This window comes from Vanessa tameamea, chromosome 11, assembly GCF_037043105.1.
Source record: "Vanessa tameamea isolate UH-Manoa-2023 chromosome 11, ilVanTame1 primary haplotype, whole genome shotgun sequence".
Taxonomy (NCBI): Eukaryota; Metazoa; Arthropoda; class Insecta; order Lepidoptera; family Nymphalidae; genus Vanessa; species Vanessa tameamea.
This window is the reverse complement of record NC_087319.1, coordinates 1,373,567-1,445,655: the sequence shown is the minus strand read 5'-3', so window position 1 is coordinate 1,445,655 and position 72,089 is coordinate 1,373,567. Positions and strand designations below refer to the sequence as shown.

Genomic DNA, 72,089 nt, shown 5'->3' with positions numbered 1-72,089 from the left:
ATATATATATTGTCAAAGAAAGAGACAGACAGAGAGAGAGAGAGAGAGAGAGGAAAATGGCGCTTGGATAATGCTTTTTCCTTACGCGAATATTTCTTCCCGTTCAATCTATTGTAAGCCGCGAAAAGAATTTCGTTCCAATAGCCAAATTAATTATAAATTTTAATACTGTGTTTGTTTTCAGTTAAATTTGAATTTGTATATTTTAGAAACTTTAGATAGCTTGTTACAACGATTTTCATTCTCTTCCTCTTGAGTCAACAATTATCTTGGTATTTATAATATAAAATGATGACGTCACTGACTTAGATTAAGTAACTTTTTTAATTTGGGAAAACAGGCCAGTAAATGGTTCCTTAGCGATTTGATCAATTTTTTTCAGTCGCGTATTGAATAATTAAAAGAAATTAAATTATTTTTTAAAATTATAAATGTATCTTAAATCAATATCATGAAAAAGAAAACTTTTGACAAATGTATATCGTTATTGTAAAGCACAAGTATAATTTTTATATTTAACTACATATACACAAATATGCCACCGTGAAATTGTAAATACCGTTAGATTATAATCTATCTCGCGAGATTGTTAACTATCGAAAGATTGTGAACCGTACCTTACTGCTCACAATTTAGCACATTATTTTTCGGTAGTTTACAATCTATCGAAGTCAATTTCAGTAAAATTATATAAGCTCTAACCTAACCTGACCAAAATATTATGAACTATCGAAATTGTATATATTTTATTGTAAGTTGAATAACTATTATATAATAAATTTCGACAGTTCACTATTGCGCGAGATAGATTATAATCTAACGGTATTTAGAGTTTCACAGTCCTGAAGCTGTAGCCCTGGATGTCTTAAATCAGGTGCTGTATACTGTATATACAATACATAATTTATAAAATATTATATTCTTATTTTATAGTATCATACAACAAATAGTCCTCTGTTGGGTTAGGATCGCTTTCTTCCTTTTTTGAGGAGTTTAATTTTGGTATTTATTCCACCACCAATATTATCCAACATATAGTTATGTATATAATATATCCTGCCTGGAAGGCTATATAAACCTTCTGTTGAATAATATGATTGTTTCATTAATGTTTTTAATTTTTACAAATTGTCTGAATTTATGAATTGCATAGTTAAAAATATTTGCAGTATGTTATTATAGAAACGGATAGGTTGTCTCAAGAAGGATTTAGTGACTTTGCGGAGTCGGAAACTTGGCTTATAAGTTTATCCTTACGTTTCGTTTACATGATTATCGCTGGTTCTATTAAATTAATCAATGTTACTCTCGTAGAAGATACCACCATTTGACACATAGTGCGTGTGTGTGGTGGAATAAATTGGAAAGTTTCCTTAAAATATATATGTTTTCCTTCACCACTAAGCACGATAAATTTGAAACACGTGAAGAAACGTCTGCGTTCGAACCCGAACTTCGATTAAGATTCACTTCATCTAACCACTGGGTCTTGAATGACATCCTACTATGACTTAATATCATCACACTTATTTACTTAGTTTAATTAATAGTTACTAAGTTAATAGTAAAATATCTGCGTGAATATTTAACGCGAGTAACTTTGAAGTTCGTAAATTGTCTCCATATCTAAATTCCGTCGGCTAATGAAGTACGAAATTATTCATACGTGTTAGGCCGAGGTAAGGCACCTGTATTACATTTATTAAGTCGTGGCCGACGATGTTTGCACCGTATAAAATTTGTATGAACGTAACCTTACTCCCTCGCAGGTAATTCTTTGTTGTTTAACCTCAAATTTACCTGGAATACATTTATGTGGGGATTATTTGATAATATTATTTTTGATGGGTAATAAATATTTTTAATAATTATTGGTAAATTCAAAATATGATACTTTTAACAAACGTGAAATATCACGACGTTTTCGTAATGGCTAACTCAAACTAAACCTGTATATATAAAATTTATGTCAGAATTCATAGCTACAACAAATCTCCAATTTTCTAAAGTCACCATCTAAAAAAACAACGATCAATATTCGTTTTTTTCAAATTATCCACGCGTATGTATGAGTGAGTGTTTACAAACTGTCTTAATGTGTGTGACGACTAAGAATAAACAGTAAAACATACAAATTAGATTATTATGATTACCTTTGTCTTTAAGTTCTAATCTAGAAAGTCGATAAATTCACAGGGAGAGGCGCGCCTGTGTGACTGAATAATACAATATAAAGTTTAGGAATCGGTCATCGATTTTCAAATAATATTGAATAACGGTTGAACAAAATTACGTTACGTCAGCAATAGGATATTCTATAAAGAACATTTTATAAATTATCCTCGTTTGCTAATTTTGATTTAATCCAACTAGCATTTTGCCAATGTTACTAAATTGCAAAAACTTCTTCCTGAAATCTATTGTACAAACCATTGCCTTAATTTATTCTATTTAGTAAATTTAATAATATATAAGATTACAAGATTTGTTTTTTTAGATATATATGCCCATATCCTTGTGGATAATGGCGCTATAAGAAACATTAACCATTCCTTTCATCCCCATTGCGCCACATACTTTGGGAACAAAGATTTTATGTCCCTCGTGCCTGTAGTTACACTGGCACACTCAGCGTTCAAGCCGGAACACAACAATACTAAGTATTTTTTTTTGGGCAACGAATACTCGATGAGCAGGTGGTGGCTACCCTGACGTGGTAGTTATAAATTTAATTCAACTTCACTGTAAAATGACAATTCAAAAGATCTTTTATAAGCCTACTTAAATGAAGAATATTTTGTATTTTTTCATTTATATTTTGACGGGTCGAAATTAAAAAAAAAATATATTTTAATCAATTTACACAGACGAGGAGCTAAGTCGAGTTTGACAAAATGTCTTCTGGGACCAATTAGAAGGACGGACTCATCTTCGATTTTCAATGTCAATTTGGCGAATAGCATTAAGGAAGTGAGAGGTTGTTCATATACACTATAAGTTCATAAAGTTTGATTGCTTCGACATTTCGTATCAGTTTTATTTCCTTCTCGTATTTAATTTATTTAACCTTCAGACGACGTAGATATATTTTTATACAAATGGGAAAAATATGTATCTTTTACTATTTTTCATTTTTATAAAGATTTTTTTTTTTTTTAAATAATGAATTTAAAGGATAAAATAAATATTGTATTAAGTAATTGTGAAAATTCGACTCTGGGGGATAATATTAATAACATTGCAAGCCCTTGAATGATGTGTCAATGCTAATATAGTATCTTGTTTAACCTTAATTATTTTGATACAATACCACTAAAGACGGTATCCCGAGATTGTGTGTCCTGTAAATGAAGTCAGACCGTCATCTCGAGCTTTGAATGTGTGACGTGGGTGGGCTGTGTCAGTTGACATTTAGATAAGCTAACCTTAGAACAGATAACATAATAGAAATGAACCATGTTCGTATTCATAATATCGGTTTATAAAGATTATATAAATGATAAGTGATTTTGGCTAGCGTACCTTGTACGAAAATTAATGTATTGATTTTCTTGTCAATTCTTTCTGGTAAATAATACATTCTGAAGCGGTGGAAGTTTTTCATTTTTAATTTGTAAAATAACGATTCGAAGCTGGTAATGGTACAAGCCTACTCGAATAAAGTATATGTTGATCTTTAAACTATAGTGAAATTCTTCGGCAAAATCTTGGCAAGAACCATGTTAAAAATGTGTTGAAAAGATCAGAGTGTGATTTAGTCACACGTTTTTTAGCCAATGAAAATTAAGAAGAACTTAAACTTTAATACTACATTTACTACAAGTCCTTACAAGAGAATTTAAAATAAATTGAAATATGAGAGGATATTCTTTCTTTCATACAAAATATTATTGTTGTAGTCGATAAATTGTTACCGTAAACAATTTAGTTTAAAAGGTGTTTATGTTACAGTAAACTAGCTTAATTAGCAATTTAACAAAACATCTAGAAACTTTAAAAAACAGCAGCTTGAATTACATCAGACTGACGGACACATCTTCCGTTCATAGAATAGACACTCTTCTGAAAATAAGTTTGCTTACCAAAAAATCCGTCACTCAGGGGAGGATAAGAATATTTTAGAGAACTGCTGTATCTCTATGATATAGATTAATATATAATTATTATTTATACGATTATCTGGTATCGATTTTCAAGAAAAAAATAATAAACGTAAGTAATGCCATATCTAATGCTATATAGCTCTATGGATATCCTGCGTGTATTGTACGAGCATGATTCGCCTTTTAGATGTTTACCCACGTAGTATGTATATTTATGTATGCAATGAATGTGCGTGTACGACTTCGCGTACTCATTTTTTCATCCTTGTAGATTTATTTAGGAAGGTAGATATATTTTTTCTACCGTATTGAATTATGTATTATACATGACATGTTATCTTAGTAATAATATTATTTTAGTTGCGGGGTTTTGTGCAAGCCCGACTGGTTAGGTACCGCCCACTAATATATTCTAGTGCCAAGCAGTACTTCTTAGTATCGTTCTCTTCCGGTTTGCAGGGTGAGTGAGCCATGTTAAAGAATAGTTAATATATTTTAAAGCACTAATTCTATGGGCGGTAGTGACCTCTTGCCATTAGTTAAATATTATAGACAAAATTATAAAAAAAAAAATTACATTTTGCTATTTCAAGAAAGGGTAACATTATTATTATATAAACGTAATAATGTCACAGATTATCCCACAGATAATATAATAAAAATATATGTAAATCTAGAACAGCTCTATTAATCCATTTATTATTTAAGGGACCTTAGCCTAGCAGTGGGCAATTAATAGGCTGTTACTGTATAATTTTATATTAGAGGAAATAAAAAAAAAACTAAGTTTAACAATAATATTGTGATCGACGGTATTAAATTAGTATTATTAAATGAAACATTATAGAAGCCGAAAGCAAGGTATAATTATTAGTACTATAGGTTCAGCGAAAGTCAACTAATTACTTGAGCTTATTCTCGAATAGCTTATTAAATATTTATTTAAAAAAGGCGAATAAATGATATGCTTAATCTTGTAAAGTAACATTTGATCTCCAAGAGTACGCAAGCCAAGATTTCAGTGAACCTCGCAGGTTCAAACGCGGACAAGCGACACTGAATTTTCACTGGTGCCTAAACAGGGTGGAACCGATACATCAGGTCACCAAACCCACAACCCACATAATACAATATACTTTGTACGATAATAAAATTTATAATCTTATAAAACATTATCAATTATTTCCTTTAGATTAAGAAATATAATGTTAGAAAAATGTGTAAGACCTACACTATTTCAAAATTATAGTGATTACCTTTTCAGACATTGGCGCTGTAAGAAATTTCAACCATTTCTTATGTCACCAATGCGCCATAAATCTTGGGAACTAAAATGTTTTATTCCTCATGCCTCTAGTGACACTGTCTCACTGCCTCCAATCTGAAACACAACAATACTAAGTATTCCTGCTAGGCGATATACCATAAGCAATTCATTCATCTGTAAAAATAATTCGAAGAACACGAAAGACTGCAAACTATTCATCTATAAGTACTTCGATTCAAAAGGGTGTATTTATCTTTGAGATCTAGGGGCTTCCGGTAAAAAGCACTAGATAATTGTTAAGATAAATTTGATGCTCAGTGAAGCGAGCGGAACGAGTATTGTATACATTATGAAACTAAAAGTTTTGTCTTAGTTCGATGCGGTTTTACAAACTCAAATATTACAAGCTGAATTTCTACCATTTCTCTCATCCTATCGATTTTAAATGTTGGTTAATTTTCGACATTGATAATAATAAGTAAACATACGATTGAGTCCAGACGACATAGTCGTAGAATTGTAAATACCGTTACGTTCTAATCTATCTCGCGAGATTGTAATCTGCCGAAATATTGTGAACGGTGATTTAACTCAAAATAAAACGTCAAAAATTTCGATACTTTATGATGTTTCGGTTAGATTAGGTTAGTGTTAATAATTAAACTGAAATAACGCACGGCGATAGATTATAATCTACCGAAAAATAATGCGTTAAATTGTAACCAGTATGCGGTTCACAATCTTTCGACTGTTCACAATCTCGCGAGATAGGTTATAATCTAATGGTATTTATAATTATACGGTGACAATATCAAAGTTTTTTGAAAAAAGTATGTTTATCATTAATTTATTAAAAATAAACATGTTTATGTGTGATATGTGTAAAATTTTAATATAAAATATCAATCGTATCTGTATTAGGTGAGGGTATTGATTTACTTGCATTTTATTTATTTTTAAACTGTATATGTAACAGAAGTAACGTTTATTTTGTTTCGTTTTGAAGGATGAATGAGTGGGTGCTATTTGCCTATATTAAAAAAAAAAAGAAAAAAAACGTTTTTTTTATAAAAATCAATTTATTATTTATTGCTTATTACCAGTAAGTAAGTAAATTTTAATATTGCATCGAAAATGTGCATACTAAATGTAGTATAAGCAATATAGTACCAAATACATACAGTATAAAGCGCCGAGTTTGAGTCGCTATTTATGATTTCCAAGTTAATATATTTAAACTAAAGTCATGAGACTAGATTCTGTTTCTAACTTCAGTTAATCGAGAAGACGAATTGAATTTCAAATATCTACACTAACTGCGCTCCAGGAGCTGTATTAATTCGCGTTTAACTTCTAGATTCCGAAACTAACTTCGATTATTATTTTAAAATAGTATTTCCTTGGAATATTAAAAATAAATGATTAACGTATTAGAACAAAAAAATAATCAAACTGTTACACGTAAATAATCGAAAATTAGAGAAAATATAATAACAATGAATACGTGATTGTGATTTCAGGGAACGCTTCAACCCTTCAAGCCTTCCTTTAGCTTTATTTATACTTAGCTTCATTTATACTTGGTGGTAGGGCTTTGTGCAAGCCCGTCTGGGTAGGTACCACCTACTCAGATATTCTACCGCCAAATAACAGTACTCTGTATTGTTGTGTTCCGGTTAGAAGGGTGAGTGAGCCAGTGTAATCACAGGCACAAGGGATATAACATCTTAGTTCCCAACGTTGGTGGCGCATAGGTGATGTAAGGAATGGTTAATATTTCTTACAGCGCCTTTGTCTATGGGCAGTGCTGACCACTTACCATCAGGTGGCCCATATGCTCGCCCGCTAACCAATGCCATTAAAAAAAAAAGAAGGAAAAACTTTGTAGCCCTTTTTATGATATTACGGTGACGAAAGAGCGTTAAATTTGGCACAGATAAAGTTTACATAGCAAACGAGTTCAGTAAGCTATTTGTATATAATATGCATAGGAGGCATTACACACTACCATGCGTTTGACAACACACAAATATATTTGATATGAAATACAGTTACATGTCAAAGCTAAAAATCAATGACGCTTATTTTGACATTTGGGTTTTTTTATATTGTAATAATAATAAATTATTTATTTATTTATTTAATTGGAGAACATACAGCCGTTGATAAACCAAAATAACAAATACGTAATAACTATTAGGCCAATAACAGTTCTCACATAAAAAATAAATAAACATAACATAATCAGCCTGTAAATTTCCCACTGCTGGGCTAAGGCCTCCTCTCCCGTTGAGGAGAAGGTATGGAGCATATTCCACCACGCTGCTCCAATGCGGGTTGGTGGAATACACATGTGGCAGAATTTCGTTGAAATTAGACACATGCAGATTTCCTCACGATGTTTTCCTTCACCGCCGAGCACGAGATGAATTATAAAAAAATTAAGCACATGTAAATTCAGTGGTGCCTGCCTGGGTTTGAACCCGAAATCATCGGTTAAGATGCACGCGTTCTAACCACTGGGCCATCTCGGTTCATTTCTCACAGTTCTCACATATAACATTAAAGAGATTGAGAATAGGAAAATAAATGAAAAAAAAGAAAAAAACAAAAATGATAACAACAATACATATAAAACTAAGTGTCTGTAATAAAAAAGCCAATGAGACCACAAGTTAAAAAGTTAAAAATTATTATGTCTTTGCAAACATTTCTGTCATGTATCGCTTAACATTATTATGATTTCTGCAGAAAACATCAAAATCTTCACAAACTTCGACAAGCTCATTAAGACTAGCAGACGCTTTTATCAGAAAATAATTCTGCCTATAATTTGTCTTAGCCGTTAGGACATGCAGTAGGGGCTGACGACGTCGATTTATGGTTTTAGGTGTTATCAAATTAAGCTTGCCCAAAAGATCTGTGCAGTCAATGCGGCTATTTAATATATTTACAAGGAAGGTAATATCAGCGGTCCTTCGACGGACATTTAGTGGGAGCAGATGAATCCGTTTACACGTTTGTTCATTTGTTTCAATAGGTAGATGAAATTTATATCTAATAAAATTTACAATTTTTTTCTGAATCGTCTCCAGTCTATTTACATAATTTTGGTAACGTGGGTTGCATACCTGTGACGCATTCTCTAGGTGGGTCCGAACGTATGAGCAATATAGAATTTTTATTGATTTCATATGATGGAAAGGTTTGGACATGCGAATAATGAATCCCAAAGCCTTATAAGCTTTAGTGACTATGGAATCAATATGCTTATAGTCCAGCTGAGCCTCGTTTTAAATATCACGTGAATCAATGTATCATATAATATTATGTTTGTTAGTCAAATTTCGAAAAATAGCAAACTCTAGTATACTTTATTGCACAACATGAAGAAATTCCGCAAAAAACTGACTTAACGGCACTGCAGCGGCCTCGGCCTCTACCAGCCGAACTTATGGTGGACACGAAAGGTTTATAAGTAAGAGTGTAAAACGAAAATAGAATAAAAAAAAATAATAATAAAATTAATATTTTGCATAGTAATGAAATACCCGTACGAAGTCGGGAAGAACAGCTAGAAGACAAAATATTCTTTTTATCGAGTTTGCGGGTTGTAATATCTTTCAATGTCCCATTGATGAGCTGGTCTCTTGTGTCTTTTTTGAAGAGAAGGTTAGAGCTTACTATAGCAACCTACTATTCCAGTGTTGGTATAAATAGAGGATTTTCAACAGACACATAGACAATACAAATAGCTATGTCTCTGCATTTTAAATCTGTAATATCTTCGAAAATATTCATTTAAATTACTTGCAGTTAAAGGCCATACTGATTTATATTAAATGCGCAATATATTGAAGGTACATTGGTTAATTGGATAAGGATTAATGCTGTATTGCTTAAAATCGCTTCGAAAATAAGCCATTATTTCTCGTTAAAACTAAAAGATAAAAAATGGTTATTGTAGGTTATCCCTAAGAGATAGACATACCATCGCGCACTTTTTAAGGTGTACAATACTGTAGTTCATTATTTTGATCTATCTTGTAGGGTTTAGCCAGCGTTTGCAATGTTAGCGCAAAAAATGTGTTTCATTCACATCACTTCAGAAACATCAAAATTATCCGTGTTTCCCTACTTTTTTGTGCATGTATTATACATATAAACCTTCCTCTTGAATAAATCTATCTATTTAAAAAATCGCATCAAAATCTGTTGTGTAATTTTAAAGATACATAGGGATAGACAGCGGTAAGCGACTTTGTTTTATACTATGTAATGAATTGATTAAATTGGTATCTGTTTGTATATATAGCTAAAAGTTTTGAAATCAAAATCAAAACACAGTGTAATCAAGTAGGTAACCTTGCTCAAGTTACAAGTACTTTTGAATTGCCATTTTACAAGATTCATTAAACGCAAAGCTGGAATTTATCGAAGAGAACTGGCAAAAGTTGAAATATAACTCTTTAATTTAAATTATAGTCTAATTAATTATTTAAGTATAATTTTGTTAATTATTCAAAATAATTAACGTATACTAATTCAACATATTTGTGTCATCAAATATATACAATATTTTATTAATTAATTATATACTATCGGACACAAAGTAATAGTTTTGTTTAGTCATATAAATATATTATAATTATACATGTGAATTTTTTGGACTCTGTCTGTAAGTTAATCTATAATTGGTTCCTTTTTTTTTGGTTAAATCGTAGAGCTGCAAATTTCGACTTACTGTATTTAAATCCTTTGTCGTATAATTAATTTATTGGTTTTTTCTTTCAACTTCCAGAGTTTTAATATTGAAACTGCTCAGACGCCTAAACGAAAATTAGTCGATTGAGTTCTCAAACTAAAGGTATTTCCTATAAAATGTTCAATAAGATATCTGTGACGTCATTCGACCTCTAGATATCTGATGAAGAACCCTTTAACCAAATTTATACATCTGTTACGAAATTAAAAATAATTTTAAAAAAGAAAACAAAAGTCTGATTACTTCAAATCCGAATACGAAAATTTGAGAAACAACCTTTGAAATGAGGATAGATCTCCGGGTCCGACGATACTTAGTGGGTACTAGTGGTGCAGGCGTGCCAGATCATCTGGCTAGGTACCACTCACTCATCAAATATTCTACCGCCAAACAGTATTGTTCTGTTGGGTGAGTGGGCCAGTGTAACTACAGATAAAAAAGACATATCATGTTAGGTTGGTAACGCGATGGTTAATATTTCTAACAGCACTAACGCCCGTTCTTCTAAATATATTATTAAAGAAAAACAAAACGAGCTCATTATATCGAAGAATACATGAGTACGAAGCCCGTGCTCCATTCTACGTTTCTCAATCAAAAATCGAATTAATGAATTAATAGAATTAATTGGTTTTTGTTTTTTTTTTTAATTTAAATTTATGTAAATAAATTATTCTCAGCTGTAAGAAGTCCACTCCTGGACAAAAGGCTCCTCGAGGATCTCCACAACGACCGGTCTTGCGCTACTCGCATCCAATCTACCGTCAGGTGACCTACCCACACTTCGTTTTCCAGTTCGCGCTCGCCACTCGAGAACTTTTCAACACCAAGCCCTCTCCATTGTCCTTTGCGCAAAATTTAAGCGCTTAAGTAATTAATAATAATTAAATTTTTCAAACATAATTTAGAATTATTAAACTAACATAAAAATAATTCGTCAAAACTTGATGCGTCAGCAAAGTTACTCTACATCCGAACGTGTCGCTTCCTAGAATTTATTCGCTAAGTTTACCGCAAGTCTAACTTAATTCGAAGCTTAAATTTTAAATGTAAAAATATCTACTGAATCAGTATTCATATTTCAAACGAACCAATAATATTTCAAATGTTACTCTTTTCATTCGCGTCGAGCTCTTTGCTTAATCGAGTAAAAATAGATTTAAAAGAACCTTTAAGAATATCAATGATCCGGAAATAGTTTTGAGTTTTACTAGCAACGATTTCAAAATAAATATGACGTCATTAAAATTAATTTCATATAAACAAAAAAGTTACTACGTCAGAGTTTTATTACGTTAACGTTACACTTCAATTTGATCTTAAAGAAGGTTTCACAAGTAAGTCATTTAAAACATTTGTTTTTATGTTAATTCGTGACCTGAACTTTACTGACATCGATTTTAATAATTTTCCGATGTGTCGCTTATAAGACCTCAAATTAGTGTTCTGATAGACATTTGTAGTTTTTAAAGATGAGCTTGTGTTATTCCAGTTGAGTGAAAACATCCCCAGATTTTGTTTTCCGGTTTGAAGGATGAGTGAGCTAATTCCCAAGGCTAGTGACTCGTATGCGATGTAAGGAATGACTAATATTCCATGCTATGCCAATAGGTGACAACTTATAAGTAGACCATAAGTTGGTCTATCTACCTATTTTAAGTAAAAAAAAAATGAGTTTTGAAAAGTTCATATTAAAAAATATGTTACCATGAGGTAACGAAATGTATATTATATATGCATAATTTGAGCTTTCCATTTTAACTTTGTATATATTCTAGAAACTTCTGTAATTTTCCATGCAAGTGTTTCTATGTTTGTGCGTGTATAACTTTGCAAATATTCAGTATGAAGTTGTAACTTTGTCGCATTGCTTAACTAGAACTTCGTTCATCTCAATTTATCACACGAACTCACAAAATTAAAATTTACGAAATTTAAATTTATTTACCCGAGCAATCATCTCAAAATCATTTTCCTGTCGATTAGTTTACAAAAACTCAGGCTATCTGAAAAGGCACGAATCAGGTTAAATAGGTCACAGACACATGAGTTTTCCACGATGCTTTCCTTCAAGCAAGAGAATTAAACACATAAAATTATATGAACATTCAAGCCCTGGTTTGAATCTGCAGTCTTTGGTTATGGTTCACCTTTTATTTTCTCGGTAAATTTCAAAACTGGAGTGAAATTCAACAATACCTAATGTTTAATGGATACTAAGCCATGATAATCCAGGATGGACAATTGTTTTTGCTTTCATGATTTTGGCATTGGAACGTTAACATTCCAAAAATAAATGTTCGAAGAGAAGATTAGGATCAAATTCAATATCCCACGTGTGGCAGATTTTCATCCAACACCAGCAAATTTCCTGTGAGCTTACTAGCGAGTACGTGATATATAAGCACAATATAATCAAATAGTACTTATATGAGATTGAACCCATAACCTTCGGAACCACTGGAACACCTCGGCTTGTTTTTATCATCCCGTATAAAAGTATCGGTTGACGTATAAAATCTCAATTTATTTATTACATAAAAAAATGTTGTGGGTCCAATTTACTCGCCTTGATTTTTAGATGGTTATAGGGTGCAATTTGTAAATGAATATATGGGCTGTTAAAATATCCGCTGTGAACGCAATCAATGCAAATACCTGACAATATTGCTCGCCGACACATAATCGCCTAATATTACCCGCTCGCAATTGGCAGCGCCCTAAGTTATCTCACAGTCAGCATATTGCTAATTGTAATCAATTAGACATTAATATATTTACATGTTATCAAAGATACACCAGGAGGTCATTCAACTTTGCCTGATTTCGATTTGTAATTCAGTATTAAACTTGAGCATTATTGGAAATATATAGCAATGGAAATATAAGCATTTATGATATAACAATATATATTTTTTTTATAAATCTGTAATAGGCTATTTCACAATGCGAAAAATAAAGTGTCAATTATTGTAATTAGTATATATTATGAGTTTAAAAATGGTTATTTATTTATATGAAAGTTGAAAATAATAATTAATTTATTCAAAAATCCATAAATAAAAATGCATTTTTATTAACGTTTGGTACGTGGCACAAAACGCTCCTGGTTGGTCAGGTTTATGATGACGTCACTTGCTTGTTAACCTCGTTTGCCTACTGTATGTGGATTATATGTGCCACAGATTACAATACAGGCAAGTGACGTCACTGACCCCATTGCAGCGCCAAATTGTCAAAGTAGCGTTTTCGCGCACTGTTTAAATATTGAATTTTTAATTCGATATTTTTCAGAAAATATGTACTAGAATGAAAAAAAAACAACTTTTACTGGGTTCCTTAACCTCTAGTAAATAATATAAAATGGATTTTCAAAATCAGTCAAATAGCTTACTTACGGTGGTGCCGTTAAACCTTCTTTCGAAGTATTGAATTAAATGTAAAACTACCATCGGTTCGGAAAGAAGATTCTAACAAGAAGAATCGTCATAAAACAAAGTAGTTACTCTATTCCATATTTTTAATTACAGAGTATACGTCAATAAAGTACAATTAAATTTATATTTATCCTGCCTGGAATTTAATAAATAGCAAGTCGATGCTTTTTTATCCTTAATATAATCCTTAATAGGCATCCTTAGGAGCTCGATAAATATGCCATCACACTGCTAAATTGCGCGTTGGTGTGTGGTACAAATGTAGCAGATTTCATCTGATATATGCAGGTTTCCTCACGATGTTATCTTTAATACAATCATGATATGAAATATAAAAAAAAATACAAAGTCTTACTTAATAAAAAAAAAAATACTTTTGGAAAGTAGGCTTTATCGACTGAACTTTAAGCCTCATTTCCTACTGACGAGATGTAAACTCAGTGATGTTTGCTCGTATTTGAATCTCTGGCTAAGATTCTCAGATTCCAGATTCTAAGCCAAAACAATAATGTTTACGATGAAGTTGCATCGAAATATTCGTATTTAAAACAAAAACACATACGATACAAACAATCTCATAGTTCAACGAGCTTGTAATTTTATTTTTATTAATAATTATTATCTTGGAAAAACCAGCGACGTTAATGTAATGTTGTTTTTGCGGATATTTTTATACGTTGATTTTTTTACAGATTTGTTTAATAATATGTTATGAAAAAGATGAAATAAAAAACAAGAATGGTTATTCCATTAAGATAAGTTGTTACTTTTTATATAATTTCTAGATTAACTAAAATATCCAAAAAAACAACTCACAAATTATATTACAGCTATATTTTTTTTTAGTAATGCTTTAAATATATGAAAATATAATACACGGATGTCGCGCTGTGCTTCGTCTATAAAGGTATATTAAACTTCACGTCGTACGGTCGTAGAAATAAGGTACGTCGGAACGTATTTAACGTACGTCTTTAACATATTTTTTTCTTTAAAGACCATGTAATACTTTAATTATAATTCCTAGACCGTATACATAGGAATAACGCGAATATTCGCGATATAATTTGCAAGATTAATTTGCTTTTGTGCTGACAGATGATGCGTCGTTAGCATTATGACATCACAAACATTGAGGCGAGTATATCGACATACGATGCCGTGCAGCGATCCATCAATAGTCGTTTTTTTTAACAGGCACTCATAAGGGATGCGCTGTGCTCGCGTCAAACAGCTAGACGTGTTGGAGCGATCGCACACACGAACAGAAACACGAAACAAGGTGACAACGGCTCATGGAGGGAAGATAATTCATTGGTTTTTATACGTAGTAGATGCGCTGTTCGTGTGCGCCAATCAAATTGATGCGTACTAACATACGACGTACTTGTTTTAAATTTATTTTATTAGTATTTTTAATATACGTAGATGTGTTTGTTCATACTTTTGGTGTGTTGTCTTATTCAGTGATCAAATATAACTTGGTAGTTCGATAATCCTGCATGTTTTCATTTCCGTGCGGCATCACAATGAAAATTTCAGGTTTACAATTTTTGTTTGTCTTGCGTCCGGTCATTATGTTCATGATTTTTATTTTATGGATTTTAAGGTTGTAGTCCAAAATATCCTTCCAGATGTTTGCCTTTGCTATTTTTGAAATGTTAAACTCTTTATGTAGGTTTGCGTTTATGAATAAAGGTTTAAAGCGCTTACGAAAATTCATCCCTAAATGAGGTATAATTTGGAATGATGGTACATTTATGTGTGGAAATTCGTTTTAATTGTTCGTTAATTCGTTAAAATTTTGAATCATGGATGTTTACGCTGCTATTTAAAAATAAAAGATCAACGTTCCATTATTTCCCCATGGCATATCCCATCGAGTAAACGGCTATTATTAAACAAATAAAAAAAAATCTAAAATTTAATTTAAATCAACAACAAATATCTAATTACGTCCATTAAAGTGACCCTTTTCGTGGTTAAATTTTAATCCTAAAACCGGTGCTCTTTTACATACCCGGTTTATCCGTATAACCGAACTCATCCGTTAGGCTTTGACCATTAGCATGTAATACTCAGCTTTATTCGGAAACTTTATCGTATTGTACGCGACGAGCTGTTCCAGACTAAATTCGTAACTCAATGAGGTCACGGTTAAACTGAGCACAATACAAGCAAAGCTAACCTTTACTTTGTTACTGTTTGCATTTAACAAATTCTATTATATTACAACTGTTTTACCTTTTAAAAGCGTATTTATTTAGGTATAAAACTTTATCGTTATGATTCTTCATCGTATATACGGAGAACGAAATAGTGCATTTATAATGGGAATTATACGTATACTTATAAAATAATATGTCCTGATATGTATAAGTCGAGATGGCCCAGTGGTTAGAACGCGTGCATCTTAACCGATGATTTCGGGTTCAAACCCAGGCAAGTACCACTGAAATTTCACGTGTTTAATTTATGTTCATAATTCATCTCGTGCTTGGCGGTGAAGGAAAATATCGTGAGGAAACCTGCATGTGTCTAATTTTAACGAAATTCTGCCACATGTGTATTTCATCAACCCGCATTGGAGCAGCGTGGGTGAATATGCTTCAAAACCTTCTCCTCAAAGGGAGAGGAGGCCTTAGCCTAGCAGTGGGAAATTAACAGACTGCTAATGTAATGTAAAATGTCCTGATTGTCAGAGTCATCATCGCCGAGCGTAAACGATTAAGGTTAGGGCCATGAAATTTGGTGAGTAGGATCCTTTTATTGAGTAAACACCCACTAAGGAAGGAATTTTGGAAATTCTACCCCTTAGGGGTGAAATAGTGGTCGAATGTTTGTATGGAAGTCCGTTATTTTTTAAGAAACATGAAACTTTTATCTTTGGGATACTTACTGATTAAAAATTATGATTCTACCTCTAAGGGGGCGAAATAAGGGTTGAAAGATTATTTGGAAGTCCGTCATCTTTTAAGTTAGAAACATGAAACCGTTTTTTTGGGCTTCTGTTTAAAAATGAGTAGATAAGTATTTAAGTGTTTCTGGATATTCTAACCTAAGGAGTCAAACACACACCAGTGTGATATACAAAGAGGTCTTAAATTAACGTAATATTTTAAGTTCATCTTTACATATATTCAACTTCTATGCGAGCAAAGCCGCCGGCAACAGCTAGTATATACATATATGTATTTATTTATAAACAGTTTTAATATAATTTAAGATTAAAAGACCTTCATATTAATGCCTCTTACGAGTGCATTCGTGATAGGTTTTTTTATTACCGAGGAAGTCCAAGTTCCATTATTGCAAATGTAATATTATGTTCTGTTAAGATTGAGACAAAAACAATACATGACTGGCTTTACTAATAAACGAAATGTACCAGGCGAATAGTTTTCTCTCTCTGTCTTTTGGTATTTGTCATTAGAGAGAAAAAGACAAATAATACTATGAACTTGATATCTGGATTAATACTTCATTCATTCTTTGAAGTTTATCAACGCAGATGTAAATTTGCGGTGGTAGTCACTTTCTGTAAGGCCTCGTGGTCACTATAAAAAGAAAATCGCTGTTAGAGCTATATACATGAATTATATATTAAACTAGCAGCCATCTTGTCTGTGTACCATAATAAGTGTCATGATCTTCATGACACTTCACGTAGCGTCTTCTAGACCATTATCCTCCATGAAAATATACATAATATTTGCTAACTTGTATAGTATTTTCACAGATCTATTCTTATTTTATAAATGCGAAAGTAACTCTGTCTGTCTGTTTGTCTGTTACGGTCAAGCTGAACTGAACCAAATTTGGTAGTAACCAAATATGGTAAACGCGAACCTCCGGCGAACACGAAGCTGCAGGCGACAATTTAGTCTTATATATAAATATAAGATGATTCTTTTACGTTCAAATTTCCATTTCTTGTTGAATTGATACAATATTCAATTCTCATTGACACTTAATGATGTTGGGCTCATCCCGATTGACCCAAAGCTTATGTGGGTAGCAAATGTAGGTAGCGTTGCGATTTACCTCACATAACATTACTCAAAGGCCTTATCAGCTGTCTTGATCTGGAATCTCGAGGCTTATGGTCCAGTGCATGTTATAATTGTGTGGTTGTAAAATAAATCTACCAAAACGATAACATTGTGGTACATCGTACAACCAAAGTTCAAAGGGTCATGTGCTTATTGCAACTTTTAATTTACAAAAAGAGATTTTGGAAATTCGAATATTTTTGGCGTTTCTTCTGAGTTCGGGGTATTTTCTTTTGAGACCAGGTTTTTTACTTATCGAGTAAATGTTATGATTCCATATTGAATAAAGGACGAAAGTAAAATTTATTTAGGACACGGCATAATTATATGAAATATTAAAAAAAAAACCGATAAAAAAAGTACCTTAATACTATTTAAACCACAAAAAAAAAAACAACAAAAAAAAGAAAGAAAGAATAATAAAAAAACAAGAAGATAGGCAATGAATCGTGCTCTAAATTGGTGTAACATTCAGCTTCCAAGTTGGGTTCCGAAACCCAACGCTGATTTTCAATGGTACCCTATATAGCCATAACGGGCTGTGACAATCTGTCTATGTTAATATTTAAAATAAATACTTAAACATAAAAAAATATATAATAGGCATTAAAATTACCTATTTCATGATTGAGCGTTTAAATTTATAATAAAATGAAATAAATACATTGTTTATTTTATACTGACTGTCCGAAAACATAGGAACTAAATTTTCTGGTCTTATTTGCCTGTATTTGTCGTGGTTTACCTTTGTCTAAACACTGTATTTTCCTTGAATTATAAATCCACTTGACATAAGTAGAAGAGACGTGTAATTATGGATAAAAAACGTTTCACGTTGAAACGGAAGTAAAACTCCAACACTAACCGTTGCATACAAAATCGAACTCAAATTTTTATACTTTTTCTTTTTAATACAATCCGTAATAGTGAAATTTGAGTACATAATATATTATTTTAATTGAATATGCTATTACAGGAAGTTTTAGTTTAAGTATAAATTATTTAAAAGATAGAACGAGTTTGTTTAAAAACAAGAAAATAAGAACAGTATATGTGTGAGTTACATGTCTTATTAAATTATACATACGACAATGTATCTTAATATAACGTGATAAGTGTCAGAATTGCGAAAAACGTTACCGTTAATTCGTTGTAAAATTGTATTACGTACACGGAATATTTTATCGTAGGAAGGACAAACACCTCTCAGTAATTCATACGTCAATTGGATTTTTTTACAGAGCTTAACTTTTTTTTTTAATGTAGATATTGTATATATTTATTCGTTCACTTGGAAATTCCAAATGTTGAGATTATTGGAAGAAAAAAGTGTCACAAGCATCATATAACGATATGTTGACATAAAGAAACGCGTATGTTTTTTTTATATAACATATAATCTTCGATTTGTGTGACCTATTTTTATTGGTTAAAAATATTTCGCTTAGTCTAACTTTGATATGCAAGTCGTGGTTTCCGGTAATTAAAGGAGCACATGCTTTAATGCTTCAGCAATTTCACGCAAACAGATAAATACAGAAAAACAAAAAAAAAATAGACCTCCATACCTTATAATAATTTATATTTCAACAGATATCGAAGTCGTTTAAATATTTGGATTTCCTTTCGAGAAATTTGTTCGTATTGCGTCTGACCTCTCCCCGGTCGTTTTGGATTGCTATCGATGAGATTGATACGACTACAAACTATATATTGTATATATAGTATATACACACACAATTTTACACTGTAATATCTCTTGCCCAGTTGTGATGATTGCACAGGATAATGACTAAGGTGAAAGTAGCTCTGCCTAAAAAAAATGTTTTTGAAAAATATTAAATAGATAAATACTACATAAATATATAATTTAAATGGTAAAATCTATTTGGCAACATTATTGGCAATTTCGTTTTTCCAAATGTAAAACAGTGAAATATGACGATATGTTTGTACTTCATTGTATGTAAATGAGACAAATTCTCTAGGTATTTTTAGAGAAATCGACAAACAACAGTCTACAAACAAACGGTACGGTTTAACAAAATCGTTTACGTTTTTATTCTAGCATTTAGACTAAACCAAGACAATAATAGTCAGTATAGTCTAACGATTTACATATAAAATTAATACATAGGGCGTTCTGCAAATTTGTCTCAGTAGGTACCAATCTCTTATCATATCGAGGGTTCATGGGCTATTTGTATTAAGCGACATCTTGGCCGATATTGAGTTATATACATATTCGGAATCGCCAGATTTTTCTGCGTCGCCTGAGTTCGGTTTCGTGGCGATCTGAGGACTTGTTTGTCGCTTGAAACATCAGTAAATTTAAGTACAGTTGGAATCTGATAGGATTGATCCGACACAATTTTAGAAAAGATGAACTTCATACAGATATATTATTTTGTGATTTTGACTTAAGCGATTATTCCTGACGTAAATTAGGTAAAATTGGGCGTTTGAATCGTTATGCCCGCATCTGCAATCCACTCTTGATGTCGCTTAATACAATTTGGCTGCACCTGAAATCCATAATTAATGTCGCTTAAAACGTTTTGGCTGCACCTGAAATCAATACTTAATGTCGCTAAAAACATTTAGCCTGCACCTCGAATTAATATCCTTATGTCGGTAAAAACATTTTGATATTCAATCCAAATTCTTTTTATTTGGTGATTAAACTCTTTTATAGCAACTATACTAAATAAATATATAGAAACCTGCGATCAACGAAGCACTGTTAAAACGCTGATTTTGTATTCAGACTCGTGTCCTGGTCAAAATAAAAATAAATTAGTACTCGCAGCAATTCATAATGCACTGATTGTTTCGAAAAGTTTGGAAACAATTCAAATGAATTATTTGTTTCCCGGTCATACAGAAATGACCGTAGATAGCATACATTCTACAATTTAAAATTGTGTTCGATACAATATTGTGTGTGAACACAATAGTGTGGGCTCCATCACAGTGATTGACTATATGCCAGATAGCTAGAAGAGATCCAATGCCTTACAATGTGGAAGCACTTACCCATGATGACTTCAAAAATTATGAGGAAATTGCAGATAAATATTTTAAAGGTAATCTTGGTGGTAAAATAAGTAAGATACGAGTGGCTACTTTTAAAAAATCTATCCCAAATATTATGATGGTGAAATACAGCATGAAAGATGATGCGCAAGAAGAATCAATACCCATTTTTGCCAAACCAAAATTATTTAATGCCAAATATAAATCATCAATACCAATAACCAAAAAAAAAAATACAATGATCTCAAGAAATTATGTGACAAAAGTGTAATTCCTAAAATATTTCATTCTGAATATATGAATTTGCAATACAGTAATGGAAAAGATGTAAAGATGTATGCAATACAGTATTGGTTGACACTGATATTGAAGATGAAACAGAGGAATAAGCAAAGAAACTTATCCATTGAAAGTAGCTACTTCATTTACCTGATTGTTATTTAAAAAGAAAGAATAAAGAGGAAAAGGAGAAGTGTATTAAAAACAGTTTATTTTTACGTTTTTTTAGTATAGAAAATTATTTATTTTTGTTTTCTTAATTAGAGTTTATGGTTTTCTTACCTAATGGTTATAATATTTAGAAGCCTGTATTTGTGTTTAGAATCAAGTGCGAGTTGAAATAATGTTTAATAGTTAAAATTGTTATTTCTTCGATCATTATTATATTAAAACAACTTGTTTGATTTATTTGCACGTTCGTTTTATTTAACTATTTTACTGTAATTTCAAACAATTCACTTTTAGTGTAAAGTGCTAAATAAACCATTTATGTCTGCATCTACTTTATGCTATTTCAGGTGATTAAGCTGATTAGCCTGATTCTATTTTTATATCAATGGATTGTTAACACATTTGCCTTACTCTAAAATAACACCTGAATGTCGCTTAAATCCTTTTTCCTGAACCTAAAATTTACAGTTTATGAGTGTCTAAATAAAAGTGATTCGAGGTAATTTTGTATCAAGCGACCTTAGAGACTAAATCACGCGGATTTCTGGAAGGAAACCAATATAGGCGACGTGTTTGGAAAAAAAATTAAGCTTTATTTTTTATGATTTTTTTTTCGAAAAATGAAACTTTAAAGCACTCTCCTGTAAAGTTATCAAAATATCGCTTAATACAAATAGCCCGTAAACCCTCGATATCTTCTCCTGACAAGTAAAACTTATTATTATTGTGTTCCAGTTCGAAGGGCTCGTGAGACAATGTAACAACCCTAACCTTGTGCGTCACAAGGGACACAACTTCTTAGTTCCCAAGGTCAGTTGCATATAGGTGATCTAAGGAATGGTTATTTTGTCTTTCTATGTGTAAAATAAATTTATAAATCAACACCTGTGTATATGTGAACGTAAAAAAAACAACCCGTAAATATTATTGTTATATACGGCTAAGTTAAAGCCTAGACCAGAAGGTTTGGAGCTAATCCACCATTATTATGATATTATATAGAAGTAATGTATTTTATTTAATTAGTGATTATAGTTTTTTATATAGGCCTTATATTGTTGGCATAGAGCCGAGATGGCCCAGTGGTTAGAACGCGTGTATCTTAACCGATGATTTCGGGTTCAAACCCAGGCAAGTACCACTGAATTTTCATGTGCTTAATTTGTGTTTATAATTCATCTCGTGCTCGGCGGTGAAGGAAAACATCGTGAGGAAACCTGCATGTGTCTCATTTCAACGAAATTCTGCCACATGTATGGTGTATTCCACCAACCCGCATTGGAGCAGCGTGGGTGAATATGCTCCAAACCTTCTCCTCAAAGGGAGAGGAGGACTTAGCCCAGCAGCGGGAAATTTACAGGCTGTTAATGTAAAAAATGAAATAATTGTTGGCACTGATTCCTGTACCGATAATGTGCGTGGTAATTATTGGTGCATTTTAGAAAACAATTTGATTTCACTAAAAATATTTAACAAGAGTAAATTTTGATTAACTACAGTCGAATTATACTTGTAGAAAAAACCTCAGCTTAATAATAAGTTTGACAAATTATACGATAAAAGTTTTTTTATTTTATATTCATAAGATAAACGATATTATTTTAATACGTAATACATTTACATAAATACTGAGGTAAACCAAATAATAATGAGGTAAAAAATCAGTCGCCATAGTGACGGCGATCATATGAATTTCTTTAAAGTAAATCTTTTAATTAAACTCATTTACATTTAATTAAATATACAATTTTATTGAATACTAGCGGCCCGGTACGTGCTTCGCTACGTATAAAATGATATAATACAAAAATGAGTTAGAACATCGATTCATTTCTTAAAATAATATATTTACTTAAATGCTCTAGCTATTTAAAAAAATAATTCAAAACATTTTGATAAACAATAATTTTTGGTTTTTCCATTTTGAGAACTAAGATTCTGGAACAGGCAACATAAAGTTGGCCGTGTGAAAAACATGATTCTTCCAAATTTACACCACAAACGTGAAGTGTTTGCCCTTGGGCCTTGTTGATAGACATCGCATATGATAAACGAACAGGATATTGTAATCGTTTGAACTCGAATGACATATCAGTTTCAATCATAGGGATACGCGGTATCAAACAAACTTCACCTTTAGATTTACCAGTTAAGATCGTAGCTTCGATCAAATTCGACAATAACTTTTTCACTACCAATCTGGTGCCATTACACAGTTTTGGTGGATTAATATTTCGCAATAATATAATTAAAGAACCAACTTTCAGATTTAAGCAGTGCTGTGGCGTACCAGCCGGTTCCAATGAATTTAAAAATTCAACTGGAAAGTTCAATGCTTCATCTTGATTCATAGCACTGTCAATTGATTTATATGTCGTGAATACACCTGGCAGTTTCCCTTGAATTTGAAAATTAATAGCATTGATATGAATGTACTTTGGTGCTAAAATGGCGCGTTCTCTCAACCAATCATGATTTATATAATTCTGAAGAATATTCGGAACAACACATTCAATCAATTCATCTATCGATTGCACAATAGTACAAAAATTATTCGGTATAGCGATCAATCCATTGGTCCTGTCGATTTGTATTTTGCCATCACCAATTTCTAACAATTGTTTTGAAAACTCATGGGCAGCTGGATCATTTTATAGGTTAATACGCATATTAATGTTCAGTGTAAATTTTTGTACATATCTCCAAAGAACTGATGACGTCAACCAGGCATTTATTTCATCAGCAGGAGTTGATCGAGGAATGACAGGCAATGTTTGAGGAAAATCCCCTGACAGTAATATCAAAGCGCCACCAAAAAGCTGTTGATTACCACGTAAATCTTACATTGTTCGATTAAATGCTTCTAGTGATTTTTTATTAGCCATTGTACACTCATCCCATAAAATAATTGACGTTAATCGCAGAACTTTAGGCATAGCAGAATTTCTCGAAATATTGCAAATTGAAGTTTCAATCATCTGTACATTCAATGGCAATTTTAATGAGTGTGCGGTTCGACCACCTTCTAATAATGTAGCAGCAATTCCCCAAGATGCAAGTGCCAATGCAATTTTCTGTTCCGATCGAATAGTTGCTAAAATCAATGATATAACGAACGTTTTGCCTGTACCACCAGGTGCATCCCAGAAATATAATCCACCTGAATTATTGGAAACGGCTTGCATGATTGTGTCATATACATGTTTTTGCTGAATATTCAATTTGGTAATATTTATTTATTCTAACTGATTTTTGTATTATTTCTAATGACAGCTCAGTCATTTTTAAAATAAGAAATTGTGTTACATGCCAGTATTTAATGCTATGCCATGGGTTATTTGGAAATAATAAATTGAATTAAGACGTATTACCTATTGAAACTGGTGGATGAGTGTACTCGTTTTTAATTGATACTTACTTTTAATTTGACAGACAATTCCCCGTCTAAAAAATCTCCATTAACAAAATGACCCGCCATTTATTGAAATCATTTGTTACAAAAAATGTGATAAATGAAGAACCACTCGACCGATTTTGTGCAAACTTCACATAAACCATCTACTAAATATTCCGAGCAATGTTTGTCCCTGAAAATTTGGTTTGGATAGATGAGCCCGTTCTTGAGTTATAAAGTGACAACGAAAAATGCCACTTATTTTTATATATAAGATTAAATGAATACGACAATATTTTTTATTACATACCGGCAGTATTAATATGTGCCAGTTTCATGGCTTAAAAAAATTAGGCCATTTAACCAAGTACACTAATCAGATGGAAGGAGGACAAGGAGTCCCCTGACTGCAGATATGTTAACCCTCGTCACCATAACCTGACAGCCATTGTTAGTGGAAATCGTTGCCGAGTAAAGTTAGCGCTGTTGGACGATGATTGAATTCTTCTGCGAGTCTTCATATAGTGTTCTCCCTATGTTATCAATATGCTCTCATAATGGCTGTTATTTGGGGGTAACGCTACACGCATTGATACTGTTTTTATTTTACAAAAAAAGAGCTGTCCGCTGTTGTAGATAGCTATAATCTTGAAACGCGAAACTATAATATAAATATGTTATAGTTTCGTATAATATAGGAATACACAGTTGAATTATTTTATGTTTATAACAATATTTAACACATATCATCAGGAAATATCGATCTATCAGGTCAAATTATTAACAACCTCATTGTCGATTTAGTCCCTTATTTAGCTGTCATTTTTAATATATGTACTTCCATTATTTGTAATTCCATTATTTAAGTATGGTGATAAAAATCACCCAAACAACTACTGACCAACTTCAATTTGAAGAAGTGTATTAACAATATACTTATGATAATAAAATGTTTATACGAAAGAATATACAAAAATAATCGATAAAAGTTGATATATGTACGTACTATTAAATCAAGAAATAAAAACAAACTTGTAATCCCTGCTTTTCGCTTGCATGCGCTGGAAAATACCGGAACATATAATCAAGTTACCATTTAGGAAATTTAAATAGTGCCTGAATCTTAATATTGATTAAGAGAATACTTTTTGGAAAAAAAAACGGCTGCATTTAGACTCGGGTTCCATCACAGGACTGATTGAACAATCATTGTGAATACTAACATCATTATAAGTCTGGTTTTATTTGAAAAGAGCAACTATGCGAGATTCTCGCCGTTTTTTTACTTTTATTACCATTAGAGGCTGCTTTCCAAAACAATGATAGAGTTGAAATTAAGATGCTTTATTGTAAAGTTTACTTGAATAAAGTACATTCGATTTGATTTGAATACATTTTTCAGGGATAGAAAATAAAGGTCGCTTATAAAATACATTCTCATTAAAAATACTTTCTAACGCAAAATATCTGATAAAATAAAACGAGTTATGATCACAATGTAAAAACATATTTATTATGTCGTTAAATCATTGCCGCTTGTTTTATTTTCATTTCCCATTTAAAAAAAATAAAATTATGTCAAATGATATTCCAAAAAGGTTATATTTGTGCAATAAATTATTTATTTACCAACTATTACCTATAAGTAATTAGTTTTATAGTGTTGTTAATGTGAACCTTATGAGCTATTGTGTTGTAATTGTAGCATGTTTTACCGGTTACTGGTAGGCTGGTCATGCCACTAGGAGAATGGTATAGTCTCTTACCTTAGTTTGTAAATCAAAGCCTTCGTCTGCGCACGCGACTGTGCGTCAAGCGAAGTTATTTTATCACAATCGTTTTTTTTTTTTAATAATTTCGAACCGATCATAATAAATGTGTTGAAGATATAATTAGTGCTATATTGTATTCAGGTAAATTGTTTTTTTTTTTTTAATTTACTTACTGTCATGTGAATAAGTTCATTGACTTTACAATTTGTTAGATCTCAATTTATTGTAAGTATTTTAATGTTTTAGTGAGTGTGTTTGACGTGAAATAGTTTGAAATTTAAAAAAATTGAAATCGTTCATTTTCTTTGTTTTAGTTCATAATGCTGTTTAAGAATTTTTCCTTATAAATTATTATTATTATCTGAATTACGAAATATCCTTTGATCTTAATTACAAAGAACAATCGCGATAGAACTATTATTGTAAGACAATCTAGCAAAAACAATAGATTAATTTTGAATTCCAGTCAGGAGCTGTCAAAGGCTTGATCACAATGATATCTGATGTATAGTGAACAATTGAAATAATACTGCTATATTAATATATCTATACATATCTTATGAAAGACTCATACAAACAGTAATACGTCATAGAGCCAAAATATTAAACATTTGAATATTAGGGATCAAATAGTTCAATATTCATAATTTTTTTCTATTATATTATGTTTGTTATTTATAACTTAGTGGTAGGCCTTATAATATACTTAGTATTGTCGTGTACCGGTTTGAAGGGTGAATGAGCCAGTATAACTAGTGAAACAAGGGATAGAACATCGCAATTCTCAAGGTTGGTGGCGCATTGGTTACTTAAAATATGTATAAAATTTCATACAGCACCAATGTTTATGAGCAGAGGTGACTGATCTTTGCCATAAAAAATGTATTTCTTTTTTATAACTATTGTTACTTTCTTTTGATTTGCTTAAAATAGACGTCATTAGTATAAAATAGACGTCATTAGTATAAAATAGACGTCATTAGTATAAATTAGACGTCATTAGTATAAATTTATACTAAGTGATCCCTTTAAACACCCACCTTTTAATTAGGAACTTTCAATAATCCTTTCTTAGCGGATTTATTTATTTATTTTCGTATTCTATTTGACTTATATATTTTTATTTTCATCTTTATTTAATTATAAGACAATTATTATTAGTTAGGTATATGTTAATCCATTGTAAGGGTTAGAGTTTAATCCGTTGCTTGTTTTATAACGTTGCTCTAATACAGGTTGGATACATGCATCACAATTTTTGATGATTCAGATGTTTATCTTCAACGGAGATGTTGCTTTTTATAGTCTAGGTATGCATGTAAATGAGCCACCTGGTATGTGGGGACCACTGTCCATAGCTATTGGCCGTAATATTAAATATTCCTTGCAACAAAAATATGTCTCTTGTGTCTGTGTTACACTGGCTCACTCACCCTTCAAACCAGAAAACAACAATACTGTTTATTGTTGTTTGGCGTTGGTTTATATCAATAATGGGTGGTACTTACCAAGACAGACTTGCTGAAAGCCCTTTTACCAAGTAAACTTATTATGGTATAACTTTCCGGCTAATTAAATATATATATCTTTAATATTATTTGCTCTGTACAAATTCGAACCTGTAATAAGCTTAATATCAAAACAATTAAACTAATACGTATATGGGATACAGAATAATAAATAATAATAAATATTGGATAACATCACATACATTACTCTGATCACGATGTAAGTAGCTAAAGCACTTGTGTTATGGAAAATCAGAAGTAACGACGGTACCACAAACACCCAGACCCAAGACAACATAGAAAACTAATGAACTTTTTCTACATCGACTCGGCCGGGAATCGAACACCGGTGTACACAATACTCGACCACGGAGGTCGTCTATGATAATATTTTATTACTAATCTATATGTATATAATATAAATTGTTTACATTACAAGTAACGAGGGTCCGAAATTTAATTTTAATTCAGTCACTGAATCGTAACCACGATGGCGGCCTGTGTAATATCACCGAAATGCTGATTATTTTGATGGCATTGTCGCGATTAAACCAGTTTCGTTTCGTAAATATGCCGTCGTTTGTAATAACGCACACAGAATATAACAGCGGGAAATCCAATTTTGTAATTTTATAACATGTGTGCACGCATGTAGTTGTAATGCGTGATTATTGACTGACGATTGCGGGTTCAAATCTGGTTAGCGCTGAGTTTTTATTTACTTTTTTTTATAATAAATATTATACACACAATTATAACCACCAACCCGCATCAGAGCAGCGTAGTTGATTAATCTCCAAGCCTTCTCTTTAAAGATAGGCAGGCTTTATCTCAAGGACATTTACACGTTTACATATTACTAGCGTTCCGCCCCGGCTTCGCACGGGTGCAGTGCTGACACTAAATATACTACAGAATGTCTTACAACGTTCAAAGTTTTTTAGTCGTTAGATAATACAAACCGCTATGTCCCTGTCTATATTAAATGCACAATGTATTTAAGGTACGTATTTGGGTAAAGATTAAGCGATTGCTTCAGAAATAACCCATTATTTCTCGTAAAAAGTGGTTATTGTGGGTTATCCCTGAGAGATAGACATATACCATTGCGGACTTTTTTGACAAAAAATGTGTTTATTTACGATATCAAACCTCTAAAATTATCAGTGTTACTCTAGTAAATTGTCCATGTATTATACATATAAACCTTCCTCTTGAATCAATTTATCTATTAAAAAAAACCGCATCAAAATCCGCTGTGTAATTTTAAAGATCTAAGCATACAGAGGGACAGACAGCGGTAAGCGACTTTGTTTTATACTCCGTAATGAAGATAATGCATTTTCATTAATTATTCTATTTGTTGCTTGTATGCTAGTTCCTTGATAGTGATTCACAAGATTTATGTTTTGAATGTAAATTATTTAATATAAATTACAACTTTGACTGATTTTGTATCTCTTTACAAAACTCTGTATAAATCTTACTTATATTATAAATAAGATTATTGCACAGTCACGCTAGAATGCCTCAGCGAATTCGAATGAAATAACAGGTTAATACATACATTCGTGCTACAAACGAACATACATAGTTCACTTTTGTACCCGGAATATGTGCCTACAACCTCCCTCCCGTCCCTCTTTCATAATTGTATAGGACAAAACTGGAAAACGACTTACTTTTAACATTCATCTTCATTTCTCACATAATAATCTGACAAAGTATGATAGGGTAACTTAACTCGACGATGTGGCAGCTACATAATGTTTTCGTGTTGAATGAATCTATATCGTTCTAGCTAATTCATCCATCCTTGTATAAGCATATATGACGGAATTACATATGACAGCAAGCACCCGCATATACGGGACGCTCTATGAAACATGGAAATTTATGATTAGTAAAATAATTTAGAATTAAAGTTAACCAAACACTAATTTGGAGTACAATTAATTGAAACACACAATCAAATAAGTATGTTTAAAACAATGTTTCATAGGCATGACGGTGTGAAAGAGATGCCGTTATATGTCACGGCATACGTGTCAGTTTCACCCCCAAGACGCGCCAGTACAAACAAAATCAGTTTTTAAGTGTTAATTGTAATATTATCACTTTAGTCGAGCTAGTCTTACAAGTTATTATTGTAATAACGTAACAAATGTACTTTTCTTACTTACGACGAACACTCACTATAAACTATGACGTAAGTTTTTAGTGAAAGGTTGAGTGAGACGTGACGACACGACATTGAGGTAACCAACTCAAAAGATACGCTTACGGAGAGCATGCGCGTTTAATTTAAGATATTGGCACTCTTAGATAAATATTGTAAAAGAGCCGAAATGGCCTAGTGGTTAGAACGCGTGCATCTTAACCGATGATTGCGGGTTCAAACCCAGACACCGCTGAATTTTCATTAGCTTAATTTGTGTTTATAAATCAGCCAAAAGTGTATCCATCAATCCGCATTGGAGCACTGGTGGAATATGCTCCAAACCTTCTCCTCAAAGGAATAGCCCAGCAGTGGGAAATTTGTCTGTCAATGTGTAAAATTTGTAGATAAATATTATAATGTGAATGATATATATATACATATATTGTTTTTGTGCGTGTGTATATTGTGACCTACGTTTGGAGCCTAATTGAATGTACACATATTTAAATGTATCGGTTTGGTAAAAACCACTTTTATATTAAGTACCTATTAAACATCTTACTATATAATAAATAACGTTGTACTTGGTTTTATTACTTAAATGTAAAACGTTAAAATATTGCATCGTTCATGATTATACTTCTTAAGTATGAAACGGTACGGAAATTAAACAATACAAAGCTTTATTAATTAACAATTGTATTTAATTTATTTTTTTACTTTTCTTTAGACTGTCTGGCCATTGTTTCATCTGACGGTAAATGATTAACAGTACTCATAGAAATTTAAACGTAGGAAGAGTCTGTAAGGAATGTTATTAATTATTTATAACAACAATGCAATAGCAACCTTGAACGTATGTTATGTCCCTTGAAACTGTAGTTACACTGGCTTACTCACCATTCAAAGCGCTACCACCAAGTCTATTGTGCCATATTATAACATCATCATGTTATCATTATACCCTGTTCAAGTTAGCTTGATCTTTTTAACAGACGGGCTAGTGATGAGATACAGAAAATATAACATATATAACAGTCGATGGAACGATGGAATGCGTAATTCAAATAAGAATTCAATTATTTTTAACTTATTTTTCTAAAAAGAGTTATACTAGCTAAAGAGACCCCAACCAAAAGGACCCCCGTTCGTAATAATAACTTAACAATGATCTTTAATAAGGATTTTTGTTATCGATATTTGTAGCAGTTACTGCCTGTTATTCGCGTCCCTACGTCCGACCGATGTAACATTGTACAAGCGTCTATTAATTTCAATGTTTCTGTTTAAATTTTACTTTGAAGCAATAATATATAATAGAAAAAGTCTTAAATTTTTCGGATAACGCTTAAATATTTAAGAACTATTGTATTATATGTATTTTTTAAAATATTTTTACAATTTTTAAAATCATTAAATTAAGAAAATAATATGTTCGTCATTGCAAAGTTATGTCGATCAGAAAAAATTACATCTGTCAAAAAGATCAAGCTATCTTGTACAGGGTATAAAGTAATTACACTTCGAGAAGTTTCTTAAAAAAATCATAACATAAATATTAAGTTAAGTTTATCAAATCTTTTTCTTTTTCAGTCGAAATGGGAAGATCAATAACATTTATGCTGCTGGCGGTGTTCGTATCGTACGCAAACTCCGTAAGTATTTTATTGTTTAAATTCTCATATAATTTACATTATCTCGCCTGGAAGTATCTGCGTTTATTTTATCTTGTTTCCGAAGTATATGTATGTCTTGTAAACAACATTGAGAAAATACGGAATAAATGTCTACGAATATTGAACAACTTTATTAATCTATTAAAGTTATTAAGATTTTACACAAAAACAACTTAAGCCTTTGAATCTCGAGGAAATTAACACAATTTATTTTAATAAAAGGTGAAATTGAAGCCTCAGGCTCCTGAAAAAGTAGCATCGTTTATATAGAATTTAAGAAACAAAAGATTTCTTAACGATTGGAACAAAACTTTGACTCAATTTAATCGTTGCAAACGCAAAGCGCTTCATTTAAACTTTCATTATCAAGTTCTTTATGTAAAATACGTTCGCGAAGTATTCTTCTATGGTTCATATAATTAACTTCCTCAATGGCCTTTATCTTAAAAAATTTTTAGTTCTTCGGTTCAACCTCGAATCGGGCCCATATAAAGATTTGTGTTTTTGTGGCGATACTTTTTTAGAACAAGCTACTAATAATACTACGAAGAGCCATCGGTCATGCGCTCAAACTCTTTTCGTTCATGTTGGATTTACTCTGCCATCGGGTTATGAGAGAAGACCAGTATCATATTATAATATAACATAACATAAACATAATCAGCCTGTAAATTTCCCACTGCTGGGCGAAGGCCTCCTCTCCCGTTGAGGAGAAGGTATGGAGCATATTCCACCACGCTGCTCCAATGCGGGTTGGTGGAATACACATGTGGCAGAATTTCGTTGAAATTAGACACATGCAGGTTTCCTCACGATGTTTTCCTTCACCGCCGAGCACGAGATGAATTATAAACACAAATTAAGCACATGAATATTCAGTGGTGCCTGCCTGGGTTTGAACCCGAAATCATCGGTTAAGATGCACGCGTTCTAACCACTGGGCCATCTCGGCTCCATATTATAATATAAAATACCCATTTTAATTTTTGGCAGTGTTTATTTGACATTTAATAAGTTTTGATTTGATTTTAATTGGTGGTAAGGCTTTGTGCAAGCCTGTCTGGGTAGGTACCACCTACTCATCAGATATTCTATATCCGATGAACAATGATATCCGCTAAACGAGAGTACTTAGTATTGTTGTGTTCCGGTTTGAAGGGTGAGTAAGCCAGTGTATCTTAGTTCCCAAGGTTGTTGGCGCATTTTCGATGTAAGGAATGGTTAATATTACTTTCAGAGCCACTGTCTATGGCCGGTGGTGACCACTTACCATCAGGTGGCTTATATGCTCGACCAACCTATGCTATAAAAAATAATAATATGTATGATATGTTATAATTATTTTAATACTCCCTTGTATGTGTTTAATTTCTGGAAGGAATTTATGCAAGAATTTTAATATATTCTACAGGCAAACGAAGTACTTAGTATTGTGGTGTGAAATCTGAGTGAGTCTGTAACTACAGGTGCAATGGACATAATTCCCAATGTTGGTGGCACATTAGAGATATAGATTATTAAAAAAAAAAAAGGAGTGTTAAAAAAAAAAAAATGTTTATATGAAGCAATTCAGTATTACATAACAACTTAAAGTGGCAAGAAATTTCATAATTGTTCTCACATCATTAGCGACTTCATTTTCGCTCATTAGTTGAATAATTAAGTACGTACGTACTTTTTTGTTTTATTTCAAATATTTATCCGCCTCTCTGGTTTAGCTTATAAGGCTGTTGATTCCGAGATCTTGTATTCGATCCATCGACTAGGAATCATCCGAGTATGGCAGTTATAGTTCCTTGGGTTGGAATAATTCTCAGCAGTGACAGTTTCGAAGTTGCTAATGCCTATACACTCACGCCTGAACTGTTTGTGGTCGTGTGAGATTTACCGTCAGATTATGAGACTAAAAAAAGTCACATATAACACACATACATCGACGACCTCCGTGGTCGAGTAGTGTGTACACCGGTTTTCATGGGTACGCCACTCCGAGGTCCCGGGTTCGATCCCCGGCCGAGTCGATGTAGAAAAAGTTCATTAGTTTTCTATGTTGTCTTGGGTCTGGTTGTGGTACCGTCGTTACGTCTGATTTTCCACAACACAAGTGCTTTAGCTACTTACATTGGGATCAGAGTAATGTATGTGATGTTGTCCAATATTTATTTTATTTATACATCCTGGAGCGTGTGAAACATAACAGTCAAGCGACAAAAGTGAATACAAAAACAAGAGTACTAACTCTTTAATCATTAATTTTAGATCCGTATTATCAAAAGTGCGTCGTTTTTTATGACATAGGTAGGCAGACGAGAAAATGGGCCACCTGATGGTAAGTGCTCACTATTGCCCCTAGATAATGGCGCTGTACGAAATATTCCGAGCCGAGATGGCCCAGTGGTTAGAACGCGTGCATCTTAACCGATGATTTCGGGTTCAAACCCAGGCAGGCACCACTGAATTTACATGTGCTTAATTTGTTTATAATTCATCTCGTGCTCGGCGGTGAAGGAAAACACCGTGAGGAAACCTGCATGTGTCTAATTTCAACGAAATTCTGCCACATGTGTATTCCACCAACCCGCATCGGAGCAGCGTGGTGGAATATGCTCCATACCTTCTCCTCAACGGGAGAGGAGGCCTTAGCCCAGCAGTGGGAAATTTACAGGCTGATTATGTTTATTATGATTATGTACGAAATATTAACATTCCTTAAATCGCTAATGCGCCACCAACCTTGGGATTTATGATGTTATGTCCATTGCACCTGTAGATATACTGACTAACTCACCTTTAAAACTGAAACTCTATAATACCGAGTACTGTATAGCGGTAGAATTTCTGATGAGAGGGTGGTACCTAGCCAGATGGGCTTGCACAAAGTCCTACCGCCAAGTAAAAATCTTACTGGAAATTTGTATTCGTTCCATCAGCTTTTGTTTTATAATTTAAGGTGAAGGAATATGAATCTCATTCGTGCACTACAATAATATGGAGCACATAGCACTATCATGGACAGAACATTAACTACTCAGTAACCAAGTAATTAATATGACGTCATTAATCGTTTCCTATCACTTAAAATGTTAAGAATGTCTGCTGCCATCATTAACGCCATCAATTTAAAAACTACTCGACCAATTGCTCAACTTTGTACCATCAGTTCAGCGTTGACGTCTACCATTACTGAACTTTACCGTTAATTAGCAAACCTAAATTTGTACCACCTTCTCGGATAAATACTGCCGACTCGTAATTAATATTCAACACTTACGAGTTCCGTTCGGGATGTCACTTATTAAATATAAGTTTATTCCTCTCACGTGCTCGTAAATAAAACATATTTTGTAGAACACATTAATTGAATAATAATCAAATTATTCATGGATTTTATGAATGTTGATGGTAGTATAACAAACGCGGATCGCATGCATAATGCTAATTTTAAATGTAAACAACATTATATTAAAATATCCTTATGTACCGTGTTCGTAGCCTGAGTGTTATTTCGTGTTTTTTGAACTATCAATTAACATCACATGTGTTTGATTTCAATCGTTTTAAATAACCATTTGTATCGAACATAACTTACCCTAGAAAAATTATTAAATTCATAAAGATCCTTCCACTACCAACAATCAGAAGTACATCGATAAAGTTAAGTCCGCGCGGAGCAGCTAATGTTTAGATGTGAAAGATGGATAGAATTAGATTTTAGAAGCGATAAGGCATTAAATATTTAAGGAACGAGTAATGCTTATATTATTTATGTTCGATGGCGATATACTAAGCCAATGTGTATTATATGTAATATTACATATATCATTTTTTCGCACTTACGTAGATACATGTTAATATTCAAAATCATCATTCTCGAATTGTCAAGGTTTAAAAATTAGTCTTAGATTTGAATTACGCTGTTTAGTTTATAACATAATTAATAATATATTAAGAATATGCGTATCGAAATTGATGATTTCTTAACTTTCGCAAAATAGCAAAATTTCGAATATTTATAAAAAATTATAAATAATTATTATATATCTCGTTCAAAGCCTTTGATAAAGAAGACACACTATGTGAAAAATTATTAAGATCTAGGCCAAAAATCTCGAAATGTATGGCTTAAATATTCTGATTTCCGTAACGTTATCTATCGAGGAGTTCTATCCATGTTTTGGTAAAACTAGGTTTCTCATCAACGTGGAATACGTCCAGCTCATCCTAATAAATAACGTTGCTCGTTCAAATTGAAAGACTTACGTCCTGTTTATGTCCAGTCCAATTTAGCTTTCATCTGAATTTTCATTGGTTGTCTATCCCGTCATCAGCTTCTTTAGACCAATGACCATTCAGATAAAAGTGAAATTAGTTTAGCTGACTTTGATCAGCATTCCATAACGTAGAGCTTAACGATAAAATAAAAAGATTAATAACAATATAATTGTAAATTGTTTCTTCCTTAGTTCACGAAAGTTAGTTCTTATGTAATAAATTTTGTAGCTGTATAAATATTCAATCGCCTAGTGATGGGCAAAGCAAATAGTTTTGTCGCCCATTTAATTCAAATTATTTGCGCACGCGAAACCTGTTATTATATCATATTGAATATTTGAACTTTGTGTTTAGTTTATATACTAATTGTTTAAGTTTGTTATTTCTTAATTTACTCAGGCGATATTTCGACTATTTGTACTTTTGGGGGAACTGATTTTATTGACATAGGCTGTTTAATGAGCGGCGCTGAAGGAACACATCGTGAGGAAACCTGCGTGTGTAAAATTTCAATGAAATTCTACCACATGTGTACAACCAATAAGCATTGGAGTAGCATGGTGGAATATGATCCAAAACTTCTCCTCAAACGGAGAACCTTCGCTCAGCAGTGTGACATTTAAGGCTTACTGTACTCTAGGCTCTAATTTTATATTTAGTTTGGTGGCAATCATATTATGGAAACGATCATATTGGGGAAAACGTGTTCTAGAGTGGAGACCGCGTCTCGGCAAACGTAGTGTAGGACGTCCTCAGGCACGGTGGAGTGACGATTTGCGCAAGATGCGAGGATGCGAGTAGCCGAAAATAGATCGCAGTGGCGTGCAATTGGAGAGGCCTATGTCCAGCAGTGGACGAATATGGGCTGCTGATGATGATGATGATGATCCATATTATTAAATATGTTTTTATTACTATATATATAAACCAAGTCATGTTCAAAAATGTTTCATTACGAAATAAATGAAATTATTATTATTAATTACATCAGTTTACACTTAGCCATATAAGATTTTAAATTAACATGGTTATTTTTATTACTAACAGTATTTAAAACGGGATATTTACCATGTTTTTTATTTTTATTTGGTGGAGCTCGATATTTCGACATTATCTACGAATGTCTTGTTCTCAATTCTCAACAAGACAATTACCATGTTCTTGCAATCTATATCTCTCTCCCCTTTGAGGTAAAAACGATTCTAAATGCGGTTCAATCCTGTACGAACCTACTGGAACACAAAAGATATATTTATTGTACACCTAGTTTGCACGCAGGTTCGTGCTCGGTGACGAAAAACATCAAATATCTGTAATTGTCAGCTAATTGCCTTTTAAATACTTACTCGGTATAAATTCTTTAAAACTAACATTATATCGGAATTAAGTTTTAATTTAAAAACATTAAATATAACATTAACACCTACGAGTTGTCGCTGCCATCTATAGAATTATAATTCTGATTGCAACATCGCGTGTTCGAGTGCTATTAAAATCGCGAAAGACAATCGGGACATTGTTGTATTTTTAATTTCAACAGATTCTCTTTCGTCATCAAAATGAATTACTTAATATTACTTTCGTTGTTAATTTTATAAACTTTTTCGAAAAATAAAAAAAAAAAAACATTTGATGTTAATTGACGCTTGAAAACATAATGCATTGTGTTTTTGAAGTAAAATAAGTCACGAGAAAATTTAAATATACACTATAGACTCTTTTGGTGGTCGGGATTCGTGCATGTACACTAGGGTAGATACCATCTATAGCAAGGAATAGCAAATATATAAGCAATACTTCGTATTGACGTGTTTCAGTTTTAAGAACCCTTCATACTGAAACAAAAAAATGTGGCTCACTTCCCAGTGAGCCATTGTAACTACAAGTGATATAAGATAGCAGTTCCAAGTTTGGTGGTGTATTAGTTATTCGTTCAATAAAAGTAAAGTGTCGCCATTTTTGAGGAAAAGGTTTGAAGCAAAGCGAGTTGTTGGATACACATATGGAAGTATTTCATTGAAATTAGCCACATGCAGGTTTCCTCATAATGTGTTTCATCACCACCAATCACGAGATCAATTATAAACGCAATTTATGCACATAAAAATTCAGTGCTTTTCTACGTTTGAACTCGCAATCATCGGTTAAGATGCACGCGTTCTATCCACATTGCCATCTCGGTTCTTAGACATATACATAATACGTTTAGTTATATATATAGCTTAAAAATGCATTGTCATCGATACTGAACGAATATAAAAGATATTTAACTCCGTAGTATAATAGGAAGAGTTTTTAATATCTTGAAAGGTTTCAGAGAAACAAAGAATTACTAAAGCATTCGATAAAATTTAAAAATCGTAGCTCAGGTTCTTTTACTAAAAAAATCTTAATATTTTCCATGTGTATTACGTAACACAAAGTAATTATATCGCGTAATTAAGATGACTGTGGGTCATGGAAACGTATAATCTTACGCATATGGTTAGATCACAATAAGTATTTATGATAATCGTAATACTTGTTTTACTAAAAAAAATGTACGTAACATACTGCTGATGTAGTGTCTCGTCATATTGGAGACTATGCATATACATATATATATATATATAGATATATGATATTCTACAAGTGTGTGAACAAACATAAGAATACTCTCTATTCATTTACTACTATAATTCATTGAATGATATGATTGGAAAGAGTTCAGACATGGTACTATAAGAAATATTAACCATTCCTGATATAACCAAGGCGACACCAACCTTCAATAGCTTAGGTTAGGGATAAGATGCTATGTACTTTGTACCTGTGGTTACATTGACTCACTTGCACTTTAAATCAGCATACAACCGTACTAAGTTTTGAACCTCAACTACCTAACAGCGTTCAGCAATCTTACAGCTTAACGGAAAAATTTCCGCTATCTTTTTTCGAGCAACAACAGCTACATGACAATGACATGATTCAGGATTTGAACCCGAGAACTCAGAATCTCCGGCCATATAAATTAACAACTAGACCAACTAGTTAGACGACGATGTACGTAATATACGGAACGCGTTAATAACCTGATTAGAAATCAATACACGTTAAGGATAAAACGACCAAGACCGAGAAGTCAGGTCTTGAACTAGTTCGTATTTAATTTTATTACCACTAGAATTGTAGTGATAATATCACGTCAGCTTAAATATAAGTTTCGTGTTTAATAAATGCAAGGTTAACACAGACTAAGAATAAATTATAAACTGTGTCTAAATGGCTAATTACAAGGAACTGTTTTACATACTCAATACCGGTAGACAAAAAATTATATGTTATTTTTATGTAGAGATTTGCATGTTAATATTGCTATAGTTTCAATAAAATATACTGATCTAATGAGTTGTTGTTGGATATAGTTGTTGTTTTATGGTTTTCCAGCATTGTTGTTTGGTGGGGGGGGGGTTGACCCTGCTGGTGGTAGACAAATATTAAAAATCACACAATATTTTATTTTAGTTTAATTATATTAATGATTGCTTATAAATTTTAATTGGAGTAATAAGTATCAAGTTCACTTTAAGATTTGTCACGGAATAACTCACAATCTTTTGGGTGGGAGGGAGGCGGTTCGAGTTCCTTAGGCCGCCTAAAGCCCTTTAATCCGCCTCGAGATGTAATTATATTGCATAGTTATTTATAACAGCTTTGTCACACTGGTTATAGTGCTCCGATTTTGAGGAGATGGGTTCGTTCATCTTTCACCACGCTCCAATGTAAGCTGGTGAACACACAAGTGGCAACAATGCACAAGATGAACTTTAAATATGAGAACTCAGTGATGTTTACCCGGTATTGAACCCACAATCTTCGGTTAAAACGCTTTTGTTTTAGCCACTGTGTAATCTTGGCTTTTAAATATATACAGCAAGTGTTTCTTGAAGTGATTTGTATTCATAACTAATAAGGTATATAAAAGTATTGCGACTTAAGTCGCTTGTGTGTAGGATAGGCAGGATACGACGATTTCGTTTTTATTTACTTCCTACAAACGTTTTGAATCATTTATTTTTTTAGGAAACGAACAATTACCCATACTCAATATTATTACCTTATATTTATTTTCTATCATCTTCCTACTTTGCTCCAGTAATTGTTTATTTATTTATTCATAGGTAAACAAACAGAGTACCATCAGAACATACATTAAAATTACGGACTTACACGATTTTGAGCTAGATTACATTCCTATGCATGTGTACACGGCAATTGTAAACACAAATAAAAGAAATATTTATAAATAAGTTATTTAAAGATAAACTAAAGCACTGTATAATATGCTAAGTCTATGAATAATTTTGATTTCCTTTAATGAACAGAAAGGAAGGAAAAATATAGAGAAAATGATGCTGTGTTGATATAACCCATCGCGGCCTCTTTTGTGGTGCGTACAATGAACTGATCTTGGCTTAAGCGAAGGAAGAGACTGGTTCAAAGGTGATCCCCCTTGATATCAATCCGTTGGTGTTGTAAGAGGCTAAGGGTATATTTGTTAAGCGCATCCTATTGAACAATCAAAGCAAAAATATTGAAGTGGCGTTTCAAAAGTATTGAAAGTATCCTTAAATACTTGAGCAGGACATTTGATGGCTGGCTGTAAAACTCTAGCTTATCTCTTCACCATACAGCTTACATAAAGATCCAATCCCAAATAAGCTGTTCAAAGGTAACCTGTTGATGACCACTGCGTTTTACTTGTAGACTTTTAGGTGAGCACCTGTTACAACAACATAATTTATGATGTATATGAAATTAATATTATTGTATTCGTTTCCTCTGCATTCAACGTCCTTGTAGTTTTTTTTTTAATTTACGTTTTTTAACTTTACGTCATCATTATCATTACAAAATATATTTTTTTATCAACTCTTAATATAAATTAATAATATAAATATATATTAATGTCATTATGAATGAGGTAGATAAATATTGAGTTATTTTTTTATGTTAGAAATTTCGACGGCGTTTAAAGCAACGTATCTTAAAGCAAGAAAGCGAGTTGAAGGTGTGAATGACGAATGAATGTACGATGTATGATGAATTTTATTAATTTTAATTTAATATTTAGTTATAAGAGCTTCTTATGTCATTATTACTTTTCATAGAATTTTTTTTAGATTAATTATCTTCGTTGATTTCAGCAAACATTTAAGAGTTACGTCTGAAATGTCTGTTTATACGTGAAGATATAACGTAACTACACTACATTACAATACAATACATTGCAACTGTATTTAAGCGTAGTATACTACGTCATCATACCTGTACTTACGTCATAAATCTGTTAATCTCGGATTTATTAATATTATAAATATTTAAATTTATTTATATTATAATATTGAATTGAACACATGCGTATAGTTGAATAGACGTCAGAATAAGCATTCTTATAAATAAAAGACTGTATATTTCTATTATCAAACATCGTTGATTTTATAAATAAAAATCGCTAGGTTGGCGCCGTCCAATGGGACCTCCGTGGTCGAGTAGTGTCTACACCGGTTTTCATGGGTACGCCACTCCGAGGTCCCAGGTTCGATTCCCGGCCGAGTCGCTGTAGAAAAAGTTCATTAGTTTCCTATGTTGTCTTGGGTCTGGGTGTTTGTAGTACCGTCGTTACTTCTGATTTTCCATAACACAAGTGCTTTAGCTACTTACATTGGGATCAGAGTAATGTATGTGATGTTGTCCAATATTTATTTATTTATTTATTTAATGGGCCGCCAGATGGTGACTACCGACCGTATATATTGGCACTGTAATAAATAAGCTGGTAACTAAGATGTTATATCCCTTGTGCCTGGAGTAAAACTGGCTCTCTCACCCATCAAGGCGGAACACAACAAGACTATATTATTAATTAACCATTGCTGTTTCGCATTAGAATATGTAATGTGTGAATACCTACTCAGACGGGATTATACAAAATTTTACCACCTAGATTTACTATTTGTTTAAATACTTTATGTTTATTCCTTTATCGGAATTGTATGTATTTCTTTTTTAATTGTAATTTGAAGGTAATTTACCGCCGGTAATCCTTTCTATTATCTCTTCATCGTGTTTTTAATTTTTTATCGTGTGAATGTAAACACTACCTAACTATCTAACTGTATTATTGAGTGGAATTTACGTATTTATCTTTCATTTGTCTTATTCATAATATTAAATCTGCTTTACGAATAGATCGATTGCGACACTGAGTATTTCCTATCGACTATATCACGGTGAGTGCTCCGAGGAATTATTCTCTCTAATTTCTGTTTCCCCTTTCAATCACAAGGCTACGCGTGCTGACTCTCGACATCACCGCCTAACTGCGACATAAATTCCACCGACCACGCATAAATTTGGCAATTGTTTCTTTAATTCTCTACCAGCACACGTGTTACACTCATATAACCTGGGTTCCTTTAAAAGAGCCGTGAAGAGGAATCTTGCGGGCCCGCATGACGAAGGCGGATAGTGCAGTTCATTTTACCTGTACTAGCCGGCTTCGTTTCATTTACCTACCCGGATAATATATATTAGAAAAAAATTATTAAACGAGTGCTAAATTGCTTTTGTTTGCATGGTAGATTGACCCCGACCTTTTACATCACTGTCTTTGTTCGAATTTACACAATATTAAGTACAAGTAATCACGCTATACAATTATTACCGATGAACAAATCCTCCGACTATTGAATATCCTATTGCATAGGGATGTGTTGAAATTTGTAGTTTTGCGGTTGAAACGCGCAAATAATATTTCGTTAAATATGTTACAAAAATAACGATTTATAGTAACGTTAATAATTTCTCTATCTATATATTTTCATTACAAATTAATACATAAGTTATATGTTACGGCGTAAAGTCAATATTTTTAGCCGAATCGGACACAAATAAAAGTAATGACTTTTATTCAAAATAATATTAAAAAAAATGGTGGCATTACTTTCAATAGTTGCCAACATTATTTTTGCAATCGTTGCAAATGTCTGACAAAGTCAAGATAAACGTATGACAATTATATTACTTTATTTTTGCATGTATTTAATCCTATCGAATAGTGTGCGAATCATAATTTAAATAAATTACAGTATTATCACCGGCAAAGCATTTGATTTTTGGGTATCTATTGATTACGGAAAACCCGGATTTAGAAATAATAGTTTTAATGATAAAGCGCAATTCTACAGCATTTTCACATTTATTGATTCCATTGTATAAAACATATATTATGATGTTCAATTTGCACAATTAGAGATCAACAATAGAGCGTGAATTACGATTTCTTTTTATACCCATAAATAGAAAACCACCACGCCGCGCCGGTTCGCATTCGACGTTCGCAATAATTACGAGTTAAGTTTATACAAAATAAAAGAAATCATAGCATACTTTACTCGATAAAATTTCAAAATCAATTAAAAAACGATTACCTATTATTAATAAATGTTGAGTATTTTCCGAGTGAGTAATGTCAGTTTGACGTAATTATAATATAGATAAGCAACGCGTTACTCGTAATAAAATAACGAACTTATTTATTTATTTATTTTCTACTTAAATGTAAAGTATTATATATTCAAACGATTGACAAATTATTGGCTCTATTATTTAATTAAAATAATACTGTTATTATAATTAAAAATATTAGAATACATTGAAAATATAGTACTTGTGTAAATTAAGATATTAGATTTAATTAAGTCAAAATATTTTGGTCATATTTTAAATCAACAGTGTTTTAAGAAATCACTCTTTTAAGCAGGTGTGTCAATAAATCAAACCGAATCGAATCTAATAAATTAAAATAAACAACAAATATATTTGTTTCACGCACACAATGACATCATGTAAACACAAGTTTCATTTACTCATACTAATGCACGTCGATAAAAAATTAACGTTAAGACGTAACAGCCCGAAGTCTAGAAGCTTATTTCATTTTTTTTTTCGTATTTAATAGGTAGGCGGACAGCAAATGGGCCGCCTGATGTTAAGTGGACACCACCGCCTATAGACATTGGCCCTGTTAGAAATATGGACCATACGTTACTTCATAAATGCATCACTTACCTTGGGAACTAAGATGTTATGTATACCAAGTATTGTTGCTTGGCGGCAGAATATCTGATGAGTGGGTGGTACCTACCCAGACGGGTTTACATATAGCCCTACCACCGAGAAAGTTGGAAGTGTATACATTTGTATACACGCACTATAATACGTTCTGCGTAGTTATCTAGTCTCCCTCGAGTTTACCGTGACCAAAATCGATCAGGACATAATAATCATATCGTATCAAATGAATAGTTATTATTGCTCTTCAATAAGTATTAATTAAGTTTCGTCATTTGTAACAGCTCTCTTAAAAGTAATTTCGTAAATTAATGAAAATTAATACAGACTTTATAATAAACATGAATGAAGACTATGTAGAAGAGTTTGTTTTTTTTTTAAAGTTTTTTATTTACAATAGTGCTGTCAAAACTAAAAGAGAACATCTGATGATTTTTGCAATATTGAATTGCAAATATTGAATTCGGGAAAAAAGGCGTATCTACTATTATTTTTTACTTTTGCCAACGAGTTTTCATTCCCAAAATAAATATAGTCTAAAAGGACGCAACTGCTATATTTTTCTCGAAATGACATTTTAAAAATGCACTTTGATGTAAAACAAAAGTGGCGTCCTGTATATACCATTGTTGGGGTATATACGGGTTAGGGGTAGGAAAGGGGTAGGCCTCCTTTCCTTTTTGAGGTGAAGGTTAAGAGCATATTCCACCAATCTGTGCTAATAATGGTTGGATACACATGTGGCAGAATTTCATTGAAATTGGCACATGTAGGTCTCCTCCTCACTCCTTCAACACCGTAGGTGACAAAAATTACAAACACAAATTGAGCACATGAAAATTGGTGCTTGCCTAGATGTAAGCATTCTAACCATTGGCTATATATTTGATGTGATACTAAATAAAAAAAACAACTTATCTGCAATCATAGAAAGAATTTTCAAAACATTCCTCTAGATATTAATATATAACTATTTTCCTAAGACGATGATGCGTTTAATATTTCTAGATGAAAACGCAAATTATTTCATGTAACAATATTAATTTTATGAACGAGTTAATTTCTAATAACGCACTTAACAGACCAGCCTCATTCTCTTACGATGATGTGATTCTGAATTTATATTTACGTCTTCTATAATTATGGAACCGTGCAATACTCGTAGAGCATATAAGAAACAGAAAATCACCGAATTGGAACGACTCTTGCTCCCAAGAGATTTTATTATTTCTACAAGTATAAGACAAGAAAGTCGGTTATAATTACCAAATTAAATAATTAGAGCCTTCAGTGCTAATGCCCATGCGGCTACGCAAGGATTATTATTATAGGATATTGATCTTTGCTTATATAGCTTCGCTTGCGTTTTAGGGATTGGTCGTAAGGTGTTAGGTAAAATAGTCTATCTCCTTCCTTGGAAGGAATGCTTGCTTCACACCAAGTTTAATTACATTCGGTACAGAGGTTTTGACGTGAAAGAGCAACTGATAGACAGACAAAGTTGCTTTCGTATTTATAATACCTATTAGTATAATAAGCAACCTGTAAATTTCCCACTGCTGGGCTGAGGCCTCCTCTCCCTTTGAGGAGAAGGTTTGGAGCATATTCCACCACGCTGCTCCAATGCGGGTTGGTGAAATACACATGTGGCATAATTTCGTTGAAATTAGACACATGCAGGTTTCGTCACGATGTTTTCCTTCACCGCCGAGCACGAGATGAATTATAAACACAAATTAAGCACACGAAAATTCAGTGGTGCCTGTCTGGGTTTGAACCCGAAATCATCGGTTAAGATTCACGCTTTCTAACCACTGGGCCATCTCGGCTCACCTGTTAGTATAGATTATTGTAATTTGGTTACATATAAAGATATCCTGGTTTAAAAGAGTGATTTCTTTAAATGATGATGACGTTGATTTAATATATGACCATAGTTTTGAGCTAAGTGAATGTAATATTTTATTTTAGAAAAAATTCTATATTGCTTAAGTTTGCTCATAAACGGAAATACCATTTTTGTTAAAAATACTTGTTGGTAGGGCTTTGTGCATGCCAATGCCATGTCTGGGTAAGTACCACCCACTCATCAGATATTCTACCGCCAAACAACAGTACTCAGTATTGTTGTGTTCCGGTTTGAAGGGTGAGTGAGCCAGTGTAACTACAGACATCTTGGTACCTAAGGTTGGTGGCACGTTGACGATGTAAGTTATGGTTAATATTTGTTACAACACCATTGTCTATGGGCGATGGTGACCACTTGCCATCAGGTGGCCCATTTGCTCTTCCTTCTACCGATATCATAAAAAAAGACAACAAAATCCGATATACAAAACTATTCATAATATTTGAGTTTATCCATCGTAAGATTGTTTTTTTTAGTCAAAGTCAAAGTCAAAAATCTTTATTCAATATAGAAGTGTTTACACTTGCTTATTGATAGTCAAAAATCTACCACCGGTTCGGAATTTTAAGTAGTTCGGAAGTAAAAGTTAGTTTCCGAGTTTCCATTCCTTGCGGCTCTTTTCCTTACGCCGCATAAAGACTCATTAGAACATTAAAAACAATCTAATTTCAGAATTCGTGTCTTTGAATTTTCATTATTTATAATTGTAAGTAGCTTCAACTGGAGCATAAGCAGTAACATTAAGAATATGATTTCATTTTTGTCATTCTGCTAAAAAAATAAAGTTCACTGATATTTGCCCTTTCAACACCAAAACCATCGTATTATCTAAAATCACAAAACATGTTTTTAATCACCTTTAATCATACTTGTAATTAACGCATTTTGTACTTGTTGAATATCATATAGTGATCAATTTAATACTAATAATTTTATGAAATGTTTATTTAATGACACGACATAAAAGCAATACTGACGGATTAATTTATTTCGCATCGTAATTTATGGAAAATTCCAACGTAACTTAACGATATAAATAGTTGAATTGAACGTGAATAAAGTGAGTTTTTATAATATAATAAGCAATAATTATAAAATAAATAATATTTTGTTAGCTTTGATAATGAAATACAACATGATTGTTGGAATAAATTCATCTTATGTAATCCTATTAATAATATAGAGATATATGTTTTGTCTGATTGGGACAACCAGTAATCCTTCTGATTTTTCTGTTTATTATAGGTATTTTGTTTGATGTTCAATTGTGAGATTAATATAATTATATGTTATTAATATTTGTTTGTATTTCCTGGATAATATGTTGATACAAAAAATTTCGAATGTAATCAACTAGTTCATGGTTAGTTTTTTTTGGGAGTTTTTTTTGTAGCATGATTTTCTGTCTCGTCGTAACGTATGTGTATGTGTATGAATATTTCTCGGATATATTGAGGTTGCCGTGATAAAAACAACTAGAAAATTTATTTTTGTGATTCTTATTATATAATTTTAAATATAATCGTTCAAAACGAAATGATTTGAGGAAGAACAAATATTGGTGTTTTAGGGGTTTTATGAAAACGGGTTGAATGACTCTTGTTTACTAATTTCGAGCGTCTGTCGCCCTGGCTTTTAATTAAAAATTAAGTCTTTTTAAAAACTATACAATATTTATGTACGCTATCCCAAGGTCACTGCTAATAGTTTTATTGAACATGTCTCCTTTTGTTTCAGGCACCACAATTCATAACATTCAAGGAAGGAAAGTTAGGAGTCAATTTTGGTGGTTATCATGCTGGTGTTGGCCTCGGTGGCTTATTAGGTAAGTTGAAAATCAATGCTAATTATTATTTCTGATACAACAAGCTCCATAAACTTATTTTTTTTTTCATCATATTGTATGAATCTTGTAATCCAATAAATACTAGATGCGATTATTTATATTTGAAACAATAGGTGGTGGTGCTGCCGGTGGACTGTACGCTGAGGCTGGTACCCCTCACGGTCAATCTGCAAGAGCTGGTCTTGGTGGAGTAGCAAGTGAAAATGGAGGAACATCAGGTACAAATATAAAATATATTCGTAATAATATAATTTAAGTGTAAATTGTGCAAACTAAGAGGTAAACAAAACATTATTACGTAAAGTTTTGGGTTAGTTGTAAAGTTAGGATTTGTGTTTAGGTGGCTTGTATGCGGGGGCAACTGCTGGTGGAAATATCAAGGCATCAGCCGGCCTCGCTGGAGGAGTCAACTCTGAAAATGCAGCAGGAGCAGGATATGCTTCAGCTCAAGCTGGCAATCATTATGCAGCTTCAGGAATGGTAGGTGACAATCTGAGTGAGATCCGAAAAAGACGAAAGGAAGAAAAACAAAAGAGAAAAGAAATGGAAAAAGCTAAACGACAACACAAGAGGAAACCTGAATAGATTTTGTTTCTCTTTCAAATGGTTGAGATTCTCTTAGTATATATTCATTTAGTTATTCATGTCAAATCTTATAAAAGGAATACTCATACTTATCAAATAAATACATTTCTTAAAATATTTGTGCTCATTATTTCTGGTTTTGTATGTCAGCAGATTGAATCTCCCGATTTTATCAGCTAGTCAAGGTAAAATAATCTAATATATGCAACTTTGTGCATGTAGATATAATACGAGCTATGTTAAGCATCACACGTTTGATTTGCATGTGAATGTTCAATTTTGCGCTTGTAGGTTTCACTGTAGATATCACTTCTGTAATGCTTTTATGTTTCTTTAACTGTATTTATGGTCATTCAAATTTATATTCTCTCTGTTGCAGGCAGGTGAATCTTCAGCAGGAGGAACATCAGAAATTTTATTTTCCGGCACTCAGGATGTTGTTCCATTACATCCCGTTCAAGTGAAACCAGTACACAAAAAAATTCATACAGAGTTTAACTTTGATTCTCTCAATGAAGTACAACCTCTGCCAAAAGCACCTGAAGTGCACACAGAAGTTAAGACTGAAATCGAAAAAAAAGTTATACATGAAAACGTACAACCAGTCATCGTTAAAGAAGTGAGTAATGTATGGAATCCGGTTAGTGGAACGAGCCAAGGGATCAACTTAATAGATGATTTCCAAGTTTTTATAAATTCCATTTTTAATGTGGCGTTTACAGCAGGTATTAATCAGCAGTCACGGCTAGTGCCGCAACTTTTTATTGATTATCCTTTATCTCAGGTTTGTTCTCTACCAATAAAAGTGCACTAAAGGCTTCAAGGCAGCTTGCAACATAATTAACGTAAATAACATTCACGTTTAAGCCCATTTTAAAGACAGATTTTTTAAACAGAACTTGTTAAATCCATTCTAGAAAATGGTTGATAATAGACATACACCACGTGCTAACATTTGTTATACACATTCCCTGAAATCTATGTATTTCCTTAAGTAAAACGATTACTAAAAGACCTACGCTGTGAACAATCGTCAAAAGCGGAAACAGCTAGAGGTTTCAGCTTAATCCGTGCACGTAATACTATATATATTTTTCAATATTGATAAAATTATGTCCAAAGCTATCAGTCTAAAAATATTGGATTTTATAATGATGTTTTATACTAATATTTACAGGTTTATGTCGAACCCAAAACAAAAGTCGTTGAAAAAGAAATAGTACATACGCATTATAAGCCCCGTCGGCATCATTTCCGCAAAACGGCTTTCCTTGGCGGATATATTGGAGGTCAGGGAGATATTGTCGGACCGACTGTATATAAAAATGTAGAGCCACAGATTCAAAAAAGAATAGATGTCGAAGCTGAATCATCTGGTAATGCTGGTGCCGCGGTAGAAGGAGGTTTTAATGGTGGAGCAGGAGGCAGCCACGTATATACAAAACAAGTTACTTTTCAAAGAAATCCTAATTTCTTTGCAGACATATTTAATGTGAGTAATTCAGTTCTTTAATGTCTAAAGTTATTATGTAGTAAGCATAAAGGTAATTATTTTTTCTGATTTCAGATTCCTATATCAACACTAAAGGCTGTTGGTAATTTTCTAGGAAACACGGCGGCTAACACTAATATTTCTGTGCAAAAGAGTGCAACAGTTCAAGCAGGTGGCTATTTTTAAAATTGAGCAATGTAAAAAAGTATTTACATATGTTTAAAAATGTAATAAATTGGGTATTATTGGTTTTATTTAATTTTAATAGTCGGCTATCTTTTGAAGTTTAATAAATATGTTATAATTTTATAGAGAAATAAACAGAAAACGAAACCCTTGTTATATTAACCATAAAATCCTTTTGAAGAAAGTAATTCTTTAACAAAAATACAGACAATCTGTTTTATTACAAAATAGGAGTGAAACAAGGGAAGAAACATTTTCATTTAAATTTCCGAGGTCGCTTTAAGTCGCAGAAAGGTTAAGGAAAAAATATTTTTATTCCCTTTTTACGGCCCGATACCGACCTACGGTTAACTAACCGCTACGGATTATCTTGGCGCCTTCTCTTCTCCCCTTAATTCTAATGATGTTTTTATTATTTCATGGCATTTTTATTTCTTTTTATACTTTATGAATATTTCAAGTCTAACAAAGTCCTTTATTAATTTGTTGCTTGTTTAGGAACAAATTAACTTTCAAACATAAACAATTAACCCATTTCGACCAATAATAATGTTTACTTTATGTTTCTTTTTTAAGTTCAAAAATTCATCGCTTAAATACATTGTTAGGTATAAAATGTCTAATAAAAACTTTCTGTAAATTTCCAGAGTCAGACACGAAATCACTTTCAAACGATCCACCACTGTCATCATCATCATCATCTTCTTCCTCATCAGCTCATGTCTCTGTTGAAACACCGAGTGCCTCAAAATTCTTTGACGATATTTTAGCTGTAAGTTCACAACTAACAATACTTCACTTACTAATAATTACTGTTCTTCTTAACTATTAATATTAATTTCAAATTTTACATGCCACTTTTTTTATAAAGAACATCTGAACAAGGTAATATTTAATTTATTTATATTCAATATCAATAATAATATTAATTTGGATTTTTATTATATAAATATTTTTGCAATAGGAAGATTAAATGAGTTAATCGAAGTAAGTACTTTGATATAAAAATATATTTATTAATTGTATCCTTCATATCGGCCACATGACGCCGACAATTTATTTAACAATATGTATCAGTACTTGTAAAAAATGTATTTTTTAGATACCCATCAACACCCTCGGTGCTGTTAATAAATTTCTAGAGAATAATGTTGCGAACAGGAAAACTGTTCAGGTGAGTTCAGATATTTTTTTCTTTTTTTTTCTTGATATTATACCGAAATTTAAATAAATTTTATTAAGTTCTTTTTTAAACAGTAAAGTTTATATCATTGTCAGTATCATAATATTATAATATAATATGTCTATACTCTAGAAATTATGAATTTTCTAGGTAGCTGAGGATGGATCAGTCGAACCGGCAAGGTCTAGGCGTGGACCTCATGCAAGAAGGCGAGCTAATAAACAAGTAATTGTTATTCAAGATGAGACTCCAGAGGAATCTGAAGCAGTTAATTAAGGCACATTTGACGTAAAATTTTAAATGTACATGATTAATAATATCCCCTATTTAAGTGCAATATAAGTATTTCTTTTTTACGATATATTAAAACAATATTTACTGAAAAGTTTTTTTTTTTTCAATTTAAATTAATTAAGCTCGAATGAAATGCCTTAGCACAGTTGCCTTAAAACAAGTAGATAAATTATTTGACTAACAATTTGAAAATAAAGTTTAATAATAAATAGTTAATGATTATTCAATTACTTGTAATAACTCTGTAAATATATATTGCCATGTACATAATTGCCTTGTACATAATTCTGTAAATATATATTGCCATGTGTAAAAAATGTAAATTTTATTAAAAGAATTAAGCTTGTGAAATGTACCCGGCCAGAAAACAATATTTAATATGAATATCAATTTATTTAATACACATTATATTTAGCTATTAGCTCTTATGTGATCTCAACATATTTAAAGATGAGTTTTACTGAGTAGCCCTTTAATATGTTATTCACTAATCTTTTAAAGGACTGACGGGATACAGTTCGACTGAAAACCTTAAAAGTATCTTCTCCAAACTCCAAACAATTTAATTTTTTTGAAAATAATTTATGGAAACTATTCGAGTTATTTTACCTAAGTATGAATCTTGTATGAGAGCCGAGATGGCCCAGTTATTAGAACGCGTGCATCTTAACCGATGATTTCGGGTGCTTGCCTGGGAAGCACGACTGAATTTTCATGTGCTTAATTTGTGTTTATAGTTCATCACGTGCTCGGCGATGAAGGAAAACATCGCGAGGAAACCTGCATGTGTCTAATTTCAACGAAATTTGGAGCAGCGTGGTGGAATTTGCTCCAAAACTTCTCCTCAACGGGAGAGGAGGTCTAGCCCAGCAGTGGGAAGTTTACAGGCTGCTAATGTTATGTTATGTAGCGTTAATAGGCAAATTCACAACATAAAATGTAACAAATAATAGACTGTTATTTGTAAACGAATTATATATTTATCTAAAGCCTTTGATTGTGTGACACAAGGATCTTCAAATAATAATATATATAAATCTTTAAATATCTCTCTGCTGGGCTAATGCCTCATGTCGTATTGATGGGAACACTCGAGGAAAATCGGTCGTTGAATACACTTAATATGGCGGTGGATTTAAATATCGTGTTCTTCGTTTGAAATCCACGTGTTTCAACGAATGAGCCGACTGCGATGTAAATGTTTTGTATATTCATAATATATTCAAGTTATACAAATTACAACCATAATTTCATATTAAATTTAATGAATTAAGTAATTATGAGGAGGATACATAAGCTGCCAGGCTCATTTGGCTTGAATTTCATATAACTAGTTATTTACTGACCATATTTGTCTACTAAGCGCTTTACGTTCTAGCGATTACAATATACGAAATTTTCTAAGCCAAGGCTTAACGATAGTAAGAATCATCATTCATATCTTCAAGGTTTTTTAATTTATATGCAACAAAAACAAATTATGAATATAAAAAAAAAAAAACGCAGCTGCGAGAACAAAAGTGACATAAAAGAGTATTTTTCACTGTAAATCTTAATAAAAATAAAAAGAAAGTGCACAACTCATCTCTGAAATTATCTCTTCAAAAAAAATTTACAAGATGTAAAATTCCAAAGAGTTTTACTACTTATAACTAAAAGAGCCTTTGCATTCATAATTTTACTAAAAAAAAAAATGAGTGTTTAATGTATACTATACTTATTAGACGAAGTTTCATATATTCACTATAATATTCTGATCTTGTTGTCTGTCTTACGAATAGAATTTGATCGTTTACTCAGGGGACTGTATTCACAAACAATACTTTGAGTACGGATAGTGAGTCCGAACGTATAAACAAATGACTCATGGGTACTGCTTTGTTTTAATTGAAAGTACGCTTAGGTACAGTTACTCAACGTGTATATCACGCAATAGTTTTGGTAGAAGACATCGTATTTACTAGTTAACTTGGTGGTTGGGTTTTGTGCAAACCCATCTGGATAGGTACTTGATATGTTCGGATACTTGGTATTATTGTGTTCCGGTTTGAAGGGTGAATAAGCCGGTGTAAACACAGGCACAAGGGACATAACATCTTTGTTCCCATGGTTGGCAGAGCATTGGCGCAGTAAGGGATGGTTAACATTTCTAACAGCACCAATGTCTATGGGCAGTGGTGACCACTTCACATCTGGTGGCCCATTTGCCAGTCCGCCAACCAACGATATAAAAAAAAAATTGTACATTTTATAGTTCTGGAAATTCATCACAAGAATTAAATTTACATCATACGACGAAATCATATCTAAACAAATAGCGACTTATTAACGCAATACGGCCAATCAAAGATCGGTATTCGACTCAGTGAGTTCTCAGAGTCAAGGTATTGCTTGTGATGCCATCGAAGATTTTATTTAAATAAAATAAAAAATATAAGGAATATATTTTTATTCAAAGCTTTATTGGTGAGAACAAAATAATCAATGTTTTAAGTTTATTTAAGAAAAGTTAATATTACTAATATTAACTTACAATATCAATAATAATAAATAGGGAAGATACCTAATAACTTAAAAAATATTGTCTTTTTAAATTAACATCTTTATGAAAAAACGCCTGTTTATATTTAATAAGCAATGTTGTTATTAAATTGTATTTCGTGACATTGCTATATTGAGGCACATAAATCTGCATCAGACTTATATTTATATTAATATGATATCTAAGATGAGTTTAGCCGTTTTATTTTTTTAATGCGAGATTTTTCGTGACTTTTAAAAGAATAACACTACGATTCGAACATTACTGCAAGTATTATACTAAATAAAAAAACGTGTTTGATTATAGTTTACATTTATATGTTACCGGAAATGTATGAAATCTAGGAATTGTATAAAATTCCTAGGAAATATATGTAATTCCTAAAATCGCACGGAAATTTGTAAAATGAATCACATTAGACAAATTTCCTACGAAATCTATACATCTAAATAGAAATCGGAAATGTAAAACATTACTTTAATATTGTGACATTTATAATTACTTAAATAACAGACTTGACTTTATAAAACAATATAAGTGGATTTTGTGATAAATACCTACATTTTAAAAGTTATTAGATAGTTGATTTTCGAAGCTTTAATTAGTAAAATAATATGAAGATTATGTTTTACGATATGATTGTTACCTGAACGTCGTTGTCTCAACGAGGGCTTTAATAAAAATTATGTTATTCTCATTTTAACAACGTGTTTTATTACAGAGAGCAATATTTTTATTTATTTTCTAATACGATATTTGAGTTATATACAATCAGGACATTTATGTATTGAATAGTTTTTGAAACAATATTTTGTACATTTCCTAGATAGCTTCGGAATTGTATAAATTTCCTAGGATTTGTATAGAATTCCTAGATTTCATACATTTCCGGTAACATATATATTATCACCTGCGACTTTACTCGCGTTTTAGGGGTCGTTCATCAGGTGTTAACCAAAAAAAAAATTGCCTATGTCTTTACTTTGAGTTCAATCTTACTGCATAACAAATTTCTTTAAATTCGGTTCGGTGGCTTTGCTAGAGCAACAGACAGATAGACAGACAGACATATTAGTATAGATTTAATAATTCTGTAAAGATACATTTTTACGCATTTTTTTACAATATAATTGATACTAGTATTAATCAAGGGAGACCATTGTCGAAGGCGATTACTTATAACTTTCTAAGGAAAGACAATCTATATCTGCTAGGAAATGTCATAAGTTTTGTTTTCCTAAAGTAATAATGAAAGTAAATATATGTATAATTAAGTACTTTATATATCTTAATGACTACATTGTAATTTTATATAAATAAATAAATAAATATTGGACAACATCACATACATTACTCTGATCCCAATGTAAGTAGCTAAAGCACTCGTGTTATGGAAAATCAGAAGTAATGACGGTACCACAAACACCCAGACCCAAGACAACATAGAAAACTAATGAACTTTTTCTACATCGACTCGGCCGGGAATCGCACCCGGGAGCCGGGACCTCGGAGTGGCGTACCCATGAAAACCGGTGTACACACTACTCGACCATGGTCATCAAAATCATATACTACATACAAGTCGTATATATCATATATTTATTATATAGGTCAGTGGGCCACCTAATGGTAAGTGGTCATTCATAAACATTGGCGCTGTAAGAAATATTAATTAATCCTTAAATCACCGATGCGCCTCCGACTTTGGAAGCTAAGATTCTTTATCCCTTGTGTTCTATGTGCTTGTTCTATTAGTCATACTGACTCACTCACCGTTCACACAAGTGGTACCTACTCAGTTTGCACAAAGTCTTAACCGCCAAGTGAAATTTACGGAATACTATATTTAAACATAGAGTTACAAATGCCTGACTTAGAAATGCTTAATTGGATCTCGTGATCAAAAGCCAGAAATAGCATCAATAAGGTTTTAGGGCATCAATTGTCCGATGTGATAAATATCAGATGTCAAATTATTGCCCATAACTACTCGAGACAGTTCCAAGCTTTACACAGACATACATTATACGAAGATATAACAAACATTATTGCAATGATTGATATTATTGATTGATGTTATTTTTGCCTAATAGGTTCCTAATTGGTGAACATGATAATACATTTAAAATACTCGTCTGTTGTCATGAAAACATTTCATTTAACTAAGTAACAACTGTTTCGTCACTGCTGGTTTAGACGTAGAAGTAAAAGTTAGCCTCAGGGCCTGAGTTAAGTCGAAGGTCCAGACTTTATTCCAATTGAGGTTAGTAGTAATAAATACACCAGTACACAGAATATTTATTTATTATTTGTTTTATTTTATAAATATTATAGTTCTGAAGTTAAATATCCAATTCACAAAAATCTGCTATTTTCATTCCTTGCGCGACTCTCTTTTTTATTTTTAATAATTATTTTGCGCGGGAAAACATCTTGTATTATATTGTACAGCCATACGAATGACGTTCTGAAATCGATTACACTTTTATGAAATCAGATACAATAACAAAATATGAGTTTATTAAATATATAATTATAATATAAATGTAACTACATAAATAAGTATTTCTAACAGTAGATAGAAAAGCGGTTTAATTTTTTTTCGACATAATTGTAAATTTTCTCAGAATGTTGCTCTACAGTGCCGAAAACACAACTGATGTATAATTAAAACACTTATTAAATAAATTAGTTTAACTAAAATTTTTGGTTCGAATTAACATGTTTTAACATAGTTGTGAAAGGACGAGATAGCCTATAACCTAGCCACGTGATTGGCCCACAGGCGATCTCAGGTAAATTAAATTAGTTTATCGTTTTGTTATTCAAAAACCTGATTAAATAGTCGGTCAAAGATTTTACATCAAATAGTAAATATTCTTCGTATTCATAGTTGAAATTATATTTTAAAATAAATAAAATCGATATTTCTTCGTTTCAATATTGTACTGTTTGTTGGTGTGTTATTTTTTATTGCTATATATCGAATAGATTTGTGTATAGCTGTAGTTAACGGAAACGATAAAAATAAGTGACAACTCCTATATAAAATACATTTAAATAGGAACATAAAAATGACAAATGTCAGTTACAAAACTATTATTGTAAGAACGAACGAAAATTACCACTATGAATCGACAATTTTTTATTAGTGTTGATTTGCAATTGTTTTGTCTGATTGTGGATGCGCTGTAAGAAATATTAGCCGTTCCTTACATCGTCCACTTGCCACCAACTCACCCTTAAAAGCGGAACATATAAATATTAAGTATTGCTGTTTGACAATAGAATATCAGAAATGTATATCAGAAAGTAATATGCAAAATTCACTATAATAATTACAAAATTTAATGGATATATAAATCAAAATGGCATATCTGTGACTATTAGTCGATTTTCAACATTTCAAAAATTAGGTACGAAAGTACTTCGTACAGAATACAATTGCTGGAGTTCTAGATTATTTAGGAGTACTAAGTAGATAAAAGTATAACTTACAGATTGATCATATTTATAGCCAAAGTTTGAAAGTTAACGAAGAATTTCAGAGAGGCACAGATTATAAACAAAACGAGAGATATTGACCTTGAACTCGAATGACCCTAAAAAAATTCACGAGTTCATTTAATAGGTAAGCATGTTAATTTACAATACCGAATAAAATATCGTTAGATTATCTCATGCTTAGTGATATTGAAGATGTACTGATTTTGACAGATACGTCGAGCGTACATATTGGATTAGTTCGAATTACAACGCGAATATTAATATAAACTTAGATATGAGCAATCTCAAATATGACAATTTCATAGACAGTAACAGAAATCGATTGCATTTGATTGTAAACGCTTACGTGTTCGTATATTTAGTGTATTTTTTCGAGAATTCGTGATTTATTTAATTGCCTTAAAATAATTGCACTGCATATTAAAAAGCTGTCATTCGAACAAGAAAATATCTATTTGATTTTATTAATAAATATATATATATTTTTTCATTTATTAAAGTTGTCTCTAACAAATATAGTATTATTTATTCAGAACACAAAATGGAATTCAATTTTGTATTATGTTTGTATTATACTCAGTTCAAATAAACTCCTGTCTAGAGATTTTTGTAAATAGAAATATATTTAAAATAAATTTATTAAACAATATTACAATGACAAATGTTGGGGATGATTGCGTGAGACAAGTATTCCCTTGGCTATTATAGAATATGTCAAGATTCAGGTCATTCGTTTATTTAAAACAACCTACCTCGTGGTTATGAATGTCTGTAAATAAACAAACATCCCAGGATAGTTGATAACTGTTCGTGAAACTAGATTGGGTCGACCCTAGACCGAGTTAATTGCACCCTAATCAAAGTTGTTGTGAATTCGTGAAAGTTAGCCCTTAGTAAACTTTTGTCACAACATCTGTACGTACCTACAAAATATTGATTTTAATAATTAAATTATCAGACTTTATTAAATATCTCGTATGTTTAATGTTCGTCGAATATTTGTTTTTCTAACATTTTTTTCTTTGTGTTCTCCTTTTCAGAAGGCATGCAATTTGTTACAAAACAAACGGGTCACCTTCGTTCACAGACAGTGTTAGAAGTGTAACCTACTTCTCACATCATCAATAAATTCTAAAATGTAAGGTCCATTGTGTCTGGAATTACACTGCCTCGGTCGCCCTTATACTATTGTTGATTGCTCACTGAACATAACTTGTATACGAAAGTAATTAGTATGGCGATTTACATAAGATCTCTTGTTTTTATTTATTTCTGTCGCATCAGTAACGGTATATTATGGGGTTTATTGTGATGGGAAATTTTGGATAAAACAAAGTAAACGGCATTACATGCTCCGTTAATTTGGGAACGAGGCTTGGAAATTATTACACCATGATGTTTCAATGTGAATTGGTACAAATTGTGCGAAGATTAATTTTATCGCCGAGAATTAAGGTACATGAAAATAGATTGGTACCATGTCTTAAACAAGCTGTTATTGTTCAAGATACGCGTACTATGTCCGCTAGGCTATTTCGGTTCTAAGTATGATCTCTTTGAAAGACGATTTAATTAAATTCAAAAATATAACTCCATTTCGTATGAATATCCAGTAAAAAATCTTTATGTAAGAACACTTTTCAGTTGTGTTGAAGTTGCATTTACTTTTCTTAGACTTAAATCGTATCTTCGAACTGCGAAAGTTATACTACGAACACTCCTCGGGGAAGTTTTTCAAGAGTTTTTCTAGTTAAAATGAGAAAAATTTGTGGTTTGCACCACAATGCAACTGCGAACCTTCTCACATCCATTATCTTTCCGTACTATTACATTCGTGAAGAATATCCTTTAATATTTATACTCTACAGAGCAACTTCGTTATTCAATTTTCGAATTATATTATTTTCTTAGAGATTAATTTAATTTGAAATTGAAACCATTTCTACATAACATAACATAACATAACATAATCAGCCTGTAAATTTCCCACTGCTGGGCTAAGGCCTCCTCTCCCGTTGAGGAGAAGGTATGGAGCATATTCCACCACGCTGCTCCAATGCGGGTTGGTGGAATACACATGTGGCAGAATTTCGTTGAAATTAGACACATGCAGGTTTCCTCACGATGTTTTCCTTCACCGCCGAGCACGAGATGAATTATAAACAAATTAAGCACATGTAAATTCAGTGGTGCCTGCCTGGGTTTGAACCCGAAATCATCGGTTAAGATGCACGCGTTCTAACCACTGGGCCATCTCGGCTCCATTTCTACAATGTTCATATATTTTTTTTATCATTTCAAATATGTGACAGGCGGGCAAATTAGCCTTTACATCGTCGCTGATTTAATTTTATCTTTAATATTTCATCGATCGTTCTGGATTTGTAAAGTTGCATTAATTTTGATTGCTTTGTCTGATTCGCGCATTATTTTTCTAAAATTATAGAAAAATGTAATTCGTCTGCAAAGGGCATCGAACACGGCCATTGCTTAACCAAACCGTTTCATTTTGAAAATGGAAACGATACTACAAAGATTAAATACTATAATTTTTGACATAATAAATATTCACTTTAGTTACCTAACAAAAATATTTAAATTAAGAACATTTTATTTAATTTTAAAGCGACTATAAGAAAAATGGAGATGGCCCAGAGGTATTTTTTTTCGTTTCTAGCAATCCTTCTCCAGTTTTGACTTTGCTGTTATAGGCCAGTCAATAAAGCCCGTGAAGGTCAAATAATTAGTATCATTATGATTTTTTGATATGTGGTTTGGGACGTTAAAATAACATATCATATTAACATTTTTCAACCCTCTGGGGTGAACGCTAGGGGGGTTGAGAGGGTGAAAAGCGTTTTTGTTTATAACTTTGTGAAAAAAATCGTTAGATTGAAAAATTGGACAGAAGGTTTAAATAATTATAACTTACCTTGTATTAAAATTTCAAGCTTTTTTGTTTAGTGCAAAATTAGTTATTAACAAAAAAGAATGTTTTTTGAATAACAGTGGTAAAAACTTGTTTAATCGGGTTAAAATGTTTGCATGTACGTAATGTAGATCAGTGGCTTGCTGTTTACAATAAATGAAATCAAAACAAAGTCTGTCACAGGTTTCAAAAATCATAAAAAACCTTTTGAATAAACGCGATTTTTTACGGGAGACCCACTAGTATAAACAAATAGCTTATTGAGTCACAAGCTTTATGTAGAAGCTATGTACTAAATGTAGAAAAGAGAGAATATACAACAAAGTTATGTTCAGTAGATGTGGTCACCTCTCTTTTTTATCATGAGACCCTGAGTACCATCTATTTGTATCAAAATCAAATCAAATCAAAGACAAATCCAACAAGCCCAAACACTATGGAGACATAGTCAATAAGGAGTCCTTGTGTCTTACCTCGCCCTTTCGTAACACAGGTACCTTGGTACCATATAGGAATATGGAGTAGCCTTGTTACCTATATGCTATGATATTCCAAATTCCAGCTCAATCGCTTGGGTGATACTGGTATGATATTAAATTATAAGATTTGACCAAATACTATTAATTGAAGTTAAATAAACGCTTGTAAGAAATACTTGTTATAATAATTTCGAAAGATTTATATTCCAGACGCAATTTATTCGACGGCGTCTACTGAACTGAGTCAGAATAAAATGGTTTCAAGTGAAGAATAATCCAAGTAGACCGCGTTTATAAATTCGTCTCATAGATAGCTTTGAAAAAGTGAAAAGATGTACTACATTTTTTTAATATTTATGTACCACCTACCACCAGACCATTTATCATATATCATATTCTACCACCAACCAGGAATCTTTGTATTGCTATCCGATTTAAACGACAAGTGAGCCAGAGTAACAAGAGAAAATAACAATTAAGTTCCCAAGGTTGGTGGCGCATTGGATATGTCAGGAATGGTTAAAAATTCAATCAGCGATAATATCTATAGACAGTGGTGACAACTGACCGTCCGTTTATTTCCCCCCCTGCCTATCTATTTCATAAAAAAGCAAGCTCCATAGGTAGCTCATTACGTAACCTTACGCTCCAAAACCCATTTCAATCCAAGCTTTAATTTCGGAGTTTTTCAGATCACAATACCTGTACATTTCATTCTTTCGAATCGAAAATATTATAACAACAGACTTTTATTAAAATACTCACCTTAACTATCATTTATATTCTTTTTATAGATAAAAATTATAACATCGAACAATAGATTTAACAATGAACTGCTAAAGAAACGCTATCTTAGTTTGACAAAAAATCCTTTGTTGACGTTACCTTTGTTTTACTCAGTGGTAGAGCTTTCTACAAGCCCGTCTAGGTACCACTCACTCATCAGATGTTCTATGGCTAAATATCAATACTTAGGATAGTTGTATTCAGATTTGAAGGGTAAGTTAGTCAGTGTTACTACAGGCACAAGGGATATAACGTCTTAGTTCCCAAGGTTCCGATCTCTACGTGTAGACCACTTACCATCAGGTGGTCCATTGGTCTGTCCGCCTTCCTATATCACAAAAAATAGATATTTATTCAATTAATTACAACTTATATTCAGAACTAAAATATACAAAGTAACATGTAAATGGTCAAAGGTCGTCTCGAGGAAAAGGTTTTCAGTTTAATCCACCACGCTGTTTCAACGCGGGTTCTTGGAAACACAGTTTATATGATTTCCTTACATTTTATTTCATCACCGAGGACGAGATGGATTATAAAAACTTGTTACTCAGCTTTTCTCTTTATCAGTGCACTTTACGTCGGCTCTTTGCCTTTGACACAAATTAGCAGGAAAAGCTCCATTAAATTATGCCTTTAAGCGACTAGCCAAGCCGCTATCTCTATCTAGTATTTAATATTATATATCACGAGAATCCGTGTATCATTAATAAACAAGTTTCATTTTTGTATATGGTAATCATTGTCATAAGCAGCTTCGGTCGTGTTTTAGGGTTTGGACGTTAGGTTCTGGTTTTAAAAAGTAGCCTATGTCCGGGTTTCAGCTTGCTGCACCAAATTATTGATTGGGTCATGAAAGAGTAACAGACTGATACGGTTTCTTTTGCGTTTGTAATATTTCTATGTAGTTACAGAGTAATTTAATTTTTTATGTATTTTTTTGGACTTCTTAAAGTTGGTAAGTCTAAAATACTTCAAGGCGTCGGTTAACTTCCCTTTTATAAGAAAGTCACATATGGTAGTATATGACAATATTATATGTAATTAATCAGTTCTATAGAAAATTATGTATACTTGGTTAGTCTTTCGATTTTATATCAATTGATATTGAGATTTTTAACTATTATATACTACAATTAAAAATTCTTGATTTATAGATATTCAATATAGAAGTATTATACTTACTTGTTGATAGTCGAAGTAAAAAATGTACTAACAACGTCACAAAGATAAAATTAACATTAGGTATAATAATGAATTTAGAATATAGAGAGTTGATGCTTAGATGTATAAAAATTAAGAAAAATACTACTATAAAGTACTATTTATACTACTACAAAGTAGTATTTCTGCCTAAGAGCCTGCTTATTCAACAATTTACCCCAAATCGCAGGTGCAGGTGCAGGTGCCCCAAATCGTTTACATCAAATTGACAACCTTTTAAAATTAGACAATTTACGAAAATTTAATAAATTAATAAAAAAATGTTCTAAATCGAAATAATATTTCGTAAAATTATTACGTCATCAAAAAACTTGGTTGTGTTATTGTTATCCAGAGATAACCAGCTGTCTCAAATATAATCAACTGGTCGATAAGAATATAATTCTACTTGACCCCCCTCCCCTATATTTTATAAATATGACCAAAGACTTTAGCTGCGACCGCTTGACTTATTTTGTCATCAAACATCAATGTTCACACTTATTGCAGTGCTAGTGTCTATGGACGAAGTTGACCTCGTCGTTAGGTCAAGCACTTGCTAGTAAGCTTACCTAATATAAATGAAATTAATTATGGAATATAAATTGCTTGAACATAGAGATTTAAATTCCCCCGAAGAAGCGAACACTGCGCTCTAATTGCTAAAATTTATTTTTACAAAAAACTAATTTCTTGAATTTTAATTGGTATAAAAGCTTTAAGACGTTTTTTCATGGAATAACTTTAGATTTTAGTTTTTAATTTGAATTAAGTTTTTAAATGCGTAATGAAAGTTCTTCTCAATAACAATATAAAAATGTGTTTATATTAAACGGACGTTGAACACATTTTTAAATACATTCCTAAGCCGATAGAAAAAAGTAAACGCCTTAGTGTTTTCAGTAGAAATATAATATTTTTTAGTAAATTTAATGCAATGATTCAAATAAAATTTAACCGTGTTTGTAGGTTAATAAAGATTATTTTAATTATTAGACGTTCTATATTGAGGTTTCCTGCATATATTTGGCAACATCCTCCGGTGTTACAAATGTCCTTGGCGGTTGTAGTCACTTAACATCAGGTTAGCTTCCTGCTCGTTTGTCACCTGTGCCATAAAATAAAATAAATAATTTTAGGGTTGAAGGCTTAATGTACCACGGTTATAATATGGGTCAACGTTAACGAACATTTTCTTCTTGAGGCTTCCTCTCCTTGAGGTTCCTTGTGATATTTTCTTTTAACGCCGTGGACGAGTTGATTTAAGGTACATTGCCTATATAGTACGTCATATCTAAGTACAGTTTTCACCTTATAAAACACGTTTAAAGAATTATTATAAATTTAAAATATAACTTGTAATGTAAAATTAAAGGAAAAGTGACGGAAAATATAAATTGTCAAGGAGTAAATAAACTACATATATTAAGTTTGTGTTTGCTTCTAGTAGCTTAAAACAAATTTTTGCTTTATCTTCACAATAAAAATAAAAAAATCAAAAGATTATTTATTCGAGTAGTCTTATGGTTATTATTGAATTAAACTTAAAGCTATCACCGGTTCGGAAAGCCGATTCTACTGAGAGTAACCGGCAAGCAACTCAGTAGTTACTCTGTTACACTATTTTAATTGCATGGTCAATAAAGTACAATTAACATTTATCCTGCATTTATCTAAGTCCCTGTTTTTATTATCAATGTAATCTTAAATTGAGTAATATGCCTTATCTGTCAAAATTTTTTGGACGCGAAATTTAAATTTATTAACAGACCAACTTAATATTCTATTTGCTTGTTCCCTCTGGGCTGATTTCAGCCGCGTCATAAATTCGCGGGGAAGACCAATAAAAAAAACAAGTGCAGTCATGATTACACCTTTTCATATTCAATGATATGGCAAATTCGACACGACCAAAAAGTTTGAGACACAGAACTAACCGCTAGGACATCGTCGCGGTAATAGTGTTCGAACTGCTATTGAGAAATGATAGTGACCCAAATCAATATTCGAATTTTAATCTGACTAGACCGACCAGTTCATTTAATAGTTTTAGTTTTGATTTGATAATTTAAAACTGTAAATCGTGTGATTGCTTTAAAACGAAATATTATAACATTTTAACCAATGACGTTCCTTGGTACGTCGCGTTCGTTTGTTTTTTTTTCACGTATTATATTATCTTCAGAAAGAGATCGCCAAGCACTTTTTTTAAAAATAGAATTATATACAGAAAATTCTCAATAGCGTAATTATATATATGATAAGCTTAATATTTATATTACAGATTTGCCATAAAATATAATGGCAATTAAACATATTAATTATTTTGTTTCGTAATTTTATGTGTACAGTAAATAAAAATAAATTATTTAATTGTTAAAATTACTTTAATACTTTAATTACTTTAATACTTTTAATAATAATTTTAATTATTTTTAATAAAATTTGAAATTCGAATTATTCTAAATTTTATTGTACCGAGATAGTTGCAATGGGTAATTCACATAAATGATCGGTAAGTGGAGTTTGCTAAAGTTCTAGACCGTTGGTTTTAATGAAATGGGACGTAGTTAAATATTAACTAAATTTGAATGAGATGAAATACACCTTATTAGAATCATAAATATTGTTCGGCGCTGTAGTTATTAATATATATTTTGTCGCATTATTTTCAATGTATGCATTTTTAATTAAAATATTTTAAAAATACTTTTATAATACACGACATGGTTGGCGTTTTACCTAAGTTGAGTTTGCACGGTTTAAGATAAAATACACACACATACAAATTACACATGTAGTACAATTACATTATTAAGTAAATAAAGCACTCGAAAACAGTTCGTCTATGTTTGAGTCCGCAATTTTCGGTTAAGAATACCTACATCTCGCCAACGTCTATTTAACTATCAGTTTCTTAATTACTAACAAACAAAAGTTTTCAAATGTAGTGTAGTTTTTTCACTTGAATTAATTTCAGCATTTAATTGATATATTATTATTTTTAATTAGCTTCACTAAAAGACTAACACCGCCTTATTGCCTCCACTGGTAACAGGAGGGCTGGATCGTATTTTGCCCAGAGGATTGGGATTGCGAATCAACGGGGAAATGCTGCTTATAATTTTGGCACCATTCCACGCGGTCATGATATAAACAGTTACTTTTTTTTAGTCTTATTTTTACATAGTTAAGGACTTATGTTAATAATTCTTATGTAAAACGAGTTTAATTAGATTTAAAAAAAAAAAAAATAAAAAAAAAATATGAGGACAAAATTTACGATATTTTTTTTATTTGAAATAAATGTTTACGATACCTAATTAGGGCCGGGGTCAGTCAAAGCAAGGTAAGGAAAATCTAAATATTTATAAATGAACAGATAATTTTGTTTTCCTTGTGTTGATTGGCATGAACTTCAAAAGAACCTGATTTAAATATTTGAAGTCGTTTTAACTTTAAACTGCACTTGCAGTTTTATAGTCTCTATTTTTTCTCTTTTAGATATACCCACAAAAAATTCAGACGCAAGCTTGACGAAGGGAGTGTCAACACAGCCATCTGTCAGACTTCGTATTGCTTCTGGGAAATTATTTTTATTTCTTTCCATTTTTTCTTTGATCTTCCTCCAACTTTTATCGATACTCATATCGATAAAAGTTGGAGAGAATAACGCCATTCAATCATACTTCAGCCATCCCTACTCTTTGATTGGTTAACCCACGATGAATAATTTCTTTCAACTGTTTTTTTTTTGTTTCATGTTAATTTAAATATTAACATAAATTAAGATAGAACTGTATTTTTTGAAAGCGTTACGTGTTTTATTTAAGGATTTGGAAATAGGATAGTAAATATACGTAATGCTACCGGTATTTAAAGAACGTTAAGAAAATCATACACACGATCATAAATACTTGCTCATATGTTGGTCGTTAACCAACCAACGCAGTGTAAAGACTATGTTTCGTACAACATTTAACAAGCCAACTACACCGCATATGGCCATTACAATTAATTTATATGGTTGCAAGTTGCAATGTTTGTATGTAAAGAACTTCGGTCAGATTCATAGAGTTTTGGATTAAAATTTTTAATATTTTAATATTTAATATTCAACAATATCAAATACATTACTCTGATCCCAATGCAAGTAGCTAAAGCACTTGTGTTATGGAAAATGAGAAATATCGACGGTACCACAAACACCCAGATCCAAGACAACATAGAAAACTAATGAACTTTTTCCAGATCGACTCGGCCGGGAATCGAACCCGGGACCTCGAATGGCGTACCCGTGAAAACCGGTGTACACACTACTCGACCACGGAGGTCGTCAAATTGTATGTAATTTTATTATCAATTTATCTTATTTTGAAAAACTAAACTTATCCATTCCATGGAAGCTGATAATTATGTCGCTCTGACCGATTTCGACTACGGCGGCCAATTAAATGGGAGACCAGCCAACTACGCAGGACGCGCAAACACAGGTGCTCTATCTATCTCACTCTCATAATCCGATGGACAGAAAATAGTTCAGGCAAAGAACCTACGGTTTTCGTGCTTTCCGAGGCACGGGAATGTATTTCACACTTCCAGACCTCGGGACGAAGTTACTGAGAATTTTTCGATAGAAAACCAAATAACTTTTTTTCAGTCCGAACTGGGGCTTGAACCCAGGACCTCGGGATTTGCGAACTTATATCTAGCCACTAGAACAACGCGGCAGTAAGCTGATATACATATTATTTATACTAGAAATAAAAACAGAACTAATTGTGTGTGTGTTTGAAAGACGATAATATGGCTGGAAATAATGTTACTTGTGAGATGACGTCAGACAGAGAGTTATGGAAGAAGAAGACATGCTGAACTAAATTTAACCCCTACTTTCGGATTGTATACGGTAAAGAGAACGTTTTTGGGCAATGGTATACGCATACGTAATAAACTACAGGAAAATATAATCAATTTACCATTTGACAAATACAAAAAATGTTTTGAAGCAAAATTAATCATTAAATTTTATTATTCATTCACAGAATACTTTTTGGATAAAGACCTTGACTCCTTGGATTTAGGCTCGCGTTCAGACGTAGGACTTAAAAATATTAATTGTAAAGAATATTCAAATAAAATGAACTTGATTCGATTCCATTTAAAACAGCAGTACTTATTGTTGTTGTGTTTGAGTTTGAAGTGAGATCCAGCGTCCATTACAGGGGTGAGGGATATTGCATATTATTTCGCAAGTTTAGCGCATTGGCGTTCTAAGGGATAATTAATATTTCTTATATGGTCAATGTGTAGGGAACTTTCCACTGAGCTGTAAGCTTTTTCTTCTTGTGCTTATCTTGTGTTTAACACTGTGAACTGTGTAACTGTTTCTATCCTTGCACCTTCTATTCTTTGGTTTTCTTATGTGTTTCAATAAACATATTTAAAGTGAGTTGGACTTTGATTTAGCCATTCGTATGAACACACGAACATTACACACCAACCACCAAAAATGTATTTAGATGCTGACCATTACGCTTAACCTACCTAAATGTATAATTCTATAAAAATAGTATGTCTTGTATGACTAATTCTTTTATGATATTTTTAGACAGATCTTTATTTATCTTAAAAATACTATCTTGTACATAAATTTGTATATTAATACCATGGATACTAATTGATCTTCTTAAATCTTAAATAACAAATCGGATTAACTATCAATATCGTATCAAAATCTGGGTCGAAGTATTACTTCTTAATAATTTTTGCTTTTGGAAAATGTATGGTTGTCTAATTTTATGTGAAGATATTTTACATTAATTCTAGCATATTTTTTTATTATGCAATATAATGAAACAAATGTCAGTCGAAATGTATCATTTTTTTTTATAGCCATAATGTATCGCGATTTCGTGAAGGTGCTTACGTGGAAGACATGAAACTTTTGCAGACACATTTATTATGATTGTTTCTTATATAGGATCACAATTTACGGCTTATTCTCTTGGATATAAATGTCACTTCAATAAAATTTATGATGAAAGGCTATTTTGGTGAAAAGGTTATAAAAATTTATGATTGACTTGATATTTTTGCAAATTTAAAATGGACCGTGTTTTATTAATAGACAAAAACTGTTATTTATTTTTGTATCGTAATTTTTTTTCAAAGTTGTCCTAAAAATATGAATATAAAATATTTGAGGAATACATTTTAAATTATAATTTGCAAAATAAAAGCTCCAAATAAAGGATCCACCAAAAACTACTAAGACGATATATATAAAATGTATATATTATTATTATATGTTACATTTATTCCGAGATAATATTCATGTTCCTGTATCATTAATATATTTTACATAAATATATTTTCTTTAAATAAACTTTGACAAATAAGTTTAATTAAAGAATATACGTTTTATATGTATTGCGTTGAAATTCCATTTAATGATTGCGAAAATGCCGAGTACTTCATAATATTTAATCCAAATGCTAATTTGGACTTTACTATAATAAAAAATCGAAACGCGATGTTGAGCTCCGTCGCTAAATTTCGAAATTGATATACGAGTTTATCTCTAATAATTATAATGATTTAAAATTCTAAAAAGAGTATCACTGTAAAGTAGTTTTCGACAGTTTACAATCGGGTCGAAATTTGAATGTTAACTTCGTTTTTCAATTAATAGTTTGTATTAATCGGATTTTATTTCAGAAAAAGAATATTTTTAGATTTACTATTTATTAAAATAAATTTATTTGCACCTTAGCAATGCTACGAGACCTAACAATGATTTTGAAGCACTTTAGGTAGAATGGTTTACAATATGCGTTTCCTATAGAAGCTAGGTATGGGAGGAAAATTCTGGCTGGGAGTACGAACAGTTTTCTTTTCTAAATGAGTACTATATACAATTCAGAAAAACACTTTCATTATAATAAATCCTGGGCAGTTAACTATTCTCCTTTGAGAATAGTCGCCTCGGCTGAAATTTTTCTGAAGAACATAATAATCTTTATATACAAGTTAATATATCTCTTGTCAATGTGTTTGTAACCGAATGACTCCTCATAAGCTGTTGGTTTTTATACGTAAGGTGAGATGTAAGTACAATATCAGCGCGATCTGTACAATATTTCAGGATAAGGTTGATGCTAATACGTTTTACTGCTGAGCTTGTTGTTTCTTCTCAAAAGGATAAACAATCTGAACCATGATATGTGTTTAATTTATATTATAAAATTACACGCAAAAGCTTAGAATGAATTAGGTGTATATTTTGAATTACTGTGAATGATTTTCGATGGTATGTTCTTAACTTAGATCTATTAACTGGCTTAGATATTACCAGTCAGCACGATTTTATATAACATATTAATTTTAGTTTTACTCACAGTCAGGCATAGAATGTTCAAAGGCCTTCTCTTCTTTGGAGGAGAAGGGTTGGATCTTATTCCACCACGCTAATTCAATACAGCTTGATCGATTGACACAAATAAAAATACAAATTAATCACATGAAAAATTAGTGGTGCTTTTCATTGTTTGAATCGGCAATTTATTTTGCCCCGTATCTCACAGCTCTATGTAAAGCAGGGGAAAGAAAGAATATCTTCAAATGATATCAGCCAGAGTTAACTATTTTTATCATCATCTGTATAATCTTATTTACATATTTGTCAGCCTTCGAGCCTCACAGAATTGGTGAAGCTCAAAGTGCTGAAACTCAAACTTCGACTTAAAACGAAGCCGTTGCTATGAATCGGGCGTCTCGTTTATGGGAGGCCTAAATCCTACTAGATCCTGAACGTGACGTAAATAAAGTAGTCTCCTTATAGCGGTAGTACGTAATGGTATCTATGTAGCGCAAGTTTAAAGTAACACGTAAAAAAAATATAATCTACTTTGATTTTAAATATTTTTTAAAGACCATAATCATACTTTTGTAAGTGTTTTAATAACTTGACAGAGTTTGCTTTTTACGTCCTATATTAAAAAATAGTCTAATATTTTTTTTAAAAGTACCAAAATACGCCTTGTCAAACTAGTTGTTCGGAAATTGTTTTTCTTAGCTTTTATGTTATTAACGTGCTCTCAGAAACAAAACACGAGAACATACATATAAATCGATTTTTAGACAATCAATCTTTACAGTTAACGGGGTCAGGAAGTATTGGCATAGATCCAACGTCTTGACATATTGTGGTCCCGTTTTTACAAGAACGCAGCCTAGTAGCCACTCTTACACATTCTATTTGACTTTTTCTATGCGTTTCGCGTAATAAGTAATACTTAAACCTTGTTATACCTTTTTTAATATTTTATATCTAATCTTAGTCAATTGTTTTATCCTTTCAGATGTCCATGGGCGGTGGTAATCACATTCCATCAGGTGAGCCCCCTCGTCCGCTCGATGGCCACTTATAACACAAAAAAAAACTCCTATACCTGTGATTGGTCTGAGTTTCAGTATACATATACATTCAAAACACACGCGTTATTTTCATGGTCAAATCGAAGAAAATTGGATTTATTCCAATATTTTTGGCGTTAATTGCAATAAATATTGTCGTTAGAGGAAAATAATTCCAACAGAATTTGTAGGTAATAAAAAGATTGACATTATATGTTCAATACGCGTAGTGTGATTTTTCTCAAAAGAATGCGATAATGTTCAAATAATGTCACAGGAAACTGTCATAAAACCTAACTGCCCAACCTCACTTCTACTCAATAGTGCATCAAAATCCACGTGTATATATAAATTCAAATCAATTGGAGGTGTATGTATTAAACTTCCGTTTAATACATCAAAATGAGCTCTATGTTATCATATTGCTCTGTGCAAACTCGTCTGTGAAGGTACCACCCATTTATCACATATTCTACCATGAGCAATACTCAGTATAATTGTGTTCCGCATTGAAGGGTAAGAAAACCAGTGTAACTACAAGCAAAAAATACATAAAATTTTAGTTTTTAAGATTGGCGGCGCATTGGTGTTGTAGAGAATGGTTAATATTTCTAATCTTCTATAGACGCGTCCATTGACGATTGTGACTTGTAACCAGTATTTAGTTTGCCAGTTTGTAAAAAAAGTCGAAGTTTTGAAAAAAAATTACAATAGAACCTCAT

General features: G+C 32.0%; 1 protein-coding gene across 4 annotated transcripts; it reads left to right on the top strand.

The window, feature by feature from the left end:
- Positions 1–26,255: 26,255 nt before the first annotated feature.
- On the top strand, positions 26,256–51,594 carry LOC113400842 (uncharacterized). 4 transcript variants are annotated; one of them, XM_026640512.2, is made up of 11 exons: positions 26,256–26,417; positions 31,539–31,600; positions 47,655–47,742; positions 47,877–47,981; positions 48,104–48,243; positions 48,728–49,132; positions 49,526–49,840; positions 49,916–50,012; positions 50,674–50,798; positions 51,129–51,200; positions 51,360–51,594. In XM_026640512.2, exons 2-11 carry the CDS (start codon positions 31,544–31,546, stop codon positions 51,483–51,485), a joined length of 1,530 nt encoding a protein of 509 aa, XP_026496297.2. In that variant the 5' UTR covers positions 26,256–26,417; positions 31,539–31,543; the 3' UTR covers positions 51,486–51,594. The 4 variants fall into 4 exon arrangements, with proteins under 4 accessions (XP_026496297.2, XP_064072309.1, XP_064072308.1 ...); XM_064216239.1 differs by lacking the exon at positions 26,256–26,417 and having other exon boundaries at positions 31,518–31,600; positions 48,728–48,967; XM_064216238.1 differs by lacking the exon at positions 26,256–26,417 and having other exon boundaries at positions 31,518–31,600.
- The last annotated feature ends 20,495 nt before the right edge of the window (positions 51,595–72,089 follow it).

Coding starts and splice junctions, on each gene's coding strand:
- LOC113400842 (XM_026640512.2), top strand. CDS start 31,544: ATGGGAAGATCAATAACATTTATGCTGCTGGCGGTGTTCGTATCGTAC. Junction 47,743..47,876: donor TGGCCTCGGTGGCTTATTAG/GTAAGTTGAAAA, acceptor TTGAAACAATAG/GTGGTGGTGCTGCCGGTGGA. Junction 49,841..49,915: donor TCTTTGCAGACATATTTAAT/GTGAGTAATTCA, acceptor TTCTGATTTCAG/ATTCCTATATCAACACTAAA.